The sequence below is a fragment of the Pipra filicauda genome, unplaced genomic scaffold (assembly GCF_003945595.2).
Source record: "Pipra filicauda isolate LSUMZ 115617 unplaced genomic scaffold, ASM394559v2 scaffold453_size531900_pilon, whole genome shotgun sequence".
Lineage (NCBI taxonomy): Eukaryota > Metazoa > Chordata > Aves > Passeriformes > Pipridae > Pipra > Pipra filicauda.
In genome coordinates this window covers 667-55,335 of record NW_024104591.1, presented here as the reverse complement: position 1 = coordinate 55,335, position 54,669 = coordinate 667, and the positions used below count along the sequence as shown (strand labels likewise).

Here is a 54,669-nt window from a genome sequence, read left to right as displayed (position 1 = left end):
AGCCTGCCAGGGAATTGCTCGGGTGAATTTGCAGAAAGCCGCAGCTCCTGAGCAGAATTAATCACTCGTCGCCCTGGGAAATAATTGCAGGCGGCAGAGACGGTCTCGTTAGCGGAGCAGTTGGGTGGGGGATGCGAGTCCAGCGGGTGATGCTCCTCCGGTGGGGACACACACACACCGCAGGGCTCTGCCCCCCGGGCTCTGCCCTCCAGGCAGCTGCATCGTGGAGCAGGGCTGCGATGGGCACCGGGACGGGCAGGGGGGAAACCCACAGGCTGGCTCAGCCTCTGCCCCCCAAAAACCCCACCCATGAGGTCACATCCTGCACCAGGAGCTTTTGTGGGAAAGGGCTCGAGGCCGGGGGAACCGCGGAGTGCCTGCTCAGCAAGGAGCATCCCCCATCCTAATTGGGAACAAATGTTCCCGGCGTGGCTGGGGTTTCCTTGCTGGCTCAGAGCAAATCTTCCAGGGCTGCTGCTCTGCCAGCTCCTTCCCTCCTGGTCCCTCCTGGCCATTGGAATCTATGGAGCAAAGCCCTTGGGACATCCAGCTCCTGGAACGGGCAGGGGAGAAGGGAGAGAGAATACCCATCCCTGCCTGCAGCTCCAGAGGTGCAGGGGGCCTCCCAGCCCTTCCCATGGCCCCAGGCCCAGCTCCAGCAGCCAAGGGCATGGAAAGGGCTCCCAGCCTCATGGGGACCCCCACAACTGCAACCCCCCCCAGTCCCAGCTGTGTCCAGTCTGGAAGGGCCTCAGTGCCCAGCTGTGCTTCCTCCTCCTCCTCCTTCTCCTCCTCCTCCAGCCCTGCTTGAAGTCACGTACCAGCTGCTGCCACGCACCCTGTGCCAGGCTCGACAGCACCCACCAGCCCCCACCCTGAGGCAGCAGGGCTGGGGCACCCTCAAACCTGCTGCCCCCCCCAAACCTCTGCTGCTGCTGAATGGCCACCCCTGAGCACCCCCCAGGGACAGGGGGACACAGGGACAGACATCCCCCTTCCAGAGGGTCCTGATGCCAAGCACCTCCCAGGGACACGGACATCCCCATTCCAGGGGGTCCTGACACCCAGAATTCCCCAGAGACATGGATATCTCCCTCCAGGGAGGCTCCTGACTCTGAGTGTCCCCCCGGGACACAGACACCTCCATCCCAGGGGGTCCTGACCCCCAGTGTTCCCCAAGGACACAGATGACCCCATCCCAAGTCACTCCCAAACCTGAGCACCCAGCAGAAGGAAGGGATACACAAACATGCCCACCTCAGGGTGCCCCCCAGCTCTCCCCAAGGCTGGGAGGTGCCAGGACCCCTCAACACCCCTGGAGACCCTGAGTCCTCCTTGGGCTGCAGGATTTGCTCTGTCCCACCGAGCCCCAGCACTGGCTGAGGGAGAGGGGCCTGGGCACGGTGGGGAACCCCAAAGCAAAGGCATGAGGAGGAAGAGGGGAGCAAGGCCAGGGAGGAGGGAAATGCTCCCTCCCAGGGCATGTCCTGGTGTAGCCACAGGCACTGGGAGCTGTCTTGTGGCAGACACCAATATTGGGGGCACCCAGACACCCCAGAGGCACCTGGACACCCTGCAGGCTTCTGGACATCCTGGGAGGAGGAGAGTGGGAGCAGCCAAACAGTGGGGGTGGCCAGCTCTGGAGCAGATGTGCTATGGAAATGAAGAGGGGGAGGATGAAGACACACAGCAAGGCTTCATCCTCCACTGCCCGGGGCTCCGGGGACCCCGGATGAATTATCCGACCTCAGAGCTCCCTGTGCTCCTTAATGGCATTTCAATCCCGGCTGTGAGAGGCAAACCAGAGCCGGGGCCAGGGAGCCAGACAGGATGTCTGGCCGGAGATGAGCCGGAAAGGCGATGCCTTTGGGGACCCCCGAGCCAAGTCATCCCCCCTTCCCCACTGTCCAGGCACCGGGGAAAAACCGGGTGCTGGGACCCCGTTACTGCTGCTCCCAGGTGTGGGCGGTGTCGGCGCCCCCCTCACCAGTTCCCGGCTGGTGCGAGGCTGGAAGGAGCTCGGGGACGGCTCTGGGTAGCTCTGGGCGTCCTTTGCCAGCAGAGGGGACTGTTGCTTGTCTCTCCAGAAACTCTCGTTTGGAGCCTCTCCCGTGAGACAGCTCGGGAGGGGACATTCTTGTCCTCCTTGCCATGGTGAGGAAGAGCACGGACCCTCCTGTGGGAAAAAACCACCGTCTCTCGGGAGAGGGAGGACCGGGAGAAAGCTGGCAACAAGTCTCTCCCCAAGTGATGTTTTCCTGCCTCTTTTGTTCACAGAAACCTCCCGAGTCTGATTTTTTTAAATCTCCGCCTCTTTACCAGCGAGCTGCCCTTCCCCCAGATAAATCAGCTGGGGAAAATAAAAAAGGAAAATCAAAACTCCTAATCCCCAAACGCTCCTCGTGAAGCGATTCTTATCCCGACCCTGACGGCTTGACCGCGCGGGTGGAAGCTGTGAAGGAAATCAAACGCTGAGCCGGCGCTTGCCAAGTTTCAGAGGCTGCCGGAGCAGCTCCCGTTGGGCTCCCGGCTGCGCTCGGCACATCCCACCCCGAACATCTGGAAAGAAGGAGGGTTGCAGCTGGATGCAGCTGGATGCAGCACCACAAGGAGGGGGGGTTGGCCAGGATGACACTCTGTGTCCCCCACTGTTCCCCAAGGTGGTTCTCCCTCTCTCCTCTCTGACAGATCCAGGGCACCAGATCTGCCGTGGTTTGTGCTGACCCAAAACAGCCCCGGGTCCCGAGTGGCACCGTTGTTCTTGGTGCAGCCATCACCTCCCCAGGACTGTGAGACCCTCGGTGGGCTCCTCCTGGGCTCCCTTGCACCCGGGGTTCAGAGCACAGGGCTGGCCAGACACTGTGGAGGGAGGGATGCTGCAGCCAAGCCCTCCGGGATGGGCATCTGCCAACTGCCCTTGGACATCTCCCAAGCTCCACGCCGAGCCCCACGGCAGCCCTCCAGCTCCCTGGCATGGCACTCAGGCTTTGGGGAGGGCATTCCCAGCCGAGTCACGCCGAGGGAGGATCCAACCCCTCAAGTCACCCTCCCAAAGTGTAAAGGAACACCTTGCCCCTCCCCACGGTTGGGACATCACGGTGCTGGAGCAGAGCTCAGCCTCGAGCCCACGTGGGCGGGAGCCAGCCCGGCTGTGCAAGAGTTAAACCCGGCTGCTCGCCCGTGTCTCGGGGGCCTCCCACTCCTCGCAGAGTATGAATAGCTGCGCTCCCCTCTGCTCTCAGCCACTCACTTCCCTCCCTGCCCTCCCTCTCCTCCAGAGCCTCGGCATCCTCCCCGACATCCTCCTCCCCTGCGTCTTCCTCTGGCAGTGCCGGCTCCAGAGCCCCGGCACCCTCCGGCAGCGCCGATGCTGAGCACGGAAAGTTTCACAGGGGCGAGAGCCCTGGGAGAGGAGTCGCTACAGATGTGGGACCTCAACAAGCGGCTGGAGGCATATCTGGCCCGCGTGAAGTTCCTGGAGGAGGAGAACGAGGTGCTGCGAGCTGAAATCCAGAGCGCCAAGGGCAGCCCGGCCGGGGACTCGTGGCGGGTGAAGTACGAGGAGGATCTGCGAGCCCTGCGGGATGCGCTGGATCACGCCTTCAGGGAGAAGTGCACGGCCGAGCTGGCCAGGGACAACCTCTACGAGGAGGTCCAGCAGGTGAAAAGCAGGTGCCAGAAGGAGCAGGCAGCCCGAGAAGAGGCCAAGAAGCAGCTGTCGTTGAGCAGGAAGGAGCTGGAGGAGGAGAGGAGAGCGCAGATCTGGCTGAAGGAGAGAGCCGTGCAGCTGGAGAAGGAGGTGGAAGCCTTGCTGGAGGTGCACGAGGAGGAGAAAGCGGGGCTGGACCAGGAGATCGCGAGCTACTCCCAGAGCCTGGAGAGCTTCCGCTGTGCACCGGTGGCTTTCCAGCCCGTGGAGGTGGAGGACTATTCCAAGAGGCTCTCAGAGATCTGGAAAGGGGCAGTGGAGACCTACAAGACGGAGGTGTCGCAGCTGGAGGGCTCCCTCTGCCAGGCCAAGGAGAACCTGTGGAAAGCAGTGGAGGACAACCATAAGAGCCAGCTGCAGCTGCAGCACCTGGAGAAGGACCTGGCGGGGCTCAAAGTGAGGAAGGAGATGCTGGAGGAGAGCCTGGCCCAGCAGTGGCAGGAGCAGCGTGGGGAGGCAGAGAAGTTCCAGGTGAGTGAGGGTGGTGGGGAAGTGCTGGGATCCTGGGGAAGGGGAGAATGGGAGGCTGTGGGTGCCTGGGAGGGGCCTCAGGGCACACCCCTCTTCAGCAAAGGGATGGGGGAGACAGGTGGGAGAAGGGAAGATGGAGGGAGCAAACCCCAGGGCAGGGGTGGACGGTGGCCCTGGAGGAGCTGCAGAGGGAGATGAAGCTGGGGAGGGTGGGAGATAGAGCAGAGCAGCTTGGGGACACACGGGGACCTGGGCCCCCCACACTACAGGGAAGCAGCACCCAGAGACCTCCCCCAACACCTGCCCAAGGTCACTGCTCCACGTCCTGCTGGGCTCCAGGGTCAGGGTCGCTGGGGAAGGGCAGCTTCTGCCCATGGCCCCCTGGCACAGGGTGCAGGCAGCGGGGTGCAGGCAAAAGGGTGCAGGCAGCGGGGTGCAGGTAAAAGGGTGCAGGCAGCGGGGTGCAGGCAACAGGGAGGGGGGTTGTGGGCAGGATAAACTCCGACCGACTTTGCTGCAGCTGCAACTCAACAGCTGCAAAAGTGATTCAGCGGAGGGAGGTGGAGGCTGGGAGGGCTGGGAATGCGGGAACAGCGTGAACACTGCCCGGGGAAGGGTCTCTCTTTGTTCCAGGTCCTGGGACCAGCCATGGGTGTCGTGGGGCAGAGGGTGCTGCGCCCTCGGCTGCTCGCCTGAAAGTTTCTTCTTTCCCATGCTGGCACCCCACAGTCCCAAATCCCCCCCGGCCTTTCCTCCCTCCTCCAGCAGCCGTGTCCCCGTCGCCTTTCAGCCCTGCTCCTCTCCTCGCCCCATCCTCAGCGTCCCCCTGCTAAAATCCAGTCCCCAGGACTCCTCTCCCTGCAGCATCCTGAGGGGACGAGCCACCTGCCTGGTCCCAGGTGGGCAGGGACTGGCAGGGTTCAGGTGAATCTGAGGCTCCCCTGACCCCCTGTGCTGCCCACAGCTGGCGATGGAGGCCCTGGAGCAGGAGCAGCAGAGCCTGCGGGTGCAGATCGCCCGGGTGCTGGAGGACAGGCAGCAGCTCATGCACCTCAAGATGTCCCTCAGCCTGGAAGTGGCGACCTACAGGTGAGGCTCCCGATGGGAATGGGGCCGGGGAGCTCCCCCAACACGCAGGGAGCTGGGGCCGAACCTCGGTGGGCACAGGAGGGTCTCGGGCACAAGGGAGGTCTCGGTAGGGGCAGCCCTGTGCCCCTTGTGCAGCCCTTCCAGATGGCCCCACACAAAGGCCGCCTGCCAGGGACTGGGGGGACAATTAGCATGAGAATAGGGGCTGTCCCAGCCCAGGCGAGGGGCCTCCCCGGCAGAGCATGATGTCACCCTGCGAGTACACTAATCCCGGGCACGGGGGGATGGGAGGGGAGACAGGAGCGAGGGGGGCTCCTCCAGTGCCCCCATCCCCTCACCGAGCCGTGACAGGGCAGCACAACCATTTGTAGCCCCTTCGTGCCTCAGTTTACCTACTCCCTCACCTGCCCTAGCCCAGCGGGGTGAGCTCGGGGTGCACAGGGAGCACCCACCCACCCTGTAGCACCCACCGCTCTCCCCTCCTCGCAGGACGCTGCTGGAAGCGGAGAGCACCCGCCTGCAAATGCCAGCCGGGGAATTCAGACTGGTCAACGGCGTGCGAGGTAAGGGACCCCCAGCGCCAGCCCCTGCACCGCCACTGTGTCACCCTGGGGCGGGGCTCGGGGGCTGAGGCTGGATATGGGCACATTTTCCTGCATTTTCCTGGCAGCGGTTTCCTGGCTGCGATAGGAAGGTGTGAACAGCGGCCGGGGGGCTCCTGGCACGGGGCTCTCAGCCCAGATGAGGTTTATCTGCTTCTTTGCCTCTTTTTTTAATGCCTGCCCTGCCCGGGCAGGGCCCGAGCGGATCCGCCCAGCTGGACAACGGGCTGCGGTAACAAGCCGAGCATTTCCTTTTTCCTCCAAAAAAAAATAACAAGGAAAGCCTCCCACCTGCACACTTTCCCCAGCAGCAGGACCCGACTGCGGGCTGCAGCCGGGACAGCGCATTGTCCCGGCCCGATGCCAAATCCCCTGGGAACATCAGCATCCGCTGCACTCAAGAGGGAGGAATTTCCCACTTTCCATGAAGGGGTTGTTTAAAAATAGGAGAGGGGGCAGCGAGAGGCTGCCAGGCGGCAGGGGGGGGCTGCGGGAGCCATGGAGCAGCTTCTGGAGCCGCTCACCGCTCCAACTCCCTCTTTGCAGATCTCAAACTGGAGGCGAGCAGCGGCAGCAAACTGGTACCAGCAAGCCCTGAGCCCAGGCGGCTGCTGCCCCGGGACCACGGCGCCAGCCCCTCTGTCTTCCCCAGGGCAGAGGGGAGGGGCCAGCCAGCAAAACCTCAGAGCGACGCCCTGACACCCAAAAGCCAGAGCCCCGATGCCAGGGAGCTCCAGAAAATCAGCTCAGTCCTCCACGGCACAGCTGCTGGCAGGGCTGGGCGTGCGGGTGCCCCCGGGTGCCCCACACCGAGCCCCTCCCAAGCTGCCCCTCCTCTCTCCCCGGAGCCCCCCAGCCCCTCCCCACCGGAGCCGGGGAGCCCAGGGGGAGAGGGTCCCGCCTGGCCGGGGGGAGCCGGGGGGGTGACGAGCCAAGGGACGGAGCATCCCCTGCCCGGAGCCACGACAGAGAGCCCCGAGGACGGTGTGAAGCCCCCCGGAACGGCGCCCACCCGCAGCCTGCAGTACCCGGCCCAGCTGGTCAGCCACGCCCTGGAGGACGCGCTCAAGGAAGTGGAAGATGATGCTCAGCCCGAGGAAGAGCCCACCCTCAGCGCCGCGTGGGCCCCCCAGGATGCCCGTGCCCCCAGCCCCGTTTTCCCCACAGAGGCTTGTGGAGGGGCTGTGGCAGAGGGGACAGGGGAAGGGCGAGACCCCTCCGAGGGCTCTGGGGACAGTGATGGCCCCGAAGTGGAGGAGAGGGCTGGGGAAGCCGAGCTCCAGGGGCTGGGTGTGGAGAGCAGCATCCTGGGGGACAGAGCCACGTCCCCCCTGGGCACGGCCCTGAGTGACACAGTGAGACGGGAAGAGACGGGAGCGTGGGAGGAGGAGGAGGAGGTGCCTGCTGTGCTGAGCCCAAGGGATCCAGAGGCAGAGGTCCAGGAAGAGGATGTGAGTGGTCCTGGACAGACAGCGACCAGCTGGGAAAAACCAGGGCAAGAGGAGGATGGGGAAGAGACCCCAAGCACGGAGCCATCACAACCCTCAGAAGATGAGGAGGAGAGGGGACCCCACAGTCCCTGTCAGGAGGACGGAGATTTCTATGGAGAAGGAGGGGATGAGCCAGAAGAGGAGTCTCCAGATGGGGAAGTGGAAGCTGTTCGTGCTGTCCTCATGGAAAGCCACCTGGTTTCACCCGCAAAGAGTCACCTGGAAGAGGATTTTGTTGATGCAGAGCAGGAAAATTCTGAGCATCAGAAAATTACTGCATGTGAGACAGAGGCTGCAGAGCAGGAAAGGGGACAGGAGCTGTGCCCAGAGCAGGAGCCCTCGACTGTTCACGAGGCCGTCCCAGCAGAGGAGGCTTCATCAGGAGCTGAAGAAGATGCTGTGGGAGGGGAGGACACAGGCAGAGTGAAAGATGGTGAGGGAGAAGAGGGAGAGGCCAGCAGGGAGATGCTGAGAGGAGAGGACCCTGGGGCAGGAGAAGACCCTGAGGCAGGAGAGGATCCTGGGGCAGGAGAGGACCCCAAGGCAGGAGAGGGCCCCAGGGTGGGAGAGGACCCCGAGGGAGGAGAGGATCCCAGGAAAGGAGAGGATCCTGGGACAGGAGAGGATCCCGAGGCAGGAGAGACTGCAGGAGGTGACACCCCGGGGTGGGAGAGCAGAGCCCCAGAGGAGCCCGAGGACCTGCAGGAAGCCAGAGCTTCTGTGGAAGAGGGTGGGGAACAGGAGCTGGAGCTGGAAGAGGAGCCCTGGGGCAAGGGGGATGATGGCAATGGCCAAGAGCCCTGTCCAGGGGACTGGGAGGTGACAGCAGAGGACACAGAGGGGGCTTTGGGCACAGAAGAGTCAGCCTGGGCTGATGACACTCCGTCCAGCACAGGAAGGTTGGAAAGTGAGGAGAGAGATGGCACATCGCCAGCAGAGCTGGAGGAAGCCCAGGAAGACGATGAAGAAGATGCCAAGAGCCAGGGGATGAGCCAGCAGCAACCACTGCCAGAGGCTGAGCCAGCACCGGAGCTGGCAAGGGAGGAGCAGGAGGGCACTGCAGGGCAGCCTGACCCAGCCACCCCACATGCCCCTGGGCGAGGGGACAGCCAGGAGCCGGCCGAGGCTCCGGAGGAGCTGTGGGAGGTGCAGGGTGAGGATCCTGAAGAGGGGCTCAGCTCAGAGCTGGGGCAGCCAGAGAGCAGCAGCTCCGGCCTCGAGGCACTGCAGGAGGTGTCAGGTGAGGGCACAGAGAGCAGTGAGTGGGCGGAGGAGGATTTCGGGAGATCGGGAGACTCCGAGCCCATCCCAGGCACCGGCAGGAGGGTGGAGCTGGAGGACACCCTGCCGGACAGCACACCCTTGCACCTCTACGAGGGGGAGATGCTGGCTGGGGGTGCACCCAGCCAAACCCCCCCAGAGACTGAGGAGACCACGGAGACAGACCCTGTGACCGAAACAGCTCCGGAGGGGGAAGAGTGGATGGAAGGGAGGGACAAGCCACCGACTCCCACCATGCCAGAGAGCCCTGAAGAAGAGGCAGAGGCAGAGGTGGCCCCTGTGGCAGAGGGTGCTGAGGAGGAGGAAGGATATTTCATGGTCTCTGCTCCCAGCCAAGAGGTGTCCAGCTCGGAGGAAGCTGAGATCTCTGAGGACTTTGAAGAAATTAAAGTGGAAGCAACTGAAGGCAGCCAAGGTGACCTGGGAGCTCCCAGAGAAGCATCTCCAGTGCCAGAGGGCAAAGGGCACCTCCAGACTTTCGTTGGGGAAGCAGAAGAAGACATGGAGATGCCCACAGAAGAACCTGAGAAGCCACAGGATGAGGAGGAGGATGGCACTGCTGAGCTAGAGGAAGGCCCAGCTATGCCTGAAGCAGATCCCAGCAGCCCCGGGGCCATGGGACCATTAACAGGAGGCACTGACCAGCCAGCCCAGGGTGCCACAGGCACCGGAGCGCAGGAGGGACCCGACCACTCTGAGGGTTTGGCTGCCGAATCGGATGAGGAGCTCCATGGCACAGTGGGGCTGGAGAGCGATGCCAGTGGAGCCACAGCACTCCCAGGCTGCAACCTGGGGCTGGTGGGGCAGGAAGAGGAGGAGGAGGCGGATGAGGATGAGGATGAGCCTGGCATGGCTCACCATGACACGGCCAAGGCCACTCCTCCAGCAGAGCTCCAGGCCCAGGCAGTGCCGGAGCAGGCGGAGCAGCCGGCGGATGAGCAGCCACCCGTGGAGGAGGAAGCACCAGACAGTGACAGCCCCCCCTCAGCAGGGGATGAGCAGCCCCCTGAGGCCGACCCACCCCGGCCAGGCTCTGCACTGGAGCAGAGAGGTTTTCCAGAGGTGATTACAGACATCCCTGACACAGCTCTTCTCCCGGCAAAGGTGCCCGTGGATGTCATGAAGGACTCCGAGATTTTGGAAATAGTTGAGCAGGCCCTGGAGTTCAACCAGGAGCTGGTGATGGGGGCGAGGGCGGCCGAGGGAGGGCAGCAGGGTCCTGGCAGGACCGAGCTCCCCCAGGATGCTGGAGAAGACTCCTCACCGGCCTCGTCCAGCGAGGAGGAGCCGACGGTGCAGGAGGCGCCGGAGCCGGAGGGTCGGGTTCAGGCTGCGAACGGGCTGCACCGGGAGGCCAGTTTGGAGGACCTGGCCGAGTTCACCGAGGAGGTGCTGAATGGCATTGCCAGCATGGCCCCGGCACAGGAGTTCCCCTCGGGGACCGCAGACCCCTCCGTGGGGATGCCAGCGCAGCCCCCCGCTCCCAGAGACACCAAGCTGGGGGATGGCACCCCATGGGGCAAACACGGCAGAGCCGACCCCGTGCCCCCCGCTCTGGGGGAGGATGTCCCGTGCCTCACACCCGACCAGCCACCAGCGTGTCGCCTCAGAGCCGAGCAGGAGCCCTGGTCCTCGGGGGACGAGTGACAGCGGTGGGGGGACCCCCCCGTAGCCCCTTCCCTGCCATGACCCAGCACCCCCACTTCCCCCCCCCACCCTCCTAATGCTTCCCCACCTCCTTATGGTTTTTAACATGTTTGTGTGGATTTTTTGCATCCCTTTTCAGAGTGAAGAACCACCAAGCTCTGTTCCACCCCACAGCCTCCCCCTCCCCAAAAAAATTCGCATGCTTGCTTTGGGACCCCCACCTCATTTTGAGCCTCCTCTGGGTGGGTTGCCATTGGCTGTATTTAATTTAAACTCTGTGTTTTCCCCTTCCCTGCAATCTCCTCTCCTTCTGCCCCCCCAGCATCTGCCCTAGGAAGGCCAGCTGGAGGCTGGGGACCCCCACATGCTGCACCCCAGGACTCAATGCCTCGGGGTGATGTCACCCCGGGGTCCCCAGCCCTGACTCTCCAACAAGGGGGCTGAGCCAAGCTGGATGTTTCCGCTGCCTTGACGTTAATTTAATAAAGCCTCATCCTCCCACTCAGGGCTCCAGCTCTCCTCACTCGGGGGGGATGGGAGGGGAGGGGACAGCAGCCCTGGGGCGGGGGAGAGCACGGTTTGGGGTGGGGGCTGCACTTCCAGGTTGCTTTCTGCTAGGAAATCGCACCTGGGGCCATCCATCAGCATGGCTGGGGACAGTGTCCCCGGGATGATGCTCCCCCATGCCTGGGACAGTGCGTGCCCCATCAGTCAGCACGGGCTGGGAACAGGGGGCCCGGGATGATGCTCCCCCACCTCCGAGACAATGCGCATCCCTGGGGCACCGCGGCCCCATCCTTAGGGTGACGCAGCCCCCTGGGGCACGCCATGCCCCCCCACACGCGGAGTGATGCTCCCCCACTCCCGTGGGGCTGCAGCCCCCGAGGGTGATGCAGCCCCATCCCCGAGGTGATGTTTCCCCACCCCCAAAGAGGTGCAGCCCCCCGGGGTGATGCTCCCCCATCCCCGGGGCAATGGAGTCCCCCAGCGTGATGCTCCCCCCAGCCCCGGACAGATGCGGCCCCCCGAGGTGATGGTCCCCCGCCCCCGGGGCCCCGCAGATGCCACTCGGGGCTCGCTGCTGGCCAAGCACTGCCCCAACCTCCGCCTGGGCTGCCGGCAGGAATGGGGCGGGACGCCAGCCCACCCTGTGCCCGTGCCAGCGCCTGGAGCCAGGAGCCAACAGCCCCGGCCGCTGTTCCTGCCCGGCCTGGGCAGGATGCCCACGGGACAGCCCGCGGCTCCCGGGAGCTGCGGGAACCCCGGAACCACGGTGGGGACCCCGGCAGACAAATCTTGGCCCCCTCACCCAAAGGGTGTTGGGCTTCAGGGGGGGCTGTGAGAGGAGCCGGGGCCTCACCCACCCCGCTGCGCAGCCGGGCGTGGGGACGGCGCGGGAAGAGCCGCATAAATGAGCCTCCGGCCGAAGAATGAGCTCCTTTATGCCGGGCAAAGGGCTGAGTCACCCCAGCCGAGGGGACGAGGGGACCCGGGTGGCCACGGCATCCCTGGGGATCGCCGGCCTCGCACCCACGGGTGTGTTCAGCACCGCTCCCGCCTGGCTGGCCCCGCCGCTTGCCCACGCACCGGATTTAGCCGGTCCCGTCCCCGTGCCAGCGCCCAGGGATGCTCAGAGCCAGGGACCGATAAGGAGCCAACACTTATCTGCCTTCCCTCCGTGCAAAGCCCCCGGCCCCCTCCCCTGCCCGGAGGCGACAGTTTCCTTTTAAGGTTAAACTCCAACGGATCCAAACACCGAAATAAAAAATATCCCCCTCCGATGAGTTTAATCAGGCGCCGAGTCTGCGTTCAATCAGCCCCCGGGCCGACACACCCTCCGGGCGTCTGGGCAGCATCAGCCCGGCAGCAGCTCCAGCAGCCGCCCCCCCCCCGAGCCTCCCAGTGCCCCCCGAGGGGTCCCCAAAGCCGGGGGTCTCTGGGCCGGGAGGAGGGTGGAGGATGCTGTGCAGGGGATGGAGATGGCGCGGGCGAGGCTTCGCCAGGCGGGGGGTGACATTCCTCCCGAAATTAATCCACATTCCAGCCGGTGCTGACAGAGTGATGAGGGGGGACAGATGGTGGGGGGAGGGGGAGCCCCTTCCTCCCCGCGAGGAGAAGAAGGAGGGGGAGGAGGAGAAGAAGGAAGGGGAGGAGAATGGGGTGAAGTGCCGAGGTCTGGGAGTCACCCTGGGGGTGGGGGTGGCCCCTGGAGCCTTTGGAGCCTCCCGGGGCTGGAGCCTGGAGAGCAAAACCCCAGCGAGGTTCATCCACACCCGGCAAGTGCCCGAGGGAGTGAGCAGGGATGGGAAAAGAGTGTCCCTGGTGGGACCGAGTGTGACCCTGACGGGACAAAGTGTGTCCCCGACAGGACTGTGTGTCCTTGGTGGGATCACGTGTGTCCCAACGGGACCTAGTGTGTCCCTGATGGGACTGTGTCCCCAGTGGGATCAAGTGTGTCCCCAGTAGGATCAAGTGTGCCCCCAATGGTACCGAGTGTGTCCCAGACAGGAACAAATGGGACTGACCACGTCCTCAGTGGGATCGAGTGTGTCCCCCGTGGGACCAGGAGCACCCCTAAGCACTGAGTGTGACCCCAGTGGGACCAAGTGTGACCCTGGTTGGACCAAACATGATGCCAGGGGGACCCGAGTGTGCCCGGGTTCCCCCACTGTGGCTGCAGCTTGGACACCCCCCAGGCACACCCACACCTTCCCTGGAAGACCAAACTGCCACATGAGCAGCACCCACCGTCCCATCCCCCGAGGGCACACAGTGTGATTTTGGGGGCTGGAAAGAGAAATGGAGGTGCCAACCCCACCTTGAACCCTGCTCCACGCCCAGGCAGGAGCACCATGGGGGGTGCAGGGGGTCTTGGGGACTGCAGCTATGGGGGAGCTGCCAGGGACTGGCCAGGCTGGAGCTTTAAGAGCCCCTGGAGCCCCTCATACCCTTCTGCAGCCCCCAGCAACCCCCACAGTCCCCCGCAGCCCCCCCCCCAGCTCCTGCAGCCCCCCGCAGCCTGGCCCCCCGCCAGCCAGGGAAGGGTTTTGTTTCCTCCCAGGCTGGGTGAGGGGGATTTCAATGGAGCCCGCACAAAAACTCCCTGTGGGGTGAGCCCGCGCCGGACAGGGAGGGGGGGACGAGGCGGGATGACCTCAGCGATGACTTCATTCCGCTCTCAGCTCCCAAAATTCATGGGAACCTTATAAGGAAAGGACTAAAAATACAGCCAGAGGGGCGCGGGCAGCCCCCGCTCCCCCTCCCCAAAATAATGCCCTTGGGGATGCTAAATGTGGGCAAGTAGGGGCCACGCTGGGGCTACCGGTGGCCTGGGGCTGTTCCCAAGGGGGATGCACGGTGGGGAAATCGATAGGGTCCCCAAAACCCCCACGGGAGGGGCGGGATGGCCCCCCACGCCGGAGCAGAGCAAGGATGTGGGCAGTGGGCGTCCCCCCAGGGAGGCACCGCCACCCCCCCGCAGCACCGTCCCGTCCTGTGACATCCCCAGGGACATGCCGGGGGCGGGGGGGTGGCTCGGCTACTCTCTCACCCGCCCTTCACCCGGGTCAGACCCCCGGGAATAGCTCCCGCCGGCTATAATCAGCTCTGCCCCGGTCTGGGGGGCTCGCCCAGCTGCTGGGTCACGACCCCTCAGCAGCGCCCGTGCCCCAGCGCTGCGACAGCTGCTGCCAACCCGGGGCGGCGCAGATTCCTGAGGCCGAGCCCGGGGGCAATCCCGCCGGGAATGTGTGCCTGGGGCCGTCCGTCAGGATGCCGTCCCTGGGGCAGTGCTCCCCCCACCCGCGGGGGGATGAATCCCCCTGGGGCAACGCTTCCAAATCCCTGGGGGTTTGTCCCCACATCCTTGGGATGATGCCCCCCAATCCCTGGGGTTTGTCCCCCCATCCGTGGGATAATGCTCCCCAATCCCTGGGGTGATGTTCCCCAAGCCCTGTGTTGATCCCCCCTCATCCCCGGGTCGATGTCCCCCCAGTTCCACACTCCCGGCCCATCGCAGAGCTGACCTCCATCCCCTCACCATCACCAGCTCAGAACGCTTGGGAGAAGACAAGGGAGACAGGGCACCTGGGCACGGGCTGTGGGGCAGGAGGGGTCGGGAAAGGGCTCTGGCTGGGAAGCAGCCCGGCCAACACCCCCACGCCCGTGCCAGCGCCGTGCCTCAGCTTCCCTTCTCATCCCGCCTGCCACGGGCGGCCACAGGCGGGAAGGGGATGAGCCAACGACGGGGAGCTGCCTCAGAGCACTCCCTCCCCAGTTTTGGGACACCCATCTGCACCCCAGCAGGAACGGGAGGTGACCCAGCCCTGGAAGCAGCTCCGTCCCGGTGGCACGGCCGGACCCTGGTGCGCGGGTGGCACCGGGACAAACCGGGCTGTGCCCCCCCGCCAGACCCAACCCCTGCAGCCAAACCTGCCACGAACCGACGGGGCTGAGCCCCCGGGATCCAGCCCCGGTGCCCATGGGAGGTTTGGGGCGCTGTGCCAGGCCAGGGGCACACGGGTGAGGGGGACAGGATGTGACCGTGGCCAGTCCTGAGTCACCGCCAGTCACCGGATCCGGCCCGGGAAGGGACAGGAAGGTCCCTTGGCTCCAGCACTCCTTGTCCCAAACAGCTTCCACAGGGGGGCAGGGGATCCCATTCCTGGTTTGGGAACTGTGTGCCCAGTTGGGGACCCCAATCCCAGTTTGGGGACCGTGTGCCCAGTTTGGGGACCCCAATCCCAGTTTGGCAATTGTGTACCCAGTTTGGGGATCCCACTCCCCCTTTGGGTAGCCTTTTTCCAGTTTGGGGACTGTGTGGCCAGTTTGGGACCCCAATCCCCATTTGGATACCTCTTTCCCAGTCTGGGGACTCCATTCCCAGTTTGGGAACCATGTGCCCAGTTTGAGGGCCCTGTTCCGAGCCTGAACCCCATTTCCAGACTGGGAACTGTATGCTCAGTTTGGGGACTCCATTCCCACTCTGGGGACTCATTTCTGATTTTGGGGACCACGTGACATTTGGGGACTCTATTTCCAGTTTACGGACCATTTCCAATTTGGGGGTTCCACTCCCAGTTTGGGAACTGTGTGCCCACTTTGGGGACCCCATGTCAAGTTTGGGGACCCCTTCCCCAGCTTGGGGATTTCATTCCCAGTTTGGATACCCTTTTCCCAGTTTGGGGACTCCATTCCTCATTTGGGAACCGTGTGCTCAGTTTAGGGACCCCATTCCCACCTTGGGAACCACGTGCCCAGTTTAGGAACTCCATTTCCATTTTGGGGACCCTATTCCTAGTTTGGGAACCATGTGCCCAGTTTAGGAACCCCACTCTCGATTTAGGAACCCCATTCCCAGTTTGGCGACCCTATGTCAGACCCTGCTCCCAGCCTGCAGCCTCTCGCTGGAATTCCGACCAGATTCCAGGGGCAGGTGGCCTGGGGGTCTCTGGCCCCCGGTGGGGCAGCAGCTGCTGGTTGGGGTTGGGTTTCGAGGTGGGGGGAGGATTTATCACCTCGAGGCTCGCGGGACCCCCCGGCCCTGTGGGGCTCAGAGTGGCCAAACATGGCCGGGGGCAGCGGGGCTGGACCTGAGCACGGGGAGGGGGGGCCATGGCAGGGGGTCCTGTGTCCCCCAAACTCCACCATGTCCCCCCAGACCTCACCATGTCCTCCTCTTCCTCCTCCTCCCCCCAGGGGTTCACTGGCCAGGGCCCCCAGGGATCCCTGGTGGGACCCCCGGGCAGGACCCCGCAGGCTGAGGAAACACCTCCCTGAGCAGCCCTGGGTGGGGCAGAGGGAGGAGAGGCCCTGACCCCCCCGGTTTAGACCCCAGATCAGACCCCCAGGTCAGACTCTTGGCCCATTGGGACAAACCCCAGTCCCCAAGTCCAGTCCCCTGGTTCAGATCCCAGTCCCCCCCAGTTCTCCTCTACTGGTCCCTCGGGACGACCCTCGACCCCCCAGCACACCCCCCACACCCCCAGGTCAGACCCCAGACCCCCAGTTCACCTTCACAAGCCCCTCGGGACAGCCCCTGGCCCCCCAGTCCAGATCCCAACCCCCCAGTTCTGACCCCAAGTCCCCCAGGACAGACCCTGACCCCCCCGATTCACCCCCGAGGTTCAGCCCCAGCCCCCCAGTTCAGCCCCAGTTCCCCCCACCAGCCCAGCCCACCAGTGGCACCCCCCAAATCACTCAAGCCCTGGAGGGCAGCACCCCCAAAGCACGGGGGTCCCTGCTGCTCCTGGCAGCCCCCAGTGCCCTCAAACCCAGACCCCTCCCTGCTCCTGGCAGCACCCCCCCCAAAAAAAGCCTATCTGGGGAGGGGGGACACAGCCGGCTCCCTGTGGGTACCCCCAGTGCACAGGGCAGGGGGGTAGAGACCTCCAGGACCCCCTGCCCCCCCATGGCCCCCGGGCTCCCCTGGGTTCCCTCCCAGAACTCCCCAAGGCCCCCTGGGATCCCCCTGGGCCCCCCCATAGACCCTCTGAGCTACCTGCCCAGCCCCCAAGTGCCTCTGGAACCACTCTGTAACTCCCCCGGGACCCCTCTGTGACCCCCCCACAACATTCCCCAGAACACCCCGGGGTACCCACCCCCTCCCCTGGACCCCCTGAGCCCCCCCGTGACTCCCCCGGACCTACCGGGACCCCCCTGTGAACCCTGCAGGACTCCCCAAAACCTCCTGAGACCACCCGAGGCCACCCCCGGGACCCTGGACTCACCCGAAACCCCCTGTGACCCCCCACAACACCCCCAGGACACCCCAAGACCCCTCAGGATCCTCCCGGGAACCCCCTGTGACATCTCCCAGACCCTCCATGCCCCCCGAGCCCCCTTTGGCCCCCCTGTGACTCCCCCAGAATGCCCTGAGTCTCCCTTTGACCTCCCTGCGTCCCCCAGAACCCTCCCCTGGACCCCCTCTAAACCACCTCTGACCCCCCAGACCCCTCCAGGACCCTCGAGCCCCCTGGGATCCTCCCCCTATGACGCCCAGAACCCTCTCTGGGACCCCCCAGACCGCCCTATGACCATCTCAGGACGCCCCCAGGACCCCCCGAGCCTTCCCCAGGATCCTCTCCAGAACCCCCCAGGTACTCCCTAGCTCCCCCTGCGACCCCCAGAACTCCTCCCCGAACCCCCCCAGACCTCCCTGTGACCCTCTCAGAATGCCCCTTGACCCCCCTGTGATCCCCAGACCCCCCCCGGGGCCCCTTCAGCCCCCCATGTGACACCCCTCAGGCCCCCATCGCCCCCGATCCCCCCTGCGACCCCCAGAACCCTCCCCCGGGACCCCCCCGGGACCCACGATCCCCCCTCTAACCCCCCTGTGACCCACCCAGGACCCCCCGAGCAACCCCGGGATCCTCCCGGGACCCCCCCTGCGACACCCCCCAGAACTCCCATCCCCCCCAACCCCCCTCAGACCACCCGTGACACCTCCAGGACCCGCCCCAGGACCCCCCGAGTTCCCCCGGGGCATCCTCTCCGGGACCCCCCCGGTCACTCCCTGCCCCCCCCGTGACTCCCAGAACCTGCCCCGGCACCCACTGGACCCCCCATCCCCCCTCTGACTCCCCCAGGACCTCCCGAGGCCCTCCTGGGATCCCCCCGGGATCCCCTGTGACCTTACCCAGGACCCCCCAGGGCCCCCCGGATCCCCCGTCTCCCCTGAGCCCCCCTGTGACCCTACCCTGGACCCCCCAGGGCCCCCCGGACCCCCCGTCTCCCCTGAGCCCCCCCTGTGACCCCCAGAATCGCCCCCGGGTCCCCCCGATCTCCCTCTGACCCCCCCGGGACTGACCCTGTCCCCCCCTCCCCGCGGGCCTACAGCGCCCCCTGCCGGCCGCCTCCGCCGTTCCCCTCTCCCCTCTGATTGGCCACCCGCTCCCAGCCAATCAGCGCCGAGACTCCGACCCCGGGGGCCGGTCCCAGACCGGCTCCGTAGCCAATCGCAACGCAGCGGCAGCGGCCCCGCCTCCCGAGCCGGAAGGGAACGCCTCTCAGCCAATCAGCGCGCGGGCCGCGGGGCGATGGGCGGGCGCAGAGGGGGCGGTTCCGCCAATGGGCGCGGCGTGCGGCGCCGAGGGGGCGGGGCCGGCCCCGGGGGGCGGGGCCGCGGCTTCCAGAGAGTTCGGAGACGGCGGCGGAGCGGCGGCGGCGGTGAGTGGGGGGAGGGCGACCCTGAGACCCCCGATCCCCCCCGGGACCCCCCGATCCCACCCCCGGGGCCCCCACGGCGACCGCCCGGCCCCGCCCTGGCGGTGTCAGCGGCGGCCGCGGTGTCAGCGGCTCGCCGGGATACCCGGGAGGGGGAATCCGGGGTGACCCCCCGTCCCCCCAAAGTGCGCATCGGGTGGGGGTCTGGCCCCCCCTCCTTCCTCGGTGTGGGGCGTGGGTGTCATCGTGACTGGGGAGTGCGATGTCACCGTGTCACCCCCGGACACCCCCCGCCGCACGACCCCCGCCGGGAGGGGCCGCCAGACCGGGGGGTCCCGCGTTGGACCCGGCGGGTCGGACCCAGCCCCGGAGGGTCCCACACACAGCCCAGGGGGTCCCTTGTCCCGGCCCCGAGGGTCCCGGGGGATGGACCCAGCCCTGGGGGTCCCGACCTCGGCCACGAGAGGCGGGGGGAGACCCAGCCCGGTGTCGGTGCCGTTTATTTACCCGTGAGCGGGTCACGGGCGCTTCCCCCGCCCCCCCCCCACCCCGTGTCGCAAGATAAACACGTCCCCGCCCCACGCGGGGCTTATCGGCGGTGGCACATGGGTCGGGATGGGGGACACACACGTACACACACACGGGGCACCCCCGACACCGGCCTCGGGGTCCACAACTCCTAACGGGACCCCCGGCGGGGTCTGGCTGCCCCCGCGCCCGGGGAGGGGGATGTCACCCCCTCCAGACACCCCCTGACACCCCCCGACCCGCGGGATGCTGATGTGGAGAGGAGGAAACTGAGGCACGGCCGTGCAGGGAGGGGAATGAGGATCAAAGTTTTTGGGGGAGTCCTCACGGTGGGAAGGGGCTTCAGGGCATCCCCCTGGGGTGGCGACCGGCCTTGGGGTCTGCCCCTCCTTACAGGACCCCCGTGCTGGGTCTGGCTGTCACTTGGCTGTCACCTGGCTGTCACCTGGCTGTCACTCCCTGCCCCATGGAATGCCTGGGGAGGGGGGGAAACTGAGACGGGGCCGTGCAGGGAGGAGAATGGGGCTCAAAGCATTGTGAGGGAGGGTGTGCTGGGCAGGGGCAGGGATCCTGCCTTGGGCAAGGCTCTTAGGCAGGGTCAGGGTGTCCCGGGCTGGGCAGGGGGTCCTGGGCAGGGTCAGGGTGTCCCAGGCTGGGCAGGGCATCCCAGGCTGGGCAGGGGGTCCTGGGCAGGGTCAGGGTGTCCCAGGCTGGGCAGGGCATCCCAGGCTGGGCAGGGGGTCCCGTGCTCATGGCTCTGTCCCATCCCAGCACGTGAAGTCAAGGAAGATGGTGAAGGAGACGGGCTACTATGACCTGCTGGGCGTGCGGCCGGGCGCCAGCCTGGACGAGATCAAGCGGGCGTACCGGCGCCTGGCACTGCGCTACCACCCCGACAAGAACCCCAGCGAGGGCGAGCGGGTACGTGCAGCCCCCCGGCGCCCCCCGGCCAACCCCCCTCGGCCTCACCCGCCTCTCCCCCCCCCAGTTCAAGCAGATCTCCCAGGCCTACGAGGTGCTGTCGGACGCCCACAAACGGGCGCTGTACGACCGCGGCGGCGAGAGGGCCATGAAGGAGGGAGGCCTGGGCAGCCGCGGGGGCGGCGGCGGCTTCGGTTCCCCCATGGACATCTTCGACCTGTTCTTCGGAGGGGGAGTGAGGATGCGCAACCGGGCGGACAGGAGAGGTACGGGGACAAGGACCGAGGAGGCTGGTGCACAGCGTGGTGCTGGCTCAGAGTGTGACAGAGCCACTGGGACCCAGGGATGGGAGGGGACTGGTGCCCAGCACGGCACTGCCTTGGGGGATGAAGGTCCTGCCAGAACTCCTGGGCTGAGAGGGGCCTGGTACCCAATGTGGTGCTGGGTGGGGGATGAAGGACCTGATGGAACTCCAGGGTGGGAGGGGGTGCCCAGATGGGGGATGAAGAACCTGGTGGGACCCTGAGGTGGGAGGGGGCTGGTGCCCAGCATGGTGTTGGGTGGGGGATGAAGGACCTGACAGGACCCCGGGGTGGGAGGGGGCTGGCACCCAGGTACAGTGCGACAGTGGCTTGGGGGCTGACAGATAGCACCCAGCACAGTGCTGGCTCAGGGTGTGACAGACCCCATGGGACCCTGGAGTGGGAGTCCCAGCACAGCACTGGGTGGGGGATGAAGAACCTGACGGGACCCTGGGGTGGGAGGGGACCGGTGCCCAGGCACAGCGTGACACTGGCTCGGGGGGTGACAGCCCTGCTGGGACCCCCAGTGTGGGAGAGGGCTGGCACTGAGCACAGCACTGGGTGAGGCATGAAGCACCTGACAGGACCCAGGGGTGGGAGGGGGCTGGTGCTGGCTCAGGGGGCGTGAGGACCCCACAGGGATCCCTGGGCCGTCTCCCACCCCGCGGCGCGCAGCCAGACGCGGCTCCTCATCACCCTCATTACTTTCTCCACCTGCCCCCTCTTCAAAGGGCCCTTCCCTGTCCCTGTCCTGGCTTTCCCCCGCCGTCCCCGAGGCTGGGGCTGAGTCACTGGCAGGGCCCCGGGGGCGGCAGCAGGACGCGGGGCCGCCCCGGTGACTGTCCGGATGCCTCGGGCCTGGGTCACGGGGACAGGGCGACTCTCCAGGGCGCTTCTTGCTGAGGTGGCACGACTTAATAGAAGGGCAATTAGGAGGCCGAGGGAAGCGTCCTGGCAGCTCCGGCTGGAGCAGCTGCAGGGTGGCTGAGCGCCCTGGGGTGGGAGCCGTGCCCGGCCCACGCTGGGGATCAGGCACTGCCCCAGGGCGGCCGGCAGGATCCGGGCCTGGAGACGCCCAGCCTTGAGTAAAGCTGTAAAGCTGTAAAGCTGTCAGCGACCCTGTCACCATTCCTGAGGAAGGAGCGGGACTGGCTCTGGGAGGACCTGGGTGATGCTGAGTGGCCGTGGCATGGGGGGTGGCATGAGGCTGGTGCTGAGCTGGGTGCTGAGCCGGGCTCTCCCCTCCACTCAGGGAAGACAGTGGTGCACCAGCTCTCGGTGTCGCTGGAGGACCTGTACAACGGCTCCACGCGGAAACTCTCCCTGCAGAAGAACATCATCTGCCGCAAGTGCGGAGGTGAGCGAGGGGCTGCAGGGCCCCAGGACCCCCCGCCCCTCCAGCTGACCCCTGCCCCCCTCAACAAGGGGCTGGGGGCCACCCCAGCACCCCCCACCCCTTGGTCTGACCCCCTGCCCCCCTCGGCACAGGCTGTGGGGTCCGGGAGGGCGCCCAGAGGAGGTGCCCCAAGTGCCACGGCTCAGGGATGGAGGTTCGCATCCACCAGCTGGGGCCCAGCATGATCCAGCAGATCCAGACGGTGTGTTCCCAGTGCCAGGGCCAGGGCGAGTGGATCCGCCCGCGGGACTGCTGCCTCACCTGCAACGGCCGCAAGGTCATGCGGGAGAAGAAGATCCTCAGTGTCCACCTGGATAAAGGTGAGATGGGGCCGTGCGGGGAGTGGGGTCACCCCAGAGCTGCCCCCATGCCTTGACCCGTCTCCATATTCCCCACAGGAATGAAGGACGGGCAGAAAATCACCTTCCACGAGGAGGGGGACCAGGTGCCCGGCTTGGAGCCCGGGGACATCATCATCGTCCTGGACCAGAAGGAACACCCCGTTTTCCGGCGCAGCGGCGACGACCTGATCGTCAGGAGGGAGATCAGCCTGGCAGACGCCCTGTGCGGGTGCCGGCAGGTGATCCGCACCCTGGACAACCGCACCCTGCTCGTCTCCTCCCCGCCAGGTGAGGGAGGGGGGCTCGGGAGAGCTGGGGGAGGCCAGGAGCTGCCAGTGCAGCGGGATGACCCTCACCTCTGCCGCAGGTGATGTGATCCGGCCTGGGGACCTGAAGTGTGTCCCCAACGAAGGGATGCCCGTCTACAGGAGCCCGTTTCAGAAGGGAAAGCTCATCCTGCAGTTCGAGGTGGGCTGGAAGCCGGGTGGGAGTTGGCATCTCCCAACCTCTGGGCTTTCCTGTGTTGCCACCCCACACCTCACATCCCCCTCTCCGTCCCCAGGTGAAGTTCCCCGAGCCAGGCTGGCTCCCCGCCGACCGCCTGCGCCAGCTCCAGGCCTTCTTCCCGCCGCAGGAGGAGGTGATGGCCACGGAGGACACGGAGGAGGTGGAGCTCAGCGACTACACAGCGCACGGCGGGCCCGGCCGGCGGCCCTACACCGGCGAGGCCTATCACGAGGACGACTTCGAGGACGGGATGCGCCAGCACGTCCAGTGCCAGACCTCATAGCGCGGGTGGGGCGGAGCCCCCCGGGCACAGCCGGGGCAGGGGAGGGGACTCACGGAGCCGCCACGTTCAGGGATGTACATAGGTCGCCTTTCCGACAGCACTTCACCTCCCTCGCCCCCCCAGGAGCCGGGCAGGAGCCCCCCGACCCTGCCAGGGCGAGGCCCCCCTGCCCTGCCCTCCCGTCAGCCCAGCGCTGGTGGAGCTGCCACTGCCCACGGGCGGGGGATTGGGGGGGTTGAGGCTGGGTCCAGCTGCCAGCAGCCCCATGGATGGGGGGCTTGGGGCTGCAGGCACATCCCATGCTGGAAAAGGTCAGCCCTGGCCTGGGGAAGAGGAGGAGAGGGGGGTGCTTCTTGCCCCTTGCCTCAGTGTCCCCATCTGCTCCAGTGGGGCCAAGCTTATGCTGGAGCCGGTGTGGGGTGGAGGGGAACTGCCCAGCCCCCCCTGAACCCTCCCTCGGGGCCCCTGCCACTGCCCCATGGCCTCATCCAGCCCCATACCGTGGAGGGGCTGCTGCCCAGGCCCCCCCCGACCCCTTGCTTTGCCCGTTTCTTTTCTTGCTGGAGCCTGGCTCAGGCCCTGGGGCGCAGAGGGGGTGGCTCTTTTCTCTTTGCACAGGACAGGAGGGGGTGGTGGGGACTCGTCCCTTCCCTTTAATTTATTTTTGAAAGAATTTTAGAAGTTTTTCCTTTTTTTTTTTGGGGGGGGGGTGTGGGTGACTTTGTACTTGGCATTAAACGCGAATCCCAACTCGGCGTGTGGGGCTGTGTGTGGGGCAGAGTGTGGGGCAGCTGGAGCCCAGGGGTGGTGACTCTGCCCTGCTTTGATCCTGGGTGTGCCTCAGTTTCCCCATCCTTACACAGCAGGGTGGTTCCCTGTCCTGCCCCACCCCCGGGGGCTGTTCCAGGCTCCTCCTGCCTCGGGGAGGGATCCGTCCCCCTTCCTGTCCTGCCCAGGCCCTCCCACCCACCCCCACCAACCCTGCACCTCTACCTTCTCCCCCCTCAAGCCCCCTTATCCCCTGTCCCAAAACATTCCTGGTTCTTTGCATCCCCCCCAGCCCCTCATCCTGCCCTGTCACCACCCCCAGAGCCCCTTCTTCCAGACCCCCACCCCCTTGTTATCCCTGCAGACCCTCTGCATCATCTCAGCATCCCTGGAGCCCCCACGATGGAGGCAAACCCCCCCCAAATAGACTCAGCCCGTCCCCTTTTCAGCCCTGCACTCACCCCATGGCAGGTTCCAGCTGTGCCGTGGGGCAGAGCTGGGCTACAGAGCAGTTATGGGGACCAATCCCCCCCAAAAAAACCCCACTGGGGGCCAAGATGCACCCCACATCCCCCCATCCTCCACGTGGAGCTGCCAAGACTCCCCATCACAGTGGAAGAGGGGCAGAGCCCCCCAGCCCCCTGCCCAGGGGAACCGTGACCAGGATGGGCTGGGGGGGGAGACCCCCCCACCGCTGGAGCCCAGGAAAGCTGCGGCGCCAGATGCAGCTGGAGGGGGAGAGGAGGAGGAGGAGGAGAAGGAGGCGAGAACAATGCTGGCCGGCCGCCAGCCGAGGGGAGCGGGGCGGGGGGCTCCCGCACAGCCCCCAACCCCGGCGGGCGCAGGGAGGGGGTGAACCCGCGTAGGGGGTGATTGTCACCCCCCTCCTAGGGCTGGCTGCGTCCCCCCCCCCAGGGCTGACCATGCCTTGCTGAGCGGTGCCAGCGTCCTGAGCTGCCCTGAGCCGTGGGGACACCCCAGGGCATGAACTGAGACGGGGCCACCCCCGAGGGCAGGGTCACCTCCTGCCCGGCCGAGGGCAAGGCGCTGCTCCCTCCTCCCAGGGACAGAGCCCCCCGTGCCGTGTGCCAGAGCCCACCCCAGCGTGTGGCCTGGTGGCTGCAGCACCCCAGCCCTGCCCGGCGTGGGCCCCCCAAAGTTCCCCCAAGTGACACTGATATCCCCCTCACCCACCCAGAGACCCCCTCTCCAGGAGCGGGGGGGCTGAGGGGCCAAGACCCCCCCAAGCCTGGCACATCCCTGTCCCCAGGTCATCAGTCAGAGTGGGTACCCGGGGCGGGGGGGCTGGCACACAGCTGGGACCCCTCGGCACCATCCAGGGTGGGCTCCAGCCTGGGCAGCAGCCGGCCCAGAGGATGTGGGAATTGTCGGGGGGTGACACCGGCTCCGGGGGGGCACAGCCTGGCTGGGGTCATTCTCCGTCCCTTTCCAGCGCCGTGGGGCTGAGGGGGGTGCGGGGCGTTGTTCCTCCAGCTGAGCCCTGCTCCTCCATCCCCCACCCCCAGCATCCCGGCCCAGAGGAGGGGGGTGTCCCCCCCAAACCTGCCCGACAAGTCCTGTCCCCCTGCCCGGGCAGGGAGGGGCAGGAGCCAGCGCATCCCCCCCTTCGGGCGGAACGAAGCCCCCCCTTCGCTCCCTCTCGAAGGCTCCGGCACGGGGCGGAGGGGGGATGAAATGCTGTTCCCTCACACCCGGCCCAGCCTCTGCTTCCAGAGAACGCATGGAAAAATTCCGGGGTGAGGGGCCAGGGCCCCCCAGGGTCGGGCATTCATTCCCCGAGCACAGAGCGGGGAGGGGGCCGGGCCCCGCTTTGTCTCCGGAGATGAAAGGCGAGGGGCCAGCCCGGCCCCCTCCCCAGCCCGGGGGGGCAGCGGGGCCGCCCGGGGGCCAGCGGGGTCACAGGGGAGGATTAGTGCCGGATTAGAGGCGCCGGGGGCACCGACACCACCCACGCCGTGCCATGGGAGGGGAGGCACAGCCCCCAGAGCAGTTTTGGGGTCACTCGCGGCCCCTCCATCCCGGCCCCCAGCCCAGCCTCGCTCGGAGGAATTTGCTTTTGTTTCGGGAGCAGCCGCCTCGGCCGTGCTGCGGGGAGGGGGCACCTCCATCCCCTGCACCCCCAGCACCCGGGGGCAGGATGGGACCCCCAGGCCGCTGTGTGGGGGAGTGCGGGCAGCCAGACAACCCTCCCCATCCAGACGTGCCGCCCCAGCTCTCGGGGTCCCAGAGCCCCCCCATACTCCCCCCAGCCGGAGGCAAACCGGAGCCGTCCCCAGGGCAGCAGGGGAAAGAGGATATTCCTCCAACCGGGGAAAAGCCGTCGGAGCCGGCTGGTTTTCATTACCGGCTGCTCCTGCCCGGCCGTGGCTTTCCCGGGGTCTCCAGGGGGAGCAGCGGCCGGTTGGATGGAGATGGGGGGGGAGGCGAGTCCTGCGCCCACCCCCGGGAACAGCGCGGGGACAGTCGGGAGAGCCGGGACGCGGCCCTGGCAGCACTTTGGGAATGGCGGCGGGGGCGATGGGCGCCTGCCAAGTGTCCACCTGGAGATACCAGAGCCTTCCTCCCCCTCCTCCTCCTCCCCAGGGAAGGTGTAATTCCACCCTTCCCGCTGCTGGACGCGCTCCCGGGGGGAGCAGCATCACACCCCGGGCACGGGGGTGAAGCCAACCCTGAGTCCTGGCACCCTCCACTGCGTTCACCCCTCAGGGCCCTCCATCACCCCAAAGGCTGACTGGGACCCCGGTGCTGATGGGGGAAGTGGGGCAGTGCCCCCCACCTTCCCCACGGTGGTTCGGGGGCTGCCCTGGCTGAGGGGTCCTGGCCCACCCCGGGTGAGTCGGGCTGTGCTGGGCTTGGGGGGGTTCTGCACCTCAAACCCTGGGCAGGGCCCCCCTGCACCCCGACCCTCCCTGCACTGCCCCAGCTTAGCCCCGAGGACAGAGGCAGCCTGAGCCCCCCCATCCCGGGGTAATTAATGTCACCCCACACACAGCAATTAGTGGGCAGCACCTAACGAGAATCCCCGGGAAAGCCCTGGAGCCGCATCCCCGTGGGCAGCACCCACAGGTACCCTGGATCCTCCGGCCGAGCCGGGCTGGGGTCTCTCCTGCCTACCCCTCGTGCCGGTGCTGAGGCAGAGCCCAACACCCCATCCCCACGCTGCCCCACAGTCACCCCGCGGTCACCACCTGCTTCCCACGCCAGGATGTGCCAACCCGGCCACCGCCTCCGCCCCCGGCCCCTTGCGCAACGGCGGGGAGCAGATCCAGGGTGTGGGACCCGGGATGTGGGATTCGGGGTGCAGGATCCAGGGTGTGGGACCCGGGATGTGGGATTCGGGGTGCAGGATCCAGGGTGTGGGACCCGGGATGTGGGATTCGGGGTGCAGGATCCAGGGTGTGGGATCTGGGGTGCAGAATTGGGGGTGTGGGATCCAGAGTGTAGGATCTGGGATGTGGGATTTGGGGTGTGGTGCAGAATCCAGGGTGTGGGACCTGGAGTGCAGGATCTGGGGTGCAGGGTCCCGGGTGTGGGATCTGCAGGTTCCAGGGTGTGGGATTCAGGGTGCAGGACACAGGGTGTGGGATCTGGGCTGTGGTACCCAGAGTGTGGGATCTGAGGTGCAGGATCCAGGGTGTGGGATCCAGGGTGCGGGATCTGGGGTGAGGGATCTGTGCATGTGCCAGTGGGGCCGGGACAGGACAGGGACACCACAGGGGGGGTCATAGGACGTTTATTGAAAAAGGGGGGAGGTGACGCGGGGGGGTTGGACTCTGGGGGGGCTCGGACCTGGCACTGCCCCAACTGGGGGTACTGGTGTTCCCCTCTAGTACCATATTCACAAATAAATACTGGGGAGGGGGCACGGGGCAGGGCTGGGGGCTGCGGGAACCAACAGCAACCCGAACCCAAAGCAGTTCAAAGCAGCCCAAAGGCCAGGGAGGGGCCGCATTACCCCCCGCCGTGCCCCGGCACCTCGCCAGGCCCCGGGCGCTCCGTCCACAGCAGAGCGGGGCCAGAACAGGAGATTCTCCTGCTCTCGGAGAGCCCCCGCCCTGTGGAGGGGGGAGGAAAGCCGTGTGTGTCCCTCCAAAAAAAGGGGTTGGGCTGAGGTCCCCCCGCGGCTGGGGGGGGCGAGCGGAGGGGACTGAAGGGACACGGGGTGGGTCAGAGGGGCTGGGGGGGGCGGTGGGGGGGGTCAGTGGAGCAGGGGGTGTCACTCCCGGACGTAGACCCTGGTGCAGACAACGTCATCGGCCGTCATGGTCTGCAAGGAGAAGCAGGGTCACGGCACGGCCCCCTCTCCATCCCACCTCATCCCACCCCACGGGAATTTCACAGCATGCACTGGGGCGGCGCTGCCCCCGGCGGCCCCCCCCCTCTCCCCTCACCAGGATGAGCTCCCCGTCGTTGGTCATCTCCCGGGACCAGCCCGTCTTGGGCCCGTCGCCCTTGAGCAGCCGCTGCTCACAAACCATCTTGTTCTCGCTCTCCCACCTGGCCAAGCTCTGCAGGAGGGGAGAGGGTAACATTTGGAGGGGGGGCACCCAGCAGGACACCCCCCCACTGCACCAGAGCATCTGTCACTGCCCCTGAGGGAGGGACGGGGCCGTTTGCCCCTGCACCAGATGGGTGGCCGGGCTCATTTGTCACCTGGGGGGCGTGGGGAGGGGCTGGGGGCACAGGGAGGGGCTGGGGGTGGGGGGCACGGGTAGAGGACGGGGGCAGTGGAAGCAGACTGCCTTCACCATGTGTGTGGCTGTGTGTGCAAAAACACCCGTGTGTGCACAAACACGTGTGCACACGTGTGCACACAAAATGTGTGTGCACACATACATGGGCACACATACATGGGCACACATGTGAGGGCTCCTGCCCTGGCACAAAAGACACGTGTGTGTGTGTGTGTGTGTGTGTGTGCACACGTGTGCAACTGCACACACGCATCAAGTGAGAGCTCCTGCCCCCATGTGAGACACGTACACACAAATACACATGTATGTGCACACACACACGTGCGTGGGTGTGCACACGCACTCCTGGATGCCCACCAGAGCTGCTGCCCTCATGTAACACACGTGTGTGTGCATGACACGCATGCAGGCATGACTGTGCACACACATCCAACCGTGACACGCAAGGGAGAGCTCCTGCCCTCGTGCAAAGCGTGTGCACACACACTCACATGCACACGCTTGCACACACGTGCACACACACGGAACTGTGTGTTCTCTCTCATGTAACACGCGTGTGCGAGCGTGGTGTGTGCAGGCACGAGTGTGCACACACGTGCAGCGGTGCAGGCACACGTGTGGCAGGGCAGGGGAGAGCTGCTGCCCCGGCGCAAGGCACACGTGTGTGCACACACACACACGCAAACACACACGTGTGCGGGTGCCCACGCGCGCCCACCTTGCAGGGCCGCCCGTCCACCGTCTGCTCCTCGAACTCCTCGCCCACCCTGAAGCGGATCTCGGTGGTGCGCACGGGGGTCGAGGTGCGGATGTAGAAGCTCTCCCCGTCCTGCCGGATCTCCACCGCCGGCTTCGCCGCCGCCGCCACCGCGATCTTCCGCAGCATCATGTTCACGCCTGGGGAAGGGCACGGTGGCACCGAGCTCCCCCCTCCCCTCCCGCAGCGTCCCCCGGCGAGCTGCCCCTGCCCCGCGGAGGGACCGGAGCGGTTCGGTGCCCTCGGGGCGATGCGGGCCCCGCTGCCCCCCCGCCCCCGAGCCCGGGGTGAGCACGGGGGGGTCGCGGCCGCAGCCCCCGCGCTTGGCAGTGACACGTCCCGGGGCACCCCGAGCGCCGCAGGTGGCTCAAGGAGACCCGTGGGGGGACGGGCGAGCCCCCCCGGCCGCATCTGGGCCACATCTGGCTCTCGTTACCTGGCGGAGGCGGGGTGGGGGTGATCCCGGGGTTGGCGCCGGATGAGCCCGGGGGAAAGGACGGGGGTGACGGGGGCGAGGGCTCACCCAGCGCGGGGTGACGGCGGGGACAAGGGCCCCGGTCCAAGCTCTGCGCCTGGTGACCCGAGTGACCCCCCCCCGAGGGGTCCCACGTCCCCCCCGCAGCCCCCCCGCCAACCGCGGGGCAGCTGGGGCTTTGTCCCCGCTCCAAAGGCGGCTCATCCATCATGTCCTGGAGCCCCCGGCTGTCACGGGGGGAGCTGCTCTTTGGGGACATTGTTCCCGTGTCACCCTCCGGGTGGGCACCGGCCACACCCCCTGCGCCTCCCGAGAGGTCCCCGCACAAAGGGGCTCCCCAGGGACCGGGGGGACACGGAGGGTCCCAGTTCCCCCGTGGGGACACAGGGGGGATGTGGGTGCTCGGGGGGGCTCCAGGAGCTGAATCCTCACAAAGTGGGGAGGGACACGTCCCTGAGGGGTCCCCTCCATGGCCACGCCAAGACCCCACGGACACCCCCAGGTCCCTTCCCTCCCCCCGAGGCCTGACTCACACCGGGGGGTGCCCAAACCCTCGAGTGGGCGGACGCAGCCCCCCACATGATGCCCGCACAGGGGGGGAAGGAGAAACAACCCCCAAAGGGAGCAAAAACTAGGAGAGGGGGCATGATGCAGCCAGCCTGAGGGTCTGATACCCCCCCCAGACCCTCTGCCAGGGGTGTCTGGGGGTACCAGCCGGGGGGGTGAAGGGCAGGAGCCCCCTGATCCCGCCGTGGGAAAGGAAAAGGGCTCGGGGTGGGGAGGCGGGGGGGGGGGTTGGCGGATTTATTTTCCTGCTGAGGTTTCCCCGAGCCGGTTCCAGCAGCGGGGCCGGAGGGGGGGAGAAGGGGCGACGGGGGAACGGGAGTGAAACCCAAGAAAGTGATAATTATCCTGAAATATTCGTTACGTATCCCCTAACCTGGAAAATATTCTGCTCCGGCAGCTCCCCGGCTGGCGAGGAGCGGGTCAGGCGGAGGGGAGCAGTGCAGGGGCTGGATCTGATCCTGCCCAAATCCCCGGGGACCCCCAGAGCTTGTGAGCTTGTGCTCCCCCCAGTTCCACCCCCTGCGATGGGTCATGGCCCCCTCCCCAGCCCCGCTCCCCAGGGACACGACACCACCCGGGGGGGGGGCAAAGGACCCCGAGATGAGCCCTGCGAGGGTGGGACCCCAACCCAGCGGGGTCCTGCCTGGGCTGTTTTTGGGGACACGGCCGTGCCCCGGCTGCGTGTGGCAGGTGAGCCCCGAGGGTGCCTTTGGGGTGGGGGGTGGAGGGGCCGAAGGGGAGTGAAGGAGTTTGGAGGTGCCTTGGGGGCCCGCCAGGGTGGGGAAAGTGAGGCAGGCAGGAGGGGGGTCCTCGGGGGCCGTGTGGGACCCCTGGGGAGCGGGACGTGCTGCCCAGCCCCCCCGTGCCTCAGTTTCCCCAGCGGGGCACCAGCCCCGAGGGCTTTGTGAAAAAGGGGAGGAGGGGGCGTCCCCCGGCTCCGGGCCCTGTGACCCCCCGGGCCGGAGGAGGACTCGGAGGCGAGATGGGGGAAAGGCCCCCCCCGCCTCCCTTGCGCACCCCCACAGCCCGGGGGCGACCTGGGGGGACCCGGGGGGGAGAGCCGGGCTCACTCACCCAGCGCCTTCAGCAGTTCCTCGAAGTTTTCCGAGCTCTTCATCTTCCAGTTCCCAGAGAAGTTGGGCATCGCGGCTGCCGGGGGTGGGGGGCACCGGGAGGGGGGGCACAGGGAGGGGACTGAGGGGGAACCGAGGGGGGACTAAGCGGTTCGAGGGACCCGCCGCTCCCTCCGCACCGGCAACAGCACCGGCCCCGCCGCTCGCTCCCTCCGTCCGTCCGTCCCGTCCCGCCCGCGCCGCCGTTTTATCGCCGGGCTGGTCCCACCCCCCGGCCCCGGCCCCGGCCCCGGCGCGGGGGCTCCGCGCTCACCTGCGCGGGGAGACCCCGGAGGGAGCCCCCCGCCCCCATCTGCCCAGGGGGATGCGGGCGAGAGGCACCCCCTGGTCTACCTGTTCTCCCCCCCCGCTCCGAGGCTGCCTGTACCCCCCTAATCTCCCTGTACCCTCCCGGCTTGCTGCATCCCCCCGATCTGCCCGTTCAGCCCCCGAACTTCCCACATTGCCCCCCGAGCCGTTTATACCCCCCCAAGTTGCTGCACCCCCCCAAATCTGCCTGCACCCCCTTTGGAGCTGCCTGTACCCCCCTAATCCCTGTGCGCCGCCCTGGAACTGCCTGTATTCCAAATGTGCTGCACCTCCCCCGGAGCTGCTGCACCCCCCAACTCTGCCCCTACCCCTCCAAGCTGCCTGCACCCCCTAATCTCTGTGCATCCCCTCCACCCGGGCTGCCTGCACCCGCCAAAATCTGCCTGCACCCCCTGATCTCCGTGTGTTCCCCCACCCGAGCTGCCCACATCCCCCCAGAACTGCCTGTACCCCCAAAGCTTCCTGCACCCCCCACTGGAGCTCCCTGTGCCCCCAAACCTGCCTCCAACCCCCCAAGTGGCACAGCCTGGTGCACACCCCTGGAGACACAGCAGGAGCACACGCGTGTGCACAGGACACGTGTGTTTGCACAGGGGTGATGTTCTCACACACACGTGTGTGCAGGTGTTCGTGCTCACTCGTGCACACGTGTGGACACGAGTACATGCACAGGCCAGTGACTTGACATGATCACACACACACACACACACACACACACACACGTGTCTGTGCACACACGTGTGCGTGCAGGGCTGGGGGGGGCTGTGGCAGAGCCCGGGGGAGGGATTCACCCCTCGGGTGAACCCTCGGTCCCTCCCTGGTAACAAGCGCTGAGGGATTTCCCAAGGTTTCTCTCCCCTGGGAACCGCCGCGGGAAGGGGCAGGTTGTGCCGCGGGGCCGGTTCTGGGCAAGAAAAGCAAGAAATGGTGTTTCTGGTTCAGCAGCAGCAACTCTGGAATGGAAGGAGAGAGGTTTCTGCTCTGGATTGGGGTGAAAAGGCCCCAGCAGAGCCCCCGTCGCCTCTCTCCTCCGGGCCACATCCCCCCCGTGCCCCCAGAACCTCCGGCTCGGGCCGGCGAGCCAAGTCCCGGCTTGCCGCGTCCCTAATCCCCCGAAGAACAGGATTTCTCACCAGGCGCTGACATAACCTCACCTACAGCAGCGCCGGGGCCGTGCCAGAGGGGACAGGGACAGGGACAGGCAGAGCTGCAGGGGCTGGGGAAGGGGTGCGGGAGAAGGGTCACCCCAACCCCTTCACCCCAGGGGGGCAGGAGCTGCGTCCCCCCCATCCCGGAGTCACGGCAGGGGTGATGCTGCGTGTTTGCTTAAAGTTTAGGGAACGAAGGGAGAAAAAGAAGCCCCATTCCAAGAGCAGTGGGTGGAGGGGGCTGGGTGGGATCTGTCTGCAACCCCCTCTGGACACCCTCATCCCCCTCACCCCACGCTGGGCACCATGACCCAGTGGGGCTGTGAACGCCAGCCCCAGCAGCCCCACATCTGGAAGGGATTCTGCCGGGAAGGGCGGATAAAGCCTTCGCACTCCACCCTCCTCTCCCTCCCTCCCATCCCAGCAAAGCCCTGGGGTGGGCAGGCAAACCACTGGCCCCAAATAACCCCCCCGGAGCGCCAGTGACCCCCGGGAAGGACACGGATTCTCTGGGAGGCAGGCAGGGAGCCGCGTCCCAGCGCCTGGGCAGCAGCAGCTGGCTCGGCCTCTGGAAACATCCGGCAGCGGCCGCCGCCTGCGTCCCCCTTCCCGGCAAAAATCCTCAGAAACCGCAGAAATCCCGAGCGCAAACCACAGGGAGCTCCCCCAGCCCGGGCACGACTCCCTTCCTGCCCTGGCACCGCCGTGGGCCCCCTCCCCCAAACGCTGCCAGTGCCCCAGAGCCCCTCCTGGGAGGATGTGGCTGCTCGGGGATGTTCCCCCTCCATGGTGCCCGGGATCCACCCCGGGAGGGGTGACGTGTACCCACACCCTGCACAGAAGCCAAGGCCACCGGGGGCTCGTCCTGACGCCCCCCCCCATCAGCCTCTCACGATGTCGGGAGAGGGGACGAGGGGGCTCCAACGTGTGGGGCCGGGGGGTGAAGCCTGAGTGAGGGCAGGTCGCCCGTCGCCTCCACCCCAAGTCCCTGCAAATCCATCCCAGCTGGCGGGACACCCCCCTCCTCCTCCTCCTCCCCCCCCTCCGGCCACGGCCACGGCCGCTGCGGAAATGAAACACAGCTGGACGGCGCGACCGAGTCCGGCCCCGGCCCCGTGGCCGCCGGGACCCCCGGCTGTGGGGCAGGAGGGAGCCCACGTGCCCCAAGGCCTCTGCCTGTGCCCCCACAGCAGGACCCTGCCCTGGCCCAGGACCCTGAGCCAACCCCAGTCCCTGCCCAGGACCCTTCCTCAGTCCCAGGACCCTGAGCCAGCCCCCATCCCTGTCCAGGACCCTTCCTCAGTCCCAGGGCCCTGAGCCAACCCCAGTCCCTGCCCTGGCCCAGGACCTTGCCTGAGTCCCAGGATCTGGCCCCGGGACCCTTCCTCAGCTCTGAGACACTTCCCTGGCACAGGACCTTGCCTCAGATCCTGCCCCAGCCCTAGGACCCTTCCTCAATCCCAGCCCCTGCCCCAGCCCCAGGACTCTTCCTCAGCCCCAGGACCCTTCACTAGCCCCAAACCCTCCCCAGCCCCGGGAACCTTCCTCGGCCCCAGCACCTGCCCTAGCCCCAGGACTCTTCCTTAGCTCTGGGACCCTGCTCCTGCCCCCGTCTTGGCCCCATCCCCATCCGGAGGGACTCCAGGCTGGGATGCAAGCGAAGCCCCCAGGACTCCGAGCCGCATCCAGCGCCCGCTAAGGGCTGGGGGCCCGGCCGGCTGCTTCTCATTTCCAGGGCCATAAACCCCTTTAACGACCGGCCATTTATAACCGCTGTAAAGCCCCTAATCACCGCCAAACCCAGCCCAGACACAAAGGTTCCCGCCTGCTCCTCCCGCGCTCCCACCTTCCTTTGGATTTTGGGGCTCTGACGGCTTTCCCACCCCCACCCGGGCCGTAGGGACGGGTGTGCAAAGGCGGGAGCGGGAGGGAAGAGCCCCCATAAAACCCCGCAAACTCCCGACCCGTGGGATGCTCGGGCGTCCGCTCCCCGGCGCTGCGGGGGTGGGGACCCAAATCTGCGTATTTAACCCCAAATAAAGGTGGAAGGCCTCCCCACTGCGGCGTTCTGCCCCCCAAGACACCCCCCCCCGGGCTCTGCCGCCCCGAGCCAAGCGGAGCCACGTAAACACGAGGAAAGGCTGGAAAAAGTGACGCACGTCGGGGGCTCGGGGCCGCGTCCAGCCCGGCGCGGGCGGGGGGAGCCCCCAGGGCGGCTGCGGGCTCGGCCCCGGCCCCGCTCCCGGGGCTGCCGCGGCCCCTCCGGTACAACAGCACCGGAGACCCGCCGGCGGTTCAACCAGAAGAGGGGCTGCGGGAGGGGGGTCCCCAGAGCCGGGGAAGGGGCCAGCTCGTCCCCGGCGTGAGCAGGAGCCGGAGGAAGAGCCGGCGGGACGCAGATGTCGGCGGGTGGCGGGTGACGGCAGCGCCCCGGAGCCCGGTGAGGGACCCCCCCGCTCCCGCCCACCGAGGCCGGGGGCTCCTCCCCACTCCCCGCCGAAGGAAAGAGCTCGTTAATCACTTCTTTTTTAATTGGGATCTCGCACATAAACCTTTCAGTTCAAAGCAGCCTCCCGGCAGGGTCGGGCGCGTTCAGGGCACGGGCAGCCGCCGGTACTGGGGGCGTCTCCGGGGCAGCACGGGGGGCTCCGAAAGGTGGATGGGGGAGATGCTGCTCCCCGTGCCCGGGCTCGTCCCGGCCCCTTTCGCAACGAGGAAGGTGGCACTGTGGCACCGACGGGAGCGGCTCCGCAGCACAGCGGGCACTTCCCGGTGGGATCGGAGTCCCGCCCACTCCCACGCCTCGTTCCGGCGCCGGCAGAGGTAGTTTTTGGGAAGGGAAGGAGCCTGCTCCGTTCCCAAATCCCCCAGGGATGAGGGCTGCCCCAGATCGGGACCCCCCACAGGTCCCCGAGCTGTTCTGGGGGTGCAGGACCCAAGACCACCCTCTGGGAAGGCACCAGCCCAGGCTCTCCCCATGCCTCTGGGGAGGACAGAGCAGAACAGCAGCGTCACAAGGCACGTTGGGGGGCTCAGGGATGAGGGACATCACTCCTGGCCCTGTGACATTCATGGATGGAGCAGCTCCTCAGCACTCACGGCTCGTCCCAGGGCTCTGGGACCTCTGGGGGCAAGACCAGGCTCGTGGTGTCACTCTGGGCCCCCACTAGGGCACAGGACAGGCTGGGGACATCACTCCAGGCTCCCCCAGGGCACAGGACAGGCTGGGGACATCACTCCAGGCTCCCCCAGGGCACAGAACAGGCTGGGGACATCACTCCAGGCTCCCCCAGGGCACAGAACAGGCTGGGGACATCACTCCAGGCTCCCCCAGGGCACAGAACAGGCTGGGGACATCATTCCATGACCCCCTAAGGCATAAGAACTGGCTGGGGATGTCACTTTGGGCCTGCTCTGGATGCAGGACCAGGCTGGGGGCATCACTCTGGGCCCCCCTGGGTGGGGTGTCACTCCTGCTCCGGGTTCTGCCGCAGGTGCTGCTCCCACTCCTCCTCCACCACCTTGTAGAGCTCCATGGTGGCTCGGGCGTCCTCCACCGAGGAGTGGCCGCTGGTGCCCACCTGTGGGGACAGACACAGCGTGGGCACAGCTCCACATTTCAGGGGGAGCAGGCACAATCTGGGCTACAGGCAGAATTAGGGGAGTGCAGGCAGCTCGGGTAGGGGGATGCAGAAACATAAGGGGGTGTAGGCAACTGGGGGAGGTGCAGGAAGATTTAAGGGTGTGCAAGCAGAATTGGGGGAATACAGACAGAACCGGGATGCAGGGAGATCAGGGGCTACAGGCAGAATTAGGAGTACAGGCAGATTTGGGGATACAGACAGCTGTGGGGCAGTGCACGCAGCTCGGGTGAGGAGATGCACGGAGATTAGGGGGTGCAGGAGCTCTGGGGGGCTCCAGGTGGATTTAGGGGTGCAGGCAGCTCTGGCAGGGTGCAAGCAACTTGGGTGGGGAGATGCACAAAGATTAGGGGTGCAGGCAGCTCTGAGGGGCTGCATGCAGATTTAGGGGTACAGGCAGATTTGGGGGGATGCAGGGAGTTTGGGGGGGTACAGGTAGATTGGGCAGTACAGGCAGCTCTAGGGGAATACAGGGAATTTGGGGGGTACAGGGAGATTTAGGGGCACAGGCAGATTTAGGGGGATACAGGGAATTTGGGGGGGTATAGGCAGATTTGGGGGGATGTAGAGAGCTAGGGGAGGTACAGGCAAATTTGAGGTTGTAGGCAACTTGTGGGGGGGATGCATAGAGATTAAAGAAAAAAGAGCAGGAAAAAGCCCCCCTGAGGCTGCAGGGGTTGAGCTGAGGGTCCCCCCCCCCCCCACAGGCTGCCTTCCAGGCAAGGGGAAACTGAGGCACGGGACTGGCAGCAGCAGCTGAATTTGGGGTACCCTGAACATGAACCCAGGGATGTCCCCCCGTCCCACTGTCACCCTGCCGTGGCACAGGGGGTCCCCATCTCCCGGGGGGCTCTGGCAGCAGTACCTGGATGTCCTGGTTCAGCAGGGCCTTGGTGAGGCGCTTCAGGGACACGGCCACGTTCTCTGGGAAGCCTCCCCGGCGGTTCAGCAGCGGGATCCGGGCCGTGTCCCGGGTGAGGGCTTTGGGGTGGGAATACCGGAGCGCCTTGAAGTCGTTGTGGATGGCGTGGCCCACCACGACCTTCCCGGCCAGGATCCGCAGCACCTGCACGGGAGAGGGTGGGATGGGGGGGTTAAGACCCCTGGCAGTGCCCTCTGTGCTCCGTGGGAAGCGGCTGCCCCACAAGGACATAGAGCAGCCCCACTGCCAGGCTGAGTGGGAATGGCACTGTGGGGGCACAATCCTGGTGCTGCAGAGGGCAGCTCTGGACCCCCCACAGCCCCTGAGCTGCAGAGCTCGGCCCCCCACCCCAGCCCAGGAGCCCAGCCCACACCTCCAGCCCCATGACCCCCACCCTTGGCCCAGCGTCCCCCAGCCCACAAGACACAGAGCCCGGCCCTGCAGCCCCCCACCCCCAACTCCTACACAGCCCCCCACCCCAAGCCCACAATCCCTACCCTGCACTCTCCACTCCAGCTGGGCAGCCCCTCACCCCCAACCCCATAGCTCCCCACCCCTCAGCCCCCCACCCCACAACCTACAACCCTGGCCCCAGCCCCTGAGCTGCAGAACCCGACCCCACACCCCCGGCCCAGCATTCCCAACCCCTAGCCCCACGACCCCCCAGCCCTGGCCCTGCATCCCCCAGCCCATGAGACACAGAGCCCAGTCCTGCATCCCCCCACCCAGCCCCACACCCCTCACCCTGCAGCCCCTCCACTCCCACTGAGCCCCCCATCCCAGCCCTGGCCCCACATCCCTCACCCCCAGCTCTGCAGCCTGACACCCCCAGCCCCACTTCCCCCCCTCCCAACACTCCCAGCTCTGTGCCCCCAACCCCCCATTCCAGTCCCATCCTGCAACCTGCAGACCCTGGCCCTGCATCCCCCATCCCCATTTCCACCCCCCTCCACCCTCACAACCCCTACTCCCACTCCTGAGCCCCCCATCACAGCTCCAGCCCCACACTCCCACTCCTGAGCCCCTCCCCAACCCCCCATTCCAGTCCCCTCCCCTGACCTGCAGACCCCAGCCCCATTCCCACGCTGCCCCAGCCCCATTCCCACGCTGCCCCAGCCCCCCAGGCCGCCCCCCCGCCCACCTGCCGCTGTGCCTGGTGGAAGGGCACGGCTTTGTCCATGTGCTGCCGGCGGATGCCGCTCCAGCGGGTCCGGTAATCCACGATGGGCGCCTCGGGCCGCACGTACCGGTCGTACACAACGTCCCCGTCGTAGGACACGATGCTGCACCGGGCCAGGGCGCTGGTCCGGCCCCCGGGGCCCGTGCCCACCATCTCGCAGTCCATGGCCAGCAGCTTGGTGGGCGCCGGGGGGGCTCCGGCCACCGCCCCCCGACCCCTGCCCTTGGTCTTTGCGCGGCCGTTCTGGAGCGCCGAGGGGGCGCCGGTGGATTCGGGGGTGCCCCCGGCAGCCCCCCGCCCCTTCCCTTTGGTGTTAGAGGGAACGCCGGTCCCGGCAGAGCCGTTCTCTTTAGGGCACGACGGGGGGGGCTTCGCCGGGGTCCGCCGGGGCCCGCCCCGGTTCGGGGGGAGCTGCTTCTGCCGCAGGACCCCCCGGCGCTCCAGCTCCCGCCGCCGCCGCACGAAGCTCTGGTGCTTTCGGTTGCCCCGTTCCTTCTTGGGGCGGCGCTCGGGGGCGGCCAAGTCCACGTTGAGGATCAAATCCCCCATGGCGGGACCGGGGAAGCGGGACGGGGCAAGCGGGACGGGGCTGCTGCGGCGGGGGGAGGCGGCTCAGCGGCGGGGGAGCCGCGGCACCGGGGAGCCCCCGATACCCAGGACCCCCAACAGCGGCACTGGGGATCCCCAACACCCGGGACCCCCCACGCCCCAAGCACCGGCACCGGAGAGCCCTCGGCACCGGGAGACCCAACACCTGGACCGCCAAACACCGGCACCGGGAGACGCCTCGACACCGGGACTCGGCACCCCCGGCACCGGGGACTCCTGACACCCCAAGCAGCGATACCGGGGACCCCTCGGCACCCGGGACTCCTCGACGACCCCGAGCACGGACCGCGGGCCCCCCGGCCCCCCCTTTCCTCACCTCCGCGGCCCGGAACCGGAAGCTGGCGGGCGGCACGTGGCCGGCCCGTTACAGCAGTGACGTCATCGGGCCGCGCCGCGCCGGGAGCTCGGCCCGCGCCGGGCGGCGCGCGCGGGCGGCGGCGGCGGCTCCGTAACACCGCCCGCGCCTGCGTTACGTCACCGGTGACGTCGAAAGAGACGTTACAGCTCACCGGCGTTGGCCCGGGGGGGGGGTGTCGCGGCCGGCCCGGTGTCCCGGCCGGCCCGGGGAAGTCGCAGGTGCTCGAGGGCGAGCGGCGCCCCTGGGTGACGTCATGGCGTCGGGGAGGGGGCTGTCACAGCCGCGTGACGTCATGGGGGCGGAAGGGGGTTATTGCGTCCTCGCGTGACGTCACGGTCTGGTGACGTATTACGACCGCTGGACGTTGATGGGCACGGCCAGGGGGAGGTGGGGTGAGACCTGGGGTGATATCAGAGCCCCACAGGGACGCATCTTGCAGTGATGTCAGAGTGCCAGGGGACACGTCCCAGGGTGACGTCAGAGCCCCAAGGGTGACATCAGAGCTCCAGGGCTGACACCCCCTCCCGCTGCCACCCACAGGTGCTGCCATGGCAGCTGCTCCCCATCTCATCCTGCAGCCACCGGAGCACCCGGGGCAGCCGCTGGAGAACCCAAGGCAGCAGCAGGAGCACCCGGAGCAGCTGCCAGACCCGGAGCAGCAGCAGAAGCAGCAGCGGGATCACTTGGAGCAGCCACTGGAGCAGCGGCTGGATCACCCGGCGCAGACACTGGAGCACCGGAGCAACCTGGAGGAGTCACCCGAGCAGCGTCGAGCCGCTGACATCATCCACCTCCTGAGCCTCTACCGGCCCCTGATCGACGCCTTCGTCATTGTGAGTGTCCCCGCATCTCCCCTGGCCCCCCTCGGCCATGTCCCCCCAGCCGTGCCCCCCGCACTAAGCCCCCTCCCGCAGGATTTCTTCACCGAGCGGCTGTGGGCGCAGCTGCCCCCGGCCTGGCAGCCCGCCCTGGACAGTGCCACCCCCCAGCAGCTGGCCGGGCTCCTGGGGGGCCATGGTGGTCCTGGGGCCGCCTGGCCCCTGTCCCTGCTGGCCTTCGCCGCCGCCGCCCGGGCCCTCGCCTTCCCCCGGGGCTGCCCGTGGGGGACCCCGCACCAGAGCCCCCGCCTGCACCCGCTGCTGCGCCGCCACATCAAGCTCAAAAAGCAGCACGAGATCCAACGCCTTGGCAAGGTGGGTGCCCCCCCTGTCTCCCCTGCAAGCCTCCAGCTCCCCCCCAGCCCCACAACACCCCCTGTCCCCACAGCTGCTGCGGCGGCTGAGCCAGAGCACCGGCTGCCAGCGCGTGGTGGATGTCGGAGCGGGACAGGTGAGAGCAAGAGCACACGGTGGGGGGACACAGGGGGGCTCTGGGGGGATCCCCCCACCCCCTCTGAGCACGTGTCCACCCTCCCAGGGCCACCTCTCCCGCTTCCTGTCCTTCGGCCTCGGCCTGTCGGTCACGGCGGTGGAGAGTGACGGCCGCCTGGCCGGGGTGGCCAAGTGCTTTGACTGGGAGCTGCTGCGCGAGCTGCGGAAAACGGGGGCCTCGGGGCACGGGGGGCACCCCCGGCGCCGCCCAAACCACCCCGCGAGGCCCCTCACCCCCCGCGCCCCGCGCCACGTCCCCGGGCGCCTCGACCCCGCCGCTCCCTGGGGGGAATTCCTGCTGCCCCCCGACCCGCCGGGACCCGACCCCGCCGCCCAGAACCCGCTGGGGGGGCCGGGGGGCTCCGAGGACGGGGGGCCGGTGCTGGTGACGGGGCTCCACGCCTGCGGCGACCTCAGCCCCGCGCTGCTGCGCCACTTCGCCCGCAGCCCCGCCGTGGCCGCCGTGGCCTCCGTGGGCTGCTGCTACATGAAAGTGTCGACCGCCCCGCAGGCCCCTGGCTGCCCCCCGCCGGGGTACCCCCTGAGCGCCACGGTGGCGGCGCTGCCGGGCCACCAGCTGTCGTACCGGGCGCGGGAGGCCGCGTGCCACGCGCGGGAGGAGTACGAGGGGCGGCTGCGCAGCGGCGGCGCCCGCCTGTGCACCCACTGCTACCGCGCCGCCCTCGAGAGCCTCATCCAGGCCGCCGACCCTGCCAAGAGGCACCTGGGCCTGCAGGCGGGCAGGAACGCGCACGCCCTCGGCTTCCACCAGTGAGTTTGGGGAGGGGGGACCCCCTTCTGGGACCCTCCTGGCCCCCAGCGAATTTGGGGGAAAGGGACCCTCTTCTGGGACCCTTGTGATATTGGGGAGCAGGAGACCCCATTCTGCATCTCCTCCCAGGTCCCAGTGATTTTGGGGAGGGAGGACCCCTTTCTGTGACTCTCTTCAGGAGTTTGGGGAGGGGGGACACCCCTTTTTTTTAACCCTTCCTGGGGCCCTGTGAATCTGGGGAGGAGGGACCTTCTTTTTTGGGACCCTTCCTGGCCCCCAGTGATTTTGGGGAGGGGAAGACCTCTTCCTGGGACCCTTCTCATAAGTTTGGGGAGGGGGGACCCCCTTCTGGAACCCTTCATGGGCCCCTGTGAATTTGGGGAGGGGGACCCTCTTCTTCATCCCCTCCTGGCCCCCAGTGATTTTGGGGAAGGCAGATCCCCTTCTGGGACCCTCCTCCTGAGTCTGGGGAGGGGGGACCCCTTCCTGGGACCCTGCCAGCCCCCCATGTGACCGTCCCCCCCCCAGATACGCCCGCCTGGGGCTGCGCCTGGCAGGGCTGGACCCGTCGGGGGTCCCGCTGGACTCGGGGGCCGTGGAGGCCATGCTGGAGCAGCAGCACAAGGTGCTCGCGTTCTGCACCCTGAAGCAGCTCCTGGCGCCCGTCGTGGAGACCCTCGTGCTGCTCGACCGCCTGCTGTACCTGCGGGAGCGAGGTGGGCACGGCCGGGGGCTCCCCCTCCCCTCCTTCTCTTCAACCTTCTCTTCCTCTCTTCTTTTTAGCTCTCCCCTCTGCTCCCTTTCCTCTCTCCCAACCCTCCTTCTCCTCTTCCTGACCCTTCCTTTTCACTCTCCCGACCCTCTCTCCCGATCCCCCTTCTCTCCTGGCCCCCCTCTCTTCCCTCTCCTGACCCTCTTCCTCCTCTCTCCTGACCCTCTCTCTCTTCCATGCTCTCTTTCCTCGCTGACCCTCCCTCTCCTCATTCTGATCCTCTCCCCCAACCTTCTTTCCACCTTCCTTCTGCTCAACCCTCCCTCCCTCTCTTTCCTCTCTCCCAACCCTCCTTTTCCTCTCCACCCTCCTGATCCTCTCTCTCCTGATCCTCCTTCTCTTCTCTCCTGTTCCCTCTCTCCAGGCCCTCCCTCTCCTCTCTACCCTCTCCCGATCCTCTTCCTCCTCTCTCCTGGCCCTCTTTCTCCCAACCTTCCCTCCCTCTTCTCACTCCTGTCCTCTCTCCCAACCTTCTCTCTGATCCTCCCTCTTCCCTCTTTCCTCTCTGCCAGCTCTCCTCCTCTCCCCAACCTTCCCTCTCTTCTCTTCTGGTCCCTCTCTCCTCTTCTGGCCCTCTCTCTCCTCTCTCCTGACCTTCCTTCTCCTCTCTCCTGAACCTCTCCCTGCCAGTCCTCCTGATCTTTCCTCTCTCCCAACCCTCCCTCTCCTTGTCTCCTCTCTCCCAACCCCGCTTTCCTTCCTCTGGACCCTCATCCTCTCCTTTCTCGACCCTCTCTCTCCTTGCTCTGATCCTCTCTCACGACCCTCTCTCTGACACTCCCTCTGCTCTCCCCCAGGTTTCCACTGTGCCCTCGTGCCCCTCTTCAACCCCCTGTTCTCTCCACGGAACCTGGTGCTCGTGGCCGCGCGGACCCCGCTGGCCGCGGTGCTGGCCGAGGACAGCGAGGACGGGGACAGCAGCGAGGACGAGGACCCAGGGGGCTGAGAGCCCCTCGGGGAGAGCAGAGCCCCCCTGCCCCGGGCACAAACCACAATAAACCCGCGATTTTTACTGCCCAGGGCTGGGTGTGAGCGAGTTGGGGCTGCACCGAAAGCGCCGCGTGCCACAAACATGGAAAATCGAGGGGTGTGTTTATTGCAGAACCCAAGCCGAGGGGAAGTCTGCCCCCCCAGTTAATACCAGTAGGATTTCTTGGCCCGCCGTGTCTCCACAATGCCCATGGCATCCATGATCTCCTCCTCAAAGGTCTTCAGGGATGGCTTGTACGTCTTGGCCAGCGCGTCCTCCACTGACGTGTCCTTGGGGCCGTCTGTGCGGGCGAGGGGACAGCAGAGCTGAGCCCCCCGTGCCTTCCCCACATCCCCCAGGCCCTCTGCCGCCCCGCTCACCGATCCAGTTCTCGGGCACGATGCCATCCCGGCGTGGCTGCGGGGGCACGGGCAGGATGCGGCCGCTGCGCAGGGACACGCGGACGCGCTCGCCCTCCTCCGTGTACCTCCACTCCACCTCTGTGGGCTTCCTGCGGGCACACGGGCGGTGGGAGGGGGCAGAATGGCACGGGGGGGCCTCAGCGGGGTCTCCTCAGCCCCCCCACTGTTACCTGTCCTCAGGGTCCACCAGGCTGATCTGGTTGAGCAGCAGCGGCGCCTCGCTGGCGATGTAGGTCCCGGAGTACTTGGCCGTGCGGTTGATGTAACGGTAGTGCTGCGAGGGGATTTGGGGTCACCGACAGCCCGTGACCCCCCCAGCCTCCATAGCACCCCCTGAATCCCCCCCCAGCCTCACCGTGTTCAGCCCTTCCACCACGACCCAGTTCCGGGGGCGCACGACCTGGGTGACCCTCCCCTGCTTCCCTGCGTCCTTCCCGGTCAGCACCTGGACCTGTGGGGGGAGAGGGGGTACAGTTGGGACCCCCAGCCTGGCCACCAGCCTGGAGGGGGACCCTGGGGGGTAGGGGGAGACTCACCGTGTCCCCCCAGAACACCTTCCAGTCGTCCTCGGCGATGGGCTCCACGAAGACCTTGCGGCGGCGCTGCCCGGGGGGGTTGCGGAGCCGGGCGGCCGCGCTGTCGGGGGGCCACGTCCCGTGGCGGTACCCCGGGGGCAGCCGCGGCCGTGCCGCGCTCAGCAGGGCCGAGAGCCGCATGGTGCTGGGGGTCGGGGGGTCAGGGGGGGCCCTGTGACCCCCCGGGGACACCCCTCATGCTCCCGGGGGTGATGGGTGTGCGGGGCTGGGGGGCATGCAGGGTGATGCTGGAGCCCCCCGCCCCCCAAAGGGGAGCCAGGCCCTGGCAGAGCCCCCCCACAAAGAGGATCCAGGTGTCTGGTAGAGCAGCCCCCCCAAAGGGGATACGATGCCCAGCAGAGCCCCCACTACCCCCAAAGAGGACCCAGGGGTCCCGCAGGGGCACCTCCCACCCAAACGGGATTCTGAGGTCCCCCCATCCTTAAAAGGGGATCCAGGTATCCTGCAGAGTCCCCTCACGCCCCCCAAGGGGACTCAGGGATCCCACAGACCCCCCCGACCCCCCAGAGGGGACCCAAACCCCGGTGGGGCACTCCCAAAGGGGAGCCAGGACCCAGAAGACCCCCAAAGAGACCCAGGGATCCTGCAACGTTCCCTTTCACCCCTAAAAGGGGCCCGTAGATCCCTCCCTTACCCCCGGAAATGGCACCCAGGGGTCCCGCAGAGCCCCCCCCGCCCCCCAAGAGGACCCAGGGGTTCCGCAGGGCACCCCCCATTCAAAGGGGATTCTGCGATCCTGCACAGCCCCCCTCATCCCTAAAAGGGGATCCAGGGATCCCGCAGAGTCCCCCCACACCCCTCCAAAGGAGACCAAGGGATCTCAGAGACGCCTCCCCACCCCCAAAGATGACCCAGGAATCCCGCAGACCCTCCACCCCCCAAAGGGGACCCAAACCCCGGCGGAGCACCCCCTCGCTCCCCAAGGCCCCAGAAGACCCCCCTCCCTCACCCCCAAAGGGACCCCCAGGGATCCCGCGGAGCCCCCACCCCCAAAGCGTACCCGCAGAGTCGCCCACCCCCGGAAATGGCACCCAGGCGTCCGGCAGAGGCCCCCTGCCCACAGAGGGACCCAAGACCCTACAGAGCCCCCCCTACACCCCAAAAGAGCCCCACAGAGCCCCCAAAATAGTCCCGGGCCCCCTCCCCGCTCACCTGCGTGTCCCGCGCTCCGGGGGGGCGGAGCCTGGAGGGGGCGTGGCCGTGTGGTGTGGGCGTGGTCTGGCGCGGCCCAGGCCGGGCCGCAGGGGCCCGCCAGGGGGCGCTGCGGAGCCCGCGGGAGGGAGTGTGATGGCGCGGTGCACGCCGGGAGCTGCAGTCCTGCCGCGCTGCACGCCGGGAGCTGTAGTCCCGCCGCCCCCCCGATGTCCCCCTCGGTGTCCCCGGTCCCTGCGACCCCTTCCCCGAACCCCGCCGCGGCTCCCGCGGGGTCCCGGCCCGCCGAGCAGCGGCTGCCGGGAGCTGTAGTCCCGCCGGGGCTGGCGCTCGGCCACGGCTCCATTTTCTGCTGCTGCCCTGCCCGTCCCCCTGGGGCCGGTCCTTGGGGACACCAAGGGGTCCCCGCTGTCCCCTGCGTGGGGATCCGGGCACGGCCAAATCCTCCCCCCCGGTCTGGCCTCTCCCCACAGGGTTGTGTACGTGGAACAGGGCAGTGGTCATGGCCCTGAGCCTGCCAGAGCTCAAGGAATGTTTGGACAACACTCTCAGGCACATGGTGGGATTTTCAGTGTCCTGTGCAGGGCCAGGGGTTGGACTCGATGATCCCGATGGGTCCCTTCCAACTCAGGATATTCCATTACTCCAGAGGTCAAGGAGTGCTTGGATGTCAGGATTTTGGGATTGGGGAGATTTTGGGGTGTCCTGAGCAGGGCCAGGAGTTAGATGATCCTGATGGGTCCCTTCCAACTCAGGATGTTCCATTATTCTAGAGGTCAAGGAGTGCTTGGACATTGGGATTTTGGGATTTGGGAGGATTTTGGGGTGTCCTGTGCAGGGCCAGGACTCAATGATCCTTGTGGGTCCCTTCCAGCTTGGAATATTCCAGGACTCCATGGTTTCTATTTTATTAAACATCTCCCCTCTGAAACCTCCCCTGGCTCTTTCCCTTTCCCAGTCCCAAGTCCCAGCCCCTGCTCTCTCCCAAGAGCAGCCCCAGATCCATGTGCTCCAGCCCCACACCCCAGAGCTGCCAGAGCCCCTCTGGGCAGCCCAAAGGGTCCCCAAAACCACCCAAGGGGGTGGGCAGTGGCCGACCCAGGGCCCGGAAAGCGCTTTAAAAAGGCAAGAATCGCTTTTATTTCAAATCAACTGCTCAGCCCCGAGGAATCACTAATACAAAGCGTTGCACCCACGGCAGGGCGGGCACTCGGGGTCGGTACCGGGCTGCTCTGCATTCCTCCCTCTCTCTCTCTCTCTTTTTTTTTTCCTTTTTGTGTGGTTTGTTTGTTTTTTTTTTCTTTTTTTTCCTTTTGAAATTTCATTTTTGGGGTCGGTTTCTGCCGTCCAGGAGCTCCGGACACGACGAGCCGGCGAGGGCGACGCCGGGGCAGCACCCGGGAGCCAGCGGGGTAGGATCAGCTCTCTGGGGAAGCTGCTACAGGCTGTGGGGGCCAAGAACAGACCCGGGCACGCTGTCACACCCCACAGTGCCGGGCTGTCCCCCCAGGCCCAGGGCAGGCAGGAGGAGCCCGGCTGTGGGGCACAGGGATCACCACACCACCCTCACCTCTCCTTGTGGTCTCTGACCTCCACCTTGCCCTCCTGCTTGGCTTCGTTGGCGTCCGGCGCGTCGGCGGCGTCGCTGTTCTTCTCCCCTTCGCCCGGGTTGGCTTTGGGCTCCTCCTTGGGGGCCTCTTCGTTGTCCACCTTCTTCTCCCCTTCCTGCCCCTCCGCATCCTTGGGGCGTTTGGGGGAGTCCTGGGTGGGGGGAGAGCTCGGCTCAGCCCAGCCCCCCTCGCCCAGGTCCCCGTTGTCCCCAGTGTCCCCCCCTGCTACCTCCAAAGCATCTTCCGCTTTCCTCTTGATCCCAGCTTTCTCGTTCTTGTCCTTGGACTGCTCGTCGATCACCAGCTTCCCCTCCTCGTCGCTGCTGCCCTCGGCGTTGCCCTTCTTCTCCCCATCCCCATCCGGCTCCCGCTCGGCCGCCTCGGGGCAGCTCTTCTTCTGGGTGGGCTGGGGAGACACCGGGGGTTCACAGAGGGGACACAGGAAAGGGACTGGGGGGGGAAGGAGGTGCTGGGACCCTCCAGCTCGTGACCCACCTGGTAGCCGGAGGCTTTGACCGTGGGGTTGTTCTCGATCTCCCACAAACCTTCGCTGAACCCTTTCCGCTTGTTGGGTTTCCCGAACTTCTCCTTGCACTCCTCATAGGGGAAAAGGTCTTTGGGCCCCAGGAATGCCCTGTGCCAGGGGGTAAAAGCAGTGAGGGGGGGGCTCTCCCAAAGCCCCGGGGTCGCCCACCCCGTCAGCACCCCCTGGGCCCCGGCTCCCACTCACGTTTCGTGGGTCCCGAAAAAGAAGACTTGGTATTTATTGGAGGAGGATTTTACTGCAGCTTCTGGCATCTCATCAATCTGTGACAAAAAGGATGGGGTGAGAAGGGAGAGAAGAGCCCCCAGGGCTCCCCAGATCATCCCAGGACATCCCCCCAGCCTGGCGTCCCACCAACAGGCACAGCCTGGGGAGGGAGGAGAACACGATTCCTTGGGAATTCACCCACCAGCTGGCAATAGTGGCCAGTGGAACAAGTGGCTGTGCCCACCAGAGCGGGGTCACAGGGGTCCCCTTCTCCCACCCCCCCGTAAGCCCTTGTCTAGACCAGCTCGGACACACTCAGCAAATTCAGGCGCTGCCGGCAGTGCCAGCAGAGCCAGAGGCGTCACCTCCAGCCTGGGGCACAGGGATCGGGGTGCCCCAGGGGACACCGTCCTGCTACTGGGACCCCCCAGCCGAAACGGGGTCACCAGACAAGGGGACAGCCCGGCAAGGGCTGTGGGGTCAGTGGGCAGACGGTGCCAACCCCATGGGCAGGTGCTGCTCCACCGAGCGTGAATAATCCCGAGGCGCCAAGCGGGAAGGGAGCGAAAGCAACTCTGGCTGCTTTTTATAGCATCTAAAAATAACCCCCCCTGCAGCCAGCAGCCATAAATTCCCTGAGAAAGCCTCAAAGGGAGGTGGAAGGAGCCGAAGGAGGATGCATGTGGGGGTCTCGGGGCGGGCGCTGGCACGTCACCAGGCTGGAAGGTGCCAGTGCCAGTGCCCAGGGGTGCTGGGTCCCATTCCCAGCACTCTGCTGACTCATGGCACAACCTTTCCCAAGGCACCACGACCCCCCCGGCTCGCTGAGCCTCAGTTTCCCCAGCCAGCAGGGCCACAGTGCCGCAACAGGACTCTTGTCACTGGGGTTTCTCCCCTCTTCCTCCCAGCATGTCACCAACCCATCCCAAATGCAATGGAGGGCCGAGGTTTTCTTTGTTTCATTCCCAGACCTGGGAATGGAACCAACACGTGCCCCTTTCCCAAGGGGCAATGCTGGCACAGTCCCAGGGGCAGCTGGGCAGGAGACACTGGTGAGGGGCTCCCTGTGGGCACTGGGACACGGTGGATGGTTGGAGTGACATCCCATTCCAGGGTGGGATGTGCCTTTGTGCCATCCCCACCGCCCAAACAGGCATCCAGGCCATTCTGCACCCATCCTCTTGGATCCAGGTGTGTTTTGGGATTGGTGATGTGCCTCCACCCAGAGCCCCAGGGCCACCACCACCATCCTGCCCCAATGTCCCAATGCCCCCTGCTCCCCACAGGCACAGGAACATTCCAGGAGCAGGGGTGGTCCCTGGTGGTGCAAAGGTCAGTCTGGCCCTGGCAGCAGCCCCCAGCAGGACCCTGGCCCACGGTGGCAGCCGGGAGCAGCAGCTCCATCCCCGCGTGGCACCGACGGCGGTGGGGGGGGGAGGAGGAGGAGGAGGAGGAGGAGGAGGAGGAGGAGGAGAGGAGGAGGGAGGAGGATGGGAGGAGGAGGCGGAGGAGGAGGTGAGGAGGAGGAGGAGGAGGAGAGGAGGAGGAGGATGCGGAGGCGGAGGAGGAGGAGGAGGAGGAGGAGGAGGAGATGTGACTCAGAGGGGCAGCGGCCAGCCCAGCCCAGCCCCACCAAGAGATGCTGCTGCCCAGAGGCCTCACTCCTGCAGGTCGCTCCTGGGACAATGTGCCAAAGGCCCTGCCAGCCCCAAAGCTGAGGACACGGGCAGTGGAGCCCCTGGTGGTGCCGGGACCCCGCTGGAGACCCCCCGGCTGTGCCTTCCCCCAGCGAGTTTCCAAACCTTCCTCCCCAAGGAAAGGTGGCACACGGCGGGGACAGGGATGGCTGGCACATGGCACTGTGTCCCTGAGCCCACCAGTGCCCATCCCCAGGTCGGGAACTGTCCTTGGCTGAGGGCACAGGGCAGGGGAAAGCCGGGATCACCCCCGGCCTCTGGGATCCCCCCACAGCCTGTGCCCACCAACGTCAGCCCCTTATCAGCCCCTCCTGCACCCCAAGGGGACATGGTGGCTCTACACGGTGGCTCTATCTGTGACAGCAGGCAGGGACTGGGGCACAGGGACATGGGGGAGGCGAGTGACACCCCGGTGGGGACACCGATAGCACAGGCGGGCACGAACCCACCCAAAAACCCCGAGAGGACTCACGGTGCCCAGAGCACGTTGCCACAAGGGCCTTGGCTGTTTGGAAACCCCTCATCCCTCTGGAGCCTCCCCCCGGCTGCCCAAATTGCCACGCCATGGGGGCCCAGGGCTTGAGGCACCACGGATGTCTGTTTGTCTGTCCCAGTCACTCCCTGGACGGAGGCAGTGGGGGTGACAGGGCTGGGGTAAAGTCCACGGTGCCCATCGCTGTCCCCCCGCCAGCTCCTGCAAACGGCACCGGTGTCACAGCCAGGCCTGGCCCGGGGTTCTGTGTCCCAGGGGCTGGGGGGGCCGAAAACAAGAGGCTGAGACAGGTCCCCCGGGAGGGGAAGCTCTGGAGCGTGGCAGGGGAGGGACAGGCACGTCTGGACTCTGCCCCCAACCTCTGCACTTCACCTTTGCAACTGGTCCATGGAGCACGGCTGGATGCAGCCACCCTGCACTGGAAGCAGCCCCTCCCTGCCTCAGTTTCCCCACAGCAGGACAAGGCTGGAGCGAGGAGCTGGCTGTCAGGAAGGGGAATTAATGGAATTAACTCATGTGGGTCACACACAGCTGATGAAGCACGTGGGAGGGAGGGCCATGCACTGGGCTGGGGGCCTGTGGCATCCCCGAGTGCCACAGCTGCACCCATAACACCCTTCCCACGGCTCTCCTCAGCCCTGGGGCCATCGCTGGGCCCAGTCCCAGCACCATGCTGGGCACTGGGCATTGGGCAGCAAACTACCCAGAGTCTGCTCCAAACTACCCGGAGTCTGCTCCAAACTACCCGGAGTCTGCTCCAAACTACCCGGAGTCTGCTCCAAAGGGTCCGGCTGGCAGGATCCTGACCCCACCACACACCCAGCCACGGGAACAGGAGGTGTTGGGGGGGGCAAAATGCCAGGGTGCCAACCCCTGGGCTGGTGCTCTGCCCCTTGCTGTGCTCCCACACTGTCCCAAAGGGCTGTGCAGAGGAAGGGCTGCACATCCAGCATGGACGGGAAGCATCAAAGGGCAGGTGGAAGTGAGAGTCCTGCATCAAGGAACCCGTGGAGATGGGATGAGGGGAGGAGGGAGCCAGGGGCCCTCTTCCAGGTGCCGGTGACTCATCTCCCTGCTCTTGTGCCTCAGTTTCCCCCATTTAACGCTGCCTCTCTCAGGGAGAGGTTTCCACTGGAGGCGGGGGCTGAGCTGCTGGTGTTGGGAGACCATCCCCAGGGAATGGGCCAGGGGAATAACCCCCCTCCTTGCAGCGCCACCGGCTCTCCCCTCCATTTCTTCCCCGGCCGTATCTCTCTGCTCCAGCCACACCTGGTTGGAAACAAATATCCCAGCCAACGCCACGCGTGGCCGGGTAACGTTTCATCACAGCACCTCATTAGTCACGGGCAAACCCTGCCTGCTTCACCCGGGCCGATTAGTCACCGGGGGAGGGCTGTGCCCCCCAAATCCCCCTCGACGCAACCAGCACCCCCGGGGCTCAGCGAGGGCTGCCCAGGAGGGGGAAAACCTGCTCCCTGCCCGCCTGAGCAGCTCCTGCCATGATGGTGGGCAGGGAAACCAGTCTCTGGGTGCAGAGTGGGGCGTAAAACCCGAGTGGCCCCAGGCACATCGCAGGTCCCCGGGAGCTCAGCCCCGACCCGGCGTCACCCCCGGCAGGGGCATCTGTCAGAGGGGCTTTTTGGGGGCCGGGGCCGAACCCCGCGGGGATGGGATGGGTGGAGGAGGATGATGAGGCAGCAGGTCTGTGCTGGGGGCCCAGGGGAGCATCGCTCTTCCCCCCGGGAAGAGAAGCTGTGGTGGAAAAGCAGGCGGTGGTGGAAAAGCAGGCGGTGGTGGAAGCAGGCGGTGGTGGAAGCAGGCGGTGGTGGAAGCAGGCGCCGGGCTCCCAGGGATCCCTCTGGCTCCTCCTCGCAAAGCCGCTTTCAAATGCGCGTTGGGAGGCCAGTGCCAAATCCGAACGGCTCCCAACCCCCTCCCGGCCTCCCCGCCAGAACCCGACAAACCAAACAAAAGTTATTCAAACCCGGGAGGGGAAGGAGGAGGGGATGGGGGGGACAGGGGGGATCCTCGGCCTTTTAAAACCCACCGCACCGTTCCTCCCCTTTTCCGCTCAATTTGGGGTTTCCAGGCGGCCCCAGCGCCCTTTGCAGCAAGGCCGGGAGGGGAGGCGAGGGAGAGGGGGGGAAACACTCCAAGGAAATTTTAAACTGCATCATCAACCGCTTAAAAATAAACCAGCGCCGTGTCGTGTAGCCAGAGCTCCCCACGGCCCCCGGCCGAGGACTCAGCCCCCGACGGCTCCGGGCGAGTGCGGCCGAGGGGCTTCATCCCGAGGAGGGGTGCTGGGCTCATGGCACTGACACCCCCCCAGGCCCCGAGGGGCTCAGGGACCCCCACATCTGCACAGCGCCCACGGCCGTGGCCCCGGTGGGAGCCGGGGGGACCGCGGTGGGGACACTGGTGGGGACACTGGTGGGGACACTGGTGGGCACAGTGGCGGGGACAGCGGCGGGGGCCGCACGCGGCAGGGCCGGCACATGGTGGGTCCTCGACGTCCCCTCCCCCTTTCCCGTCCTAAGTCCTCAGTAATTATATCGATTTTCCAAAGCCAAACTCCCGGCGAGCGCTGGCACCTTCTCTGGCACCCGTGGCGAGAGGTAAGGCCACGCTGAGCCGGGGGCACACGGTCGGGGACCTGCGGCCAGGCCAGGCCGGGGGGGGGGTTTGGCTGAGCCCCGTCCCCCCCGTCCCCAATCCCGGTCTGCCCCAAATCAGCGGCGAAGCAGAACGGGAGCGACCCGTCCCCTCCCCGGGGTCTCGCAATGGAGCGGGAAGGGGGTCGTGGTGCGGCCCCCACGTGGAAAAGAGACCTCCCGGTACCAGGGGGTCACCCCGGGGGGGTCGCCCCGGGCTGGCCCAGCGTCGTGTCCCGGTGCACGATGCGGTCCCGGTCACCGACCGGCCCCGGGTGGGGGTGTCCCCGCTCCCACGCGGTGGCAGAAGCCACGCGGTCCCCACCCCTGACCCCCCCCGGGAGGGAAATGAATAAACAGCACAAAAGGGGCCCGGGGGGGAGCCCGGGACATTGTTTCCAACACATTAAATCCCTCCAAACCCAACGAAATGACCCGAAAGCGCCTCCCCAAACCCTCTGTACCGAGTAACCCCCGAGCCCGCCGGGCCCGGCCTTACATAAGGTGCCGGTAAAGTTGGATCCCCCGGTGGAAGCGGGGGCTGGGGAGGTGAAGCCTGACCCCAATGTGGGGCCCCCCCCTCTCCCGCCGTTACACGGGGGGAGCCTGACCCCGGTGCGCTCCCCCCCCGCCCCGGGGCACCGCGGCCGCCCGCGTTATGCAACGGGGAGCACCGAGGGGAGCACCGGGGGGGCTCCGGTGTGTCCCATCTCCCCCCCTCCCCCGTCCCCGGCTCCTTACCCTGGCAGGCCAGTGCGGGTAACCCTTCATCTTGGCGAAGACCAGGTCCCCGCATTTGTATTCCTTCTGCCGGTTGGACCGGGACATCTTGGCTGGCGGCTCCTCCCGGGACCGGGGGGGCGGGTGGGCGGGGGGGGGGGGAGGAGGGTGGTTGGGGTTGAAGTTTGGGCAGGCAAAACCGCGAGGGCAGGGATAGCCAACAAAAAAAAAAACAAAAAAAAAAAAGAAACAAACACTCCCTTAATCACGGGGTGGGGGGCGGGAGGCTGGGGGGGGGGGGGGCGGGAAGGCGGGGAGGCAGCGGCTGCTCTGCCCCCCCCGGCGCGGAGCCCGGGCGGGGGGCGGCGGCGGCCCCGGGGTCAGCGGCGGCGCGGCGCGGCGGCGGAGGGCCCGAGCCCCATGCGGTTGTTTGTGTTTGAAATTCAATTGCTCCCTCCCTCCGCCGCCACCCTCCCCCCCCTTTCCCTCTTCCCTTCCTCCTCCTCCTCCTCCTCCTCCTCCTCCTCCTCCCGGTGGATGCGCTCGGAGGTTCGTGCAGCGCTGCCTTGGGCGCGCAACACCCACCGCCCGCCCCCGGGGCCGCGTGTGCGAGGGGCGGGAACCCGGCCCCGAAAACACCCGAGAGCCGCCGGGAATGTCCCTCGGCCGCGGGTGGCACTGGGGGCCGGGGATGCTTCCAGGCCGGGGGGGTCACGAGGAGCGGGGACACGGCCCGGGGGGCACCCGGAGGGGACGCCCCGGCCGCGGGCGGGCCGTGGAAATGGAGGGGTCTGGCGTAAAATCGGTGTAAACCCGTGCAAAATCAATGCGAACAGTGCAAAAGCAATGTGAAACAGCGCAAAATCAATGTGAAACAGCGCAAAAGCAATGTGAAACAGCGCAAAATTAATGTGAAACAGCGCGAAATTGGTATAAACCCCTGCAAAAACTGGTGTGAAACCCCTGCAAAAACTGGTGTAAAACCGTGCAAAATCTATGTAAACCCGGTGTGAAACGGTGCAAAACTGGTGTAAACCTGTGTAAAATCAATGGAAAACAGTGCAAAATTGGTAGAAACTCGTGCAAAAACTGGTGTAAAACCGTGCAAAATCTATGTAAAACTGGTGTGAAACGGTGCAAAACTGGTGTGAAACGGTGCTAAACTGGTGCAAATCTGTGTAAAATCAATGAAAAACTACAAAATCGGTATAAACCCCTGCAAAAACTGGTGTGAAACCGTGCAAAATCTATGTAAATCCAGTGTGAAACAGTGCAAAACTGGTGTGAACCTGTGTAAAATCAATGGAAAACAGTGCAAAATTGGTAGAAACTCGTGCAAAAACTGGTGTAAACCCGTGCAAAATCTATGTAAAACAGT

The 54,669-nt window shown here is 66.6% G+C and overlaps 7 protein-coding genes across 13 annotated transcripts; 3 read left to right on the top strand and 4 right to left on the bottom strand.

Annotated features, from left to right (window-relative positions):
- Positions 1 to 3,289: 3,289 nt before the first annotated feature.
- NES (nestin) lies at positions 3,290 to 10,790 on the top strand. The gene is made up of 4 exons (XM_027742485.2): positions 3,290 to 4,180; positions 5,145 to 5,269; positions 5,759 to 5,832; positions 6,418 to 10,790. Exons 1-4 carry the CDS (start codon positions 3,368 to 3,370, stop codon positions 10,287 to 10,289), a joined length of 4,884 nt encoding a protein of 1,627 aa, XP_027598286.2. The 5' UTR covers positions 3,290 to 3,367; the 3' UTR covers positions 10,290 to 10,790.
- A 7,620-nt stretch (positions 10,791 to 18,410) lies between these two features.
- Positions 18,411 to 23,403, top strand: LOC113999219 (dnaJ homolog subfamily A member 1-like). Its single transcript, XM_027742506.2, has 8 exons — positions 18,411 to 18,455; positions 19,752 to 19,901; positions 19,969 to 20,167; positions 21,456 to 21,560; positions 21,692 to 21,919; positions 21,998 to 22,228; positions 22,308 to 22,408; positions 22,503 to 23,403. The coding sequence occupies exons 2-8, from the start codon at positions 19,770 to 19,772 to the stop codon at positions 22,728 to 22,730; spliced, it is 1,224 nt and encodes a 407-aa protein (XP_027598307.1). The 5' UTR covers positions 18,411 to 18,455; positions 19,752 to 19,769; the 3' UTR covers positions 22,731 to 23,403.
- Positions 23,404 to 27,255: 3,852 nt separating this feature from the next.
- On the bottom strand, positions 27,256 to 31,245 carry CRABP2 (cellular retinoic acid binding protein 2). The gene is made up of 4 exons (XM_027742470.2): positions 31,087 to 31,245; positions 28,932 to 29,110; positions 27,911 to 28,027; positions 27,256 to 27,786 (listed from the first exon to the last, which is right to left on the bottom strand). The coding sequence occupies exons 1-4, from the start codon at positions 31,154 to 31,156 to the stop codon at positions 27,736 to 27,738; spliced, it is 417 nt and encodes a 138-aa protein (XP_027598271.1). The 5' UTR covers positions 31,157 to 31,245; the 3' UTR covers positions 27,256 to 27,735.
- A 3,870-nt stretch (positions 31,246 to 35,115) lies between these two features.
- ISG20L2 (interferon stimulated exonuclease gene 20 like 2) lies at positions 35,116 to 39,381 on the bottom strand. Of its 2 annotated transcripts, XM_027742465.2 has the most exons (4): positions 39,271 to 39,381; positions 38,307 to 38,937; positions 37,109 to 37,309; positions 35,116 to 36,183 (listed from the first exon to the last, which is right to left on the bottom strand). In XM_027742465.2, the coding sequence occupies exons 2-4, from the start codon at positions 38,892 to 38,894 to the stop codon at positions 36,070 to 36,072; spliced, it is 903 nt and encodes a 300-aa protein (XP_027598266.1). In that variant the 5' UTR covers positions 38,895 to 38,937; positions 39,271 to 39,381; the 3' UTR covers positions 35,116 to 36,069. The 2 variants fall into 2 exon arrangements, with proteins under 2 accessions (XP_027598266.1, XP_039241899.1); XM_039385965.1 differs by lacking the exon at positions 39,271 to 39,381 and having other exon boundaries at positions 38,307 to 39,264.
- Positions 39,381 to 43,245, top strand: RRNAD1 (ribosomal RNA adenine dimethylase domain containing 1). Of its 6 annotated transcripts, none has more exons than XM_039385964.1 (7): positions 39,448 to 39,530; positions 39,853 to 40,145; positions 40,305 to 40,505; positions 40,579 to 40,641; positions 40,729 to 41,453; positions 41,983 to 42,170; positions 43,024 to 43,245. In XM_039385964.1, the coding sequence occupies exons 2-7, from the start codon at positions 39,861 to 39,863 to the stop codon at positions 43,170 to 43,172; spliced, it is 1,611 nt and encodes a 536-aa protein (XP_039241898.1). In that variant the 5' UTR covers positions 39,448 to 39,530; positions 39,853 to 39,860; the 3' UTR covers positions 43,173 to 43,245. The 6 variants fall into 6 exon arrangements, with proteins under 6 accessions (XP_039241895.1, XP_039241898.1, XP_039241897.1 ...); XM_039385963.1 differs by having other exon boundaries at positions 40,302 to 40,505; XM_027742456.2 differs by having other exon boundaries at positions 40,227 to 40,505.
- A 56-nt stretch (positions 43,246 to 43,301) lies between these two features.
- Positions 43,302 to 45,234, bottom strand: MRPL24 (mitochondrial ribosomal protein L24). Its single transcript, XM_027742468.2, has 6 exons — positions 45,215 to 45,234; positions 44,155 to 44,338; positions 43,974 to 44,069; positions 43,789 to 43,892; positions 43,577 to 43,707; positions 43,302 to 43,497 (listed from the first exon to the last, which is right to left on the bottom strand). Exons 2-6 carry the CDS (start codon positions 44,332 to 44,334, stop codon positions 43,361 to 43,363), a joined length of 648 nt encoding a protein of 215 aa, XP_027598269.1. The 5' UTR covers positions 44,335 to 44,338; positions 45,215 to 45,234; the 3' UTR covers positions 43,302 to 43,360.
- A 1,248-nt stretch (positions 45,235 to 46,482) lies between these two features.
- HDGF (heparin binding growth factor) lies at positions 46,483 to 53,496 on the bottom strand. Its single transcript, XM_027742467.2, has 6 exons — positions 53,313 to 53,496; positions 47,707 to 47,783; positions 47,472 to 47,610; positions 47,206 to 47,382; positions 46,937 to 47,127; positions 46,483 to 46,811 (listed from the first exon to the last, which is right to left on the bottom strand). The coding sequence occupies exons 1-6, from the start codon at positions 53,397 to 53,399 to the stop codon at positions 46,805 to 46,807; spliced, it is 678 nt and encodes a 225-aa protein (XP_027598268.1). The 5' UTR covers positions 53,400 to 53,496; the 3' UTR covers positions 46,483 to 46,804.
- Between the last annotated feature and the right edge of the window lie 1,173 nt (positions 53,497 to 54,669).

Excerpts from the sequence above, each read along its gene's own strand:
- NES (XM_027742485.2), top strand. The coding sequence starts at position 3,368 with ATGCTGAGCACGGAAAGTTTCACAGGGGCGAGAGCCCTGGGAGAGGAG. Across the intron at positions 5,270-5,758 it reads CTGGAAGTGGCGACCTACAG|GACGCTGCTGGAAGCGGAGA; the intron begins GTGAGGCTCCCG and ends CCCTCCTCGCAG. Across the intron at positions 5,833-6,417 it reads ACTGGTCAACGGCGTGCGAG|ATCTCAAACTGGAGGCGAGC; the intron begins GTAAGGGACCCC and ends CCCTCTTTGCAG.
- CRABP2 (XM_027742470.2), bottom strand. The coding sequence starts at position 31,156 with ATGCCCAACTTCTCTGGGAACTGGAAGATGAAGAGCTCGGAAAACTTC. Across the intron at positions 29,111-31,086 it reads GGAACTGCTGAAGGCGCTGG|GCGTGAACATGATGCTGCGG; the intron begins GTGAGTGAGCCC and ends GCCCTTCCCCAG. Across the intron at positions 27,787-27,910 it reads ACGACGGGGAGCTCATCCTG|ACCATGACGGCCGATGACGT; the intron begins GTGAGGGGAGAG and ends TTCTCCTTGCAG.
- MRPL24 (XM_027742468.2), bottom strand. The coding sequence starts at position 44,334 with ATGCGGCTCTCGGCCCTGCTGAGCGCGGCACGGCCGCGGCTGCCCCCG. Across the intron at positions 43,708-43,788 it reads CTGGTGGACCCTGAGGACAG|GAAGCCCACAGAGGTGGAGT; the intron begins GTAACAGTGGGG and ends GTGTGCCCGCAG. Across the intron at positions 43,498-43,576 it reads CGTGCCCGAGAACTGGATCG|ACGGCCCCAAGGACACGTCA; the intron begins GTGAGCGGGGCG and ends TCGCCCGCACAG.
- RRNAD1 (XM_039385961.1), top strand. The coding sequence starts at position 39,861 with ATGGCAGCTGCTCCCCATCTCATCCTGCAGCCACCGGAGCACCCGGGG. Across the intron at positions 40,642-40,728 it reads TGGATGTCGGAGCGGGACAG|GGCCACCTCTCCCGCTTCCT; the intron begins GTGAGAGCAAGA and ends CCACCCTCCCAG. Across the intron at positions 41,454-41,982 it reads CACGCCCTCGGCTTCCACCA|ATACGCCCGCCTGGGGCTGC; the intron begins GTGAGTTTGGGG and ends TCCCCCCCCCAG.
- LOC113999219 (XM_027742506.2), top strand. The coding sequence starts at position 19,770 with ATGGTGAAGGAGACGGGCTACTATGACCTGCTGGGCGTGCGGCCGGGC. Across the intron at positions 20,168-21,455 it reads CAACCGGGCGGACAGGAGAG|GGAAGACAGTGGTGCACCAG; the intron begins GTACGGGGACAA and ends CCCTCCACTCAG. Across the intron at positions 21,561-21,691 it reads CATCTGCCGCAAGTGCGGAG|GCTGTGGGGTCCGGGAGGGC; the intron begins GTGAGCGAGGGG and ends CCCTCGGCACAG.
- ISG20L2 (XM_027742465.2), bottom strand. The coding sequence starts at position 38,894 with ATGGGGGATTTGATCCTCAACGTGGACTTGGCCGCCCCCGAGCGCCGC. Across the intron at positions 37,310-38,306 it reads TCCACCAGGCACAGCGGCAG|GTGCTGCGGATCCTGGCCGG; the intron begins GTGGGCGGGGGG and ends TCTCCCGTGCAG. Across the intron at positions 36,184-37,108 it reads TGCTGAACCAGGACATCCAG|GTGGGCACCAGCGGCCACTC; the intron begins GTACTGCTGCCA and ends CTGTCCCCACAG.
- HDGF (XM_027742467.2), bottom strand. The coding sequence starts at position 53,399 with ATGTCCCGGTCCAACCGGCAGAAGGAATACAAATGCGGGGACCTGGTC. Across the intron at positions 47,611-47,706 it reads TTTTTCGGGACCCACGAAAC|GGCATTCCTGGGGCCCAAAG; the intron begins GTGAGTGGGAGC and ends CCCCTGGCACAG. Across the intron at positions 47,383-47,471 it reads TCAAAGCCTCCGGCTACCAG|CCCACCCAGAAGAAGAGCTG; the intron begins GTGGGTCACGAG and ends GTGTCTCCCCAG.